The sequence below is a fragment of the Euleptes europaea genome, chromosome 7 (assembly GCF_029931775.1).
Source record: "Euleptes europaea isolate rEulEur1 chromosome 7, rEulEur1.hap1, whole genome shotgun sequence".
NCBI classification, from domain to species: Eukaryota; Metazoa; Chordata; class Lepidosauria; order Squamata; family Sphaerodactylidae; genus Euleptes; species Euleptes europaea.
The window spans coordinates 91,851,183-91,921,945 of record NC_079318.1 but is presented as its reverse complement, the minus strand read 5'-3'; the positions used below and the strand labels follow the sequence as shown (position 1 = coordinate 91,921,945).

Sequence of the window (70,763 nt, the reverse complement as noted above, 5' to 3'; positions counted from 1 at the left end):
ACCCCTGCCTGAGACCCTGGAGAGCCGCTGAGGGTCTGATTCAATAGAAGAAAGCTTCATGTGTTACGAACATAAGAAAGGCCCTGCTGGATCAGACCATGGCCCATCGAGTCCAGCAGTCTGAGCACACAGCAGCCAACCAGGGGCCGCTAGGAAGCCCACAAACAAGACGACTGCATTATTATTATTATTATTATTATTATTATTATTATTATTATTATTATCCTTCTTGGAATCCTGGAAGTGCAGGCATTCTCGCTCTGTTCAAAGGTTACCTCTCATACATTCCCATGTTACCTGGAACGCTCATGTGCGCACCTCAGTTTGTGAGCAAGGGCCGATGTGTGTTCCCTTTCCCAAATGAAACTAGGGATCGGCCCCTGGATAGAATTGGGGTTTAAATCCCACGTTCAGCTGCACATGGCTGGAACGTCACGGGAGAATTGCTCGACCCGCGTCGAAAGGGAAATCAGGTGGACGCTGCACCCGGATTGTACGTGTGTGCCCACATTGTACATGTATGCAGTGTAACTTGCGAACAGGGCAGCTCTGCAGCTGTGTAATGGGGAGGGAGAGGTGCGGTAGAGTGGTTAGAGTCCCTGGGAGCCCCAGGTTCAAATCCCCACTGCGTAACTCACTAGGTGATGTTGGGTCAGACAGCCTAACCTACTTAGCAGGGTCGTTGTGAGGACAAAACAGGGGGAAAGATAACCACGTACCACCACTGTGAAAGAAAGGCAGGGTGAAATACCCGAGATCAGCAGAAAGGCACTCTGCACGTGCACGGAGACGCTGTCATCTCTTTGTAGGTTTCAGGCTCTGGTCTGACATGGAGAGAGGAGGCTAGGGTTGAGCCTTGGGAGCCCTTGGCACCAGCTAAATCCTGGGAGGGATTTGGAAAGCAGTTGAGCAGGAGCCTGCAGAACTTCATCTAGGACGGGGTAGACCGCGGTGGGGTGGGAGGGGAAAATTCACCAGAGGTTTGTTTCCAGATTTTCCCTTACCCTCCCCTTACTGTCGATCTCCCTGTTTGTCCACGCTTACTCTTCCAAGCAGAACTAAATTGGCACGTTGGCGCTGCCAAAGGGGTGACGCTCAGCAGTGGCCCGGAGCCAGGTGGTGGCTCTTGGCATGGCCGAGTTGGAAAGTGGAGGAGAGAGTGTGTGTGTGTGTGAGTCTGTGGCCGGCCAGCCCTTCTTTTCCCAGGGTCAGTTTCCCCACTGGCCGCGGGCCTCTTCCTTCCTGGCAGGGGCCGGCAAGCTGCCAGAGGAAGGCGCCGGGGCACGGAGGACAGGAAACTTTCTTTTTTCCGGACAGACGTGTTGTTAGGGTGTTTTTAAAAACAGGTTTTCAGCCAAGGGTGAAGGTGCTTCGACCAAAAAGTTGCTTGTAACCACGCTTCCCCCGGCCAACTGGGCTTTACAACCACTGTAGGACAGGGGTGTGCGCATGTGGTTTTTCCCCTTGGGCCCGCAGCGGTTGCCCTGGTCAGCCAAAGTTGAAGCAGGATAAGTGTGGGACAGATGTGGCAATTCTGGCCCCGGAGAACCGAGAACAGCTGTGTAACGCCTGTATAGTGTGCATCAGCCAAGCCGCCCGTCCCGGTCTAGTTCCTTTGCGATGAAATGCCCCGACGTTGCCAAAACCTCCGACAAATGAGTCTCAGCCTTCGAAGTGTACGTACAAGTAAAAATGGATGCTAGTCATGATGCATGCCTATTCTCTCCAGGATCAGAGGAGCAGGCCTATTTTACTGGGGACTGTGGGACACAGGCAGGAGGATGCTGCTGCGGTCGTCTTGCTTGCGGGCTTCCTAGAGGCCCCTGGTTGGCCACTGTGTGAACTGACTGCTGGACTCGATGGGCCTTGGCCTGATCCAGCGGGGCTTTTCTTACGTTCTTATGAGTGGACATGTTCATGGAGGAGAGGGCTAGCCATGGCTACTGGTCAAAGTGGATACTAGTCATGATGCAACCCTATTCTCTCCAGCATCAGAGGAGCATGCCTATTATTTTGGGCGCGGTGGAACACAGGCAGGATGGTGCTGCTGCAGTTGTCTTGTTCGTGGGCTTCCTGGAGGCCCCTGGTTGGCCACTGTGTGAACAGACTGCTGGACTCGATGGGCCTTGGTCTGATCCAGCCGGGCCTTTCTTATGTTCTTATGACCTTGCAGAACCTCAAAAACCCCTGCATCAGCACATATCCATAACAGCTTGCATGGTGTAGCGGTGAGAGTGTTGCCCGAGGATCTGGAAGACCCAGGTTCGAATCCCCAGTCTGCTTTGGAACGTTGCCGGGCGACCTTGGGCAAGTCGCACGTGCTTGCAGTGGTCAGGGAAATTTGAACTCCCGACCAAGGGAGTCCTGCGGCCCAATCCACACCAAATAGATTCAAAGTCTTTATTTTAGTTATTTCCCTGCCACAGCCTAACCTACCTCGCAGGGCTTTCGGGGGATAACATAGAGGCGAGGAGAACTGTGTCACCTACTTTGGGTCCCCGTTGGGGAGAAAGGCGGGGCATAAATGAAGTCAATAGATAAATGCTTCTGTTAGATGCTTGGTTTCACAGGAACTGTTTTTGACCCCCGCCCCTCCCAAAAAAAGATAGGCGTCTATGAGGGTCTCGGTTTCAAAACAAACGCCAACAGATCTTGTCGCTTTTAAACTTGGCCAGGGGGCGTTTCAGGATTCCTTCTTGCAGATTGCTGTCTGCTGAAGGCCTTTGATGGGTCAGGAGCCGCCACAGGTGTGTGTGCGTGTGTGCGCCCTAGGGTGATGAGGCAGTCTGGGGGGGGGTGCCCAGCAGTGCCTGTGCTCCCCTGTGCTCCCCACTTTGCAGTAAGGTTTCCTCCTTTCTTTTCTTCATGCCTTTGCCTCCTGCCAGAGAGCCGTCAGCCTCCCCGGGCAGCCGAACCGGTTTGGGGAGAGCCCCAGCGGCCGTGCCGCGTTCCCAGCCCTTCCCACAATCCCAAGGGCCCCGGGTGGAGCCGCTTCCCAGATGGCGTGGTTAATCTTTAATAAGCACCCTGTCCTGATGTTGGGAATGTCAGCAGAAACCACCCTGCCCTGCTCAGGAGCCTGGGAAGCGGCTACCCCAAAGGGGTGTTTTTGGAACGCCCCCTCTGCTGCCGTCCCCCCAAATACCTCTAGTGTCAGAGGAGCATGCCTATTACATTAGGTGCTGTGGAGCACAGATAGGATGGTGCTGCTGCAGTCGTCTTGTTTGGGGGCTTCCTAGAGGCCCCTGGTTGGCCACGGTGTGAACAGACTGCTGGACTTGATGGACCTACGTCTGATCCAGCAGGGCCTTTCTTATGTTCTTATGTACCTGCCAGGACAGGAAAATCTGGGTACATCTGAGCCAGATGGGAATAGAAACCCGAGTCTGTTTGACTGTTAGGTTACACCCTTCTAAGCCCCGTTGACTTCTATGGATACACATGAACACATGAAGCTGCCTTCGATTGAATCAGACCCTTGGTCCATCAAAGTCAGTATTGTCTACTCAGACCGGCAGCGGCTCTCCAGGGTCTCAGGCAGAGGTCTTTCCCATCGCCTACTTGCCTAATCCCTTTAACTGGAGATGCCGGGGATTGAACCTGAAACCTTCTGCATGTCGAGCAGATGCTCTACCACTGAGCCCAATAGGATAGGCTTGCGCTGTTAATCAACCAGAGCTCAAGTTGATTAATCTGTTGGGGGGCTGATTTGAGCTGGCGAGAAAAGTGGTAATCGACGGGGTCCGGAGTTACGCACACTTTTAAAAGTTTTAATTCCCCCGCCGCCCTGTATATTTTGACTGCAGTGGTTAAGCAGATTTCTGAGAGGCATTTTCCAGGCCATTGCCTGCCTCTGTGTAGCAACCCTGGAATTCTTCAGTGGCCCCCGATCCAAATACTAACCAGGGTTGACCCTGCTTAGCTTCCGAGATCTGATGAGATCGAGCTTACCTGGGCCATTCAGGTAAGGGCAGAGTGCTAGCATAGCTAGCCGATAACAAACTGAGCTGAACGGAATACCTATCTATGGTGAAACTTGCAAATTACATTAAAAGGAAACCATCTGAAGAATTTCAAGAAAAATGGAAATTATATTATTTGTATTATTCTCAGGATAAAATAAATAAATACATATACTGTTATTCTGGTTAAATACAGGGGGAAAGAGAGAATAAAAAATTTTAAATGGGGGGAGGATTTTTTTCTCTCCTCAGAAGTATTTAGCAACTAGTAATATTGTAAGTGATGTTTATTTTACATGTTGTATTTGATCCAGTAATTGGATTTAATTTTTAAATGATGTTTTATAAATACGATGTAGAAAACTTGATTTATTATAAGATGGATGGTAGGACTATTGGGAACTATTCGATCTTTCACTGATGTACAATGTTGTGATACTGTGTATCGCATAGAAGATAAGTTTTCTAGCTGTTGTTTATTGTTTGTTAAACTATTAGATGATGTCTTGAACGTTAAGATTTGAAGATTGGACTTCACTAATCTATTTTTCCTTTCTGTATTCTTATCTTTCTACATTTTGTTTTTATACTTATATACTTAATAATATATATATATATTAAAAGAACTGAGTAGATCCTGGTTTGGATCAAGTGTGTGAACTCACCAGCGGCCTGGTATAAATACATAAGCAACTGATCTACCTTACAGGATTGTCGTAAGGATTTGCAACCGGGCGAGGACATTTTTTTGACGGGCGGTTATTACCTCTAACGATGACAATCCCTTCCTTCCGGTGCAGGTTTCTATGGGATGACTACGCCGTTCAGGTACATCTCAACGATTACCTGGATATCATCTGTCCACACTACGAGGACGGCAGCGTCCCCCTGCACTCCATGGAGCGCTACACCCTCTACCTGGTGGAGCAGGAGGAGTACGAAACATGCAAGCCGCGCTCAAAGGACCAGATCCGCTGGGAGTGTGACCGGCCGGACGCCCTGCATGGGCCAGAACGCTTCTCCGAGAAATTCCAGCGGTTCACACCGTTCACACTCGGCAAAGAGTTTCGGGAGGGTCACGCATACTATTACATCTGTAAGTATCCCCGGAACGGAAGCGACTGTTTTCTTTTTGAAGTTCATTGTAATCAAACGGATTAAAGGAAGTATTTCTTCACACAATGCATAGTTGAATTGTGGAACTCCCTGCCCCAGTATGTGTTGATGGCTGTCAACTTGGAAGGTTTTAAGAGGGGAGCGGACATGTTCGTGGAGGAGAGGGCTATCCATGGTTACTAGTCAAAATGGATACTAGCCATGATGCACACCTACTCTCTCTAGGATCAGAGGAGCATGGCTGTGATATTAGGTGCATTGGAACACAGACAGGATAAATGCTGCTGCAGTCATCTTGCTTGTGGGCTTCCTAGAGGCACCTGGTTGGCCACTGTGTGAACAGACTGCTGGACTCGATGGGCCTTGGTCTGATCCAGCCTGGCCTTTCTTATATTCTTACAGAGGAGAGGGCTGTACATGGCTACTAGTCAATATGGATGCTAGTCTTGATGCATACCTATACTCTCCAGGACGTGAGGAGCAAGCCTGTTATATTAGGTGCTGTGGAGCACAGGCAGGATAAATGCTGCTGCAGTCGTCTTGCTTGGGGGCTTCCTAGAGGCCCCTGGTTGGCCACTGTGTGAACAGACTGCTGGACTCGATGGGCCTTGCTCTGATCCAGCACAGCCCTTTTAATGTTCTTATGTTAATATATTGTCCTGATGAGAGGGGTGGTTACCATTTGACCCATTTTACGGACACGGGAAACAGACTCCGAGCGGCTGGTCGGAGATGGGTGGGATTCGAACCTAGCCCAACTGGGCCCTTCTTATAATCCCGTTCATACGAATGGTGTGATTTTGGATTATAACAAACTGAGTTCAATGGCGTTTGGGGACCAGTTGGGTTCTGAGAGGGGGAGCTTTGAAGGAACCATGCACATATGCGGTTGTGCTGCTGACTCCATGTTATTTTAATCTGCACAGCCAATCAAACCTCTTGTGGCCTATCAGAAGCCCTGCTAGGCAAGAGCCCCGTGTGGCCACACCCACTTTCTAAAAACACTTGGTGGGCACCTGGAAAGGTGTTGGGCCCCTGGTGCCCATGGCCGACATGTTGGGGACCCCTACGCTAGTTGGAAGAGTGGCCGTTCCTCCGTTTGTTCTAACCAACCTGGTGTTTTTTCCCCTGCCTGTTTCCCCCTGCTAGCAAAGCCAATCCATCGCCACGGAGATACCTGCCTCAAGCTGAAGGTGATGGTGGCTGGAAAAAGCAGTAAGTATCCTAGCTGCCGACCCCGCCTGCCCTCTTTTTGAGACCTCTGGCTTTAAAGGCCGGGAATGGGGCAGGTTTCCTTAAGGGCCACTCGCAGACTAATCTTTGCGGTGAGGGAAACACCTTCTCATCTTTGGGGAAGGGGGGAGGGGTTCATCTGAATTGGCCCATAGAAAAGTTCTCAATTTCTATGGAACTGGAGGAGGAGAATATCTAAAGATTCCCCCCCCCCCAGTTATTACTCACTTGTTCCTGAGCCTGGAAGAGTTTAAGTTCTGTCTGCTGAATGAGAGCCCTGACATTTGGACTATGCAAAGTCCCAAGGTTTTTCTGAATTACTACTGAGAACAGGCCATGTTTGCGTTTCTTTCCCAAATGGGAATTTTATGTGTGTGTGTAAAGTGCTGTCAAGTCACAGCCGACTTATGGCGACCCCATCGGGTTTTTCAACGCAAGAGGTGGTTTGCCATTGCCTACCTCTGTGTGGGCTGAGAGAGTTTGGAGAGAACGGTGACCGGTCCAAAGGTCGCCCTGCAGGCTTCATGTGGAGGAGCAGGGAATCGAACCTGGTTCTCCAGAATAGAGTCTGCCGCTCTTAACCACTGCACCACGCTGGCCTTCTATATCCATGTGGTTAAACTGAATTTGAGGGAGAGGCTCACCCATACGCTTCTTCTGAGAGCCAGCGTGGTGTAGTGGTTAAGAGCAGTGGTTTGGAGCGGTGGAGTCTGATCTGGAGAACCGGGTTTGATTCCCCACTCCTCTACATGAGTGGCGGAGGCTAATTTGATGAACTGGGTTGGTTTCCCCACTCCTACCCGTGAAGCCAGCTGGGTGACCTTGGGCTAGTCACAGCTCTCTTAGAGCTCTCTCAGCCCCACCTACCTCACAGGGTGCCTGTTGAGGGGAGGCGAAGGGAAGGTGATTTCAAGCCAGTTTGATTCTCCCTTAAGTGGTGGAGAAAGTCGGCTTATAAAGACCAACTCTTCTTCTTCTTCTTGGCTCGGTTGTAACCCAGAACCCTGGGGGGCGGGGAAGAACTAGTCCTTTGGGTAAATACAGTAGTTGGAGCAGTGGACTCTGATCTGGAGAACCGGGTTTGGTTCCCCCCCCTCATGAGCAGTGGACACTAATCTGGTGAACTGGATTTGTTTCCCCATTCCTCCACCTGAAGCCAGCTGGGTGACCTTGAGCTAGTCACAGCTCTCTCAGCCCCACCTACCCCACAGGGTGTCTGTTGTGGGGAGGGGAAGGTGATTGTAAGCCGGTTTGATTCTTCCTTAAGTGGTAAAGAAAGTTGGCATGTAAAAATTTACTCTTCTTCTCATGGCAACTAGAACAGGGTAGTCTTTGCTTACTAGTAGCAACGACACTTGACCTATTCTGAGTACGTTCTCTCGGCAATCCTTGCAACAACCCAGCAAGGTAGACCAGGAACATCGTCCCCGTGCTGAGAGGGGCTGAGAATCCGCACAGCGAGTTTACAGTCAACATTTCAATAGGGGATTAAGACACAAAAACAAAAGTCATGGGGGGAATTTTTCTGTGGGTCCGGCCTTCACTGTGCGTCTCCGTTCACTTCTAGCTCGGACACCGCCTGGCCGCGCTCCCACCCAGAAGGGGAGACTCCAGTCAGGTAGGTCCCTGTGGGGGGGTAATGAGTTTAGCGGGAGAGACCTGGGAGAGGGTCGATGTGACTGGGAGGGAGAAATGGTGGGTTGTATGGGGGGCGCGTCTAGTTGTACCCTTTCTGCCACAAATGCTGCAGAAGGTTTCCCACAGAATTATTAGCTCTTACCTTTATTCTCTTTTCTTGTTTCCCCCCCCCCCAGATGACCCCGATGCCCCGATGTTGCGGAGCGTGGGCCAGAACTCCGCGCCCCGGCCCTGCAGCCCTTTCACGTTCATCGGCCTCTTGGTCCCGCTACTGCTGTGGCACGGACTCTGACCCCCCTCGTCCCAGCCGAGTCGTGAAGCCGGAGGGCGATCCTCGTGTTCGCGGGTCCACCGTGCGCTCGCAACTCCTCCGCGAACAGCTACAGGCCTGTCAGTGTTAGGGGGCTGAGCGCTGGGATTAAACGGAGGGCGGCCGTTCGTGCTGCGAGGGAGGCGGCGGGGCAGGGAGCAGCAATGGATCGTGGCCATGGAATGGAGACGTCGAGCACTTTGGAAAGTTAAGCTATGGACAGGGTGGCCCAGGTGGGCTGGCAACCAGGTGTGGACTACTTGGGGGAATCTGGAACTTGTCTCCTCCATTGAGGAACTGGACTCACTGGACGGGCCCCATCAGACTCAACTTCCCTGTCCCGAAGGACACTTCGCTGAGTATCCCGCCGGCGGCGATGCTCGGATTGCCACAGGTGTGCCATGGGACATGCCACATTGTTCGGATCTGTGGACTCTGGGATGGAGCTAGGCGCACTGCGATGCCGCATCTACCAGCTGCCCACTGTGGGCTCTGTACAGAGCAAATAATTTATAGGGCAATAAACAGGCCGGGCCTGGACTTTGGGGGAGCCCCTCTCTTACACCCTCCTGATGAACCCGCCTTCTTCCTGCTTACGACGCAAATGAACTCTGTCCCATAACCCCAAAAGACCAAAGTGGAGCCCAGTTGGTTTCAAATGTAAGAAAACCCTATTGGATCAGACTGTGGGGCCTCCTCTGGTATTTAGGGGTCTGCTGCCTCTGCATATGGAGGCTCTGTTTCCTTGTCAAACTGAATAAGTTCCTCAAATCATTTAGAAAATGTACAGAAGTCCCAGTTCTGCCTCTCACCCTGTTTGTTCTGATCCAGTTTTGATTCCGGGGTGTGCGACTTCCTGCCTCGTTCTGCCGCATCTCACAGGATCTTACAAGTTTGGGGAAGGGGCCAATTGAGGAAGAAGATAACAGGTGATGGACCGCCAGGTCATTTGACGACGTTATGAAATCATGGGGACAGTGGATGAATTGAGGGTGAAAACAACGTTTTTTTTGAGGGGCTAAAAGTGGAGGGCAGCACCTCGATGTAAATCTTTTTCTACCACTGGATTTTTTTTATACAGAATAAAGAACTTCGAAAGAAACATGCTGTGTTAGCGTCTGTGGCTTGCAGGCATCCATGTGGTATCTGATAGCGGTTCCTGTTTGTCTGATGCTTGTGGGTGGAGCCTAGAAGCCAAAGGGTGGCGCTTAGCGGGCCAGGGGTAGAGACTGGAACAGGGGCAGGGTCTGGCACGTGGTTGGACCATTCATGGCTCAGGGGCGGAGTCTAATGGACATGGGGCGGAGCAGATAGCAAAAGCTTTCAGACTGGGTACAGAATTGTCTTCCCATTAATTTTGCCCCCCTCTCCCCCTAAAATTTTACTTCTCTAGGAGATCCTGAGGAGGAGGTTTCTTAAAATGCTACCATGTCAAGTTCAACCCAATTGGTTTTATGAATTAGGGTGTGGTTTGGGGGCAGTCTATTGGGGAGCGCAACAGTGTTCGATAAAACCCCACTCTTTTATCCATTTGTCTTGATAACTGCTGCTGTGTTTTAGTATTTCTACAGCTCCTGAAAATATATATAAAAAGCCTTTTCACTCGGTTATTTCCAAGATAACTTGGCACTGTTCCCAAAAGTGAGCCTACTAGTCATCTTGGGGATAGAGGGCCAGCGAGGTGTAGTAGTTAAGAATGGCGGACTCTAATCTGGTGAAGCTAGTTCGATTCCCCACTCTTCCACATGAAGCCAACTGAGTGACCTTGGGCTAGTCTCGGTTCTCTCTGAACTCTCAGCCTCACCTACCTCATAAAGTGTCTGTTGTGGAGAGAGGAAGGGAAGGAGATTGCAAGCTGGTTAAAAAGGTATTGAAAATTGGCATATAAAAACCCTCTCCTCCTCCTCCTCCTTCTTCCTCTTTAGAACCCAAGCCCTTGTCCAATCTGTTCCATCTGCTGGACTCAGCTGGCAGGGTTGTGTATTCCATGAAGATGTAGAAAAGACACCAAATGGAGCATATAGATCAGGGAATTGAAACCTGGAGGAATCCTGGCTTTCATTAAAGTATCTAGTCCTCATGGCTGCAAAGTTGTATTTTTCCTCAGTGTGCACGGTGCTGCACACAATAACAGAATGAGTCCCTCCCCTACGGAATTTGCAACCTAAAATTTAGTGGATTAAAGTCCATAGAAGGAGGAGAGAGGGAGGCAAAGATAAACAGTGGACCAATGATTCAGGCGGGTAGCCGTGTTGGTCTGGAGTAGAAGAGCGAAGATTCGAGTCCAGTAGCACCTTCGAGATCAACAAGATTTTCAGGTGTAAGTTTTTGAGAGTCAAAGCTCCCTTCGTCAGATAGCGGACAGGTGTAAGTTTGGTTGGGTTACACACATGTCGACTGGGGGCACTTTCACACATGCCGAATAATGCACTTTCAATCCACTTTCAGTGCATTTTAACGATTGTTTGCAAGTGGATTTTGCCATTTCACACTGAAATCCAGTTTCAAAGTGTATTATTCGGCATGTGTGAAAGCACCCTTAGTTTTCCATACAGGATGAAGACGGGTGTGTGTGAGTTTGGGGTTGGTAAAATTGGGGCATCGCTCTCCTGACAAGAAGGTGAGTTCTCCCTACATGCACTGTAGAGGACTTTGGGGCGAGCTCTCATTTCAGATTGGGGCTGTCTTCCACTTCCACATTGGGAGAAGTGTCTGTAGATAGCACAGCCCCACTCTTCAGCCTTACCGGTGCCAGTGGGGCTTAAAAGATTATGAAGGGGTGGCGCTCCGCTCCCTCTTCCAAGAAGGTTTGGGCATGCATTGTGAGGGAAGCACATTTAGTGGCGGATCCTCTGGAGTACGTCCTGCCCAAAGATTCCTGGAACCCTGGAGATGTTCCTCATGGTGCCCAAGTAGGGTTGCCAACTCCGGGTTGGGAAATTCCTGGAGATTTGAGGGTAGAGCCTGGGTTTGGGGAAGGGAGGGACCTTGGTAGACTATAATGCCATAGATTCCACCTTCCAAAACATCCATTTTCTCCTGGAGAACTGATAACCTGTAGTCTGGAGATCAGTTCTAATTCTTGGAGGCTCTACCTGGAGTTCGGCAACCCCACGCCCAAGACTGTATAGAAAAGCTGACTTTTGAGGAGGAATGTGAAAGGAGAAAGGGGATCGATTGCGCACCGGTGCTCTGCCATGCGCTTTCAGTACCTGAAGGTCCAAGAACCTCAATGGTTTGTTGTGGTGTGGAGCCTTCCAGGCTGTGGTGCATCATGGGAGCGTATCGGATGAGAGCCGGTCATGGGAATGATTGGTGCGGTTGTGTGGACTTGTCTGCCTTTGCCGTTGTGGTGTGTTCGGGGCGTGGGGGAAGAAGAGGTCCCGCCAGACGATTCTTGTTACTCAGCACAACCTCATTGTCGGCTTCTGCGGCCGCTGTGTCAAAAGTTGGTTTGAGGTTAAGCTCTTGTTTTGGTGTGTGCTTTTGTTGGAGGGGAATTTGCTCCTTCCTGTGTCGGGGTTGAGGCCGGGGAAGGTGCAGCAAAGGGCAACTGAAAGATTAGAGAACCTTCTCTCTGAAGAAATGCTAAAAGCATTTCGGCCTTTTTGAGGTAGTTGAGGGGCAGCAAAGGGTGTGAAGCTTATAACATTAAACAGATTAGAAAAAAATGGCTACAATGGGGGGAAATTATCTTCCCCTTGACAGCATTTCCCCTAACTTGGAGGGCTCAGGCTAGCCCAGTCTTGTCAGATCTCGGAAGCTAAGCAGGGTCGGCCCTGGTTAGTACTTGGATGGAAGACCACCAAGGAAGTCCAGGGTTGCTACGCAGAGGAATTCAATGGCAAACCGCCTCCGCTCAGCTCTTTGCCTTGAAAACCCAACAGGGTCACTATAAGTCAGCTGCACAACTTGTTGGCACATTTCACCACCACCAGCTACCCTGGCTAAGGTAGAACCTCCATGTTCAGAGGCAGTCTACCTCAACACCAGTTGGGTTGCTTTCACACGTGTTGCCTTCATGCCCAGTTTGTGGGGGCTGCCAACTTGGAAGGCTTGAAGAGGGGAGTGGACAGGTTCATGGAGGAGAGGGCTATCCACGGCTACTAGTCAAAATGGACACTAGTCATGATGCATACCTATTTAGGACCAGAGAAGCAGGCCTATTATCTTAGGTGCTGTGGAACCCAGGCAGGATAATGCTGCTGTGGTCATCTTGTTTGTGGGCTTCCTGGAGGCCCCTGGTTGGCCACTGTGTGAACAGACTGCAGGATTCGATGGACGGTCCTATCCAGCATGGCCTTTCTTAAGTCCTTATGCTCTTATGGCTTCCTGGCACAATCCAGTGGAAACAGGATGCTGGAATTGGGGTCTGATTGTTTTGTGTTTGGAGGTCAGGCCTGTTATGTATAAAGCTACCTTGGATGGGCTGAGCCCCGTTTGGGCATCCAAGGGTAATAGGATGCACAGTCTTGGGCCCTGCTATTGGCAGATGCTATTAATTCTCTGGATTGGTGAGACCTGGTATGAATTCCTGGAGGCTGCCCTGCCCTTGAGCTGAGACATCACTTTTCCAATTCGGAGACTCTCTTATGTCTGCTGACTCATCTCTAGCTACACATGAAGCAGCCTTCTGCTGACTCCGAACATTGTTCTATCAAGGTTATTATTGTCTACTCAGACTAGCAGCGGCTCTCCAAGGTCTCAGGCAGGGGACTTTCACATCACCTACTGTCTGGTCCTTTCAACGGGAGATGCTGGGGATTGCACCTGGGACATTCCACATGCCAAGCAAATGCTCTACCACTGAGCCATGGCCCCACCCCAAAACACATGTTGATTACATCAGACTATTGGTCCATCAAAGGTCATCCTTGTCTACTGAGATTAGCAGTGGCTCTCCAGGGTCTCAGGTGGAGGTCTTTCACATCACCTACTGCCTGGTCCTTTTAAATGGAGATGCTGGGTATTGAACCTGGGACCTTCTGCATGCCAAGCAGATGCTCTGAGCCACAGCCCCTACTCAGACTGGCTGTGGCTCTCCAGGGTCTCAGGCGTAGGTCTTTCCCATCATCTACTTCCTGGTCCTTTTAAGTGGAGATGCTGAAGATGAAACCTGGGACCTTCTGCATGCCAAGCAGATGCTCTGCCGCTGAGCCACAGCCCTTCCCATGGCTCTCCAGGGTCTCGGGCAGGGGTCTTTCCCATCACCTTCTGCCTGATCCTTTGGACTGGAAATGCTGAGGATTGAACTGGGGACCTTCTGCATGCCAAGCAGAAGCCCTACCACTGAGCCACAGAACTATTCCGTTTCCCTTCTATGCCTGGAAAGGGGCTCAGAGTATCCTTTCTTCCCATACTAAGGAACCATAGCCTGAGCTGAACTCCCCGCTCTATTTTGCCGCATGCTGTACTTAAGGCCGAGACAGACGTAATGTTTTCCTCGTGGCGAGAGCGGTTGGCCCTGAAAATACATTGTTTTCAGGGCAGTCATTCCACTCAAATGTTACCTTCTGCTCCCCAGCCGGCTCTGAAACCGGGCGTGTTTGGGAACTGACCTCAGCCGTTTTCGCTTGTATTTATTTTGGTTTGAAATGTGTGCCCTGTGTTTCAGCCCTCCGGGGCTTAAAGTCTTGGGAAACTTGAGATTGTTTTAAACTCATGCTGGATCGGTTTGCAGCAGTTGTGGAATAGCTGGCATTTAAACACATGCAACTGTCATAAAAAAGGAAGGTAAAACAATCATGGGGAAGGGCTGTGGCTCAACGGTAGAGCATCTACTCGGTGTGCGGAAGGCCCCAAGTTCATGTCCCCAGCATTTAAAAAAAGACCAGGTAGTTGGTGATGTGAAAGACCCCTGCCTGAGACCCTGGAGAGCCGCTGCCAGTCAGAGTAGACAATACTGACCTTGGTAGACCAGTGCTCCAACTCGGTAGAAGGCATCTTAGGAAGATGATGAGAGGGAGGGCATCTTGGCCATCTTCTGGACATGGAGTGGGGGTCACTGGGGGGGGTAGGAAGGAGGTGGTTGTGGGTTTCCTGCATTGTGCAGGGGGTTGGACTAGATGACCCTGGTGGTCCCTTCCAACTCTATGATTCTATGAAGGCTCCTTCATGTGTTCATGTATTCCCTTATGAACCTACCCAACCACTAAGGTCATCTTTGGAAGCTCTGCTTTGTGTGCCACTATCTTCAGAGATTAGGTGGGTGGCAACCCAAGATGGAGCCTTCTTGGTGGTGGCACCAAAACTGGAACTCTGTCCCTAGGGAGATTTGCCTGTCTGTTTTGGTTCAGCAGGCAAAGACTTTGTTTGGTGTTCCCTCGCTGATCCCGACTTCCTGCCCAATGTTTTAATTGTTTTCATGTGTATGTTTTTGTATGTATTTATCTCTGATTTTAATTGTTTTAATGATGTGGTTTTTGTTGGTTCTAATGGTTTTTTCCAGATGTGATTTTTAGTATGTATGTTTTAATTTGGTTTATGTATGTTTTAATTTGGTGGACCTTACAAGGGCAGAAAGACGGGCTAAATTTTGTCTAATAAAACAAAGAAAGGTAAAGGTAGTCCCCTGTGCAAGCACTGGGTCATTCGTGACCCATGGGTTGACGTCACATCCCAACATTTACTAGGCAGACTATGTTTACGGGGTGGTTTGCCATCGCCTTCCCCAGTCATCTACCCTTTCCCCCAGCAAGCTGGGTACTCATTTCACCGACCTCGGAAGGACGGAAGGCTGAGTCAACCTTGAGCCGGCGACCTGAAACCGACTTCCGTCGGGATCGAACTCAGGTTGTGAGCAGAGCTGTTGACTGCAGTACTGCAGCTTGCCACCCTGCGCCACGGGGCTCCTTTTAATAAAACAACAAATACATAAATTCTTGTCCGCGTGGAGGAGGCTAAAATCGCCCACTGACAGCTAGCCGGCTGACCGAGAATGACAACATTTATGCCCCGCCATTCTGCCCAACTAAAACAGGCGCAATGAAAATACATCTGTAAAGGCAATTAAAAAACCAGACCGAAAAATAATGTACATCAGTAATAATAATAATTAAGCACCATCAACTCGCAAAAAACAACCCCCCATGGGGTTTTCAAGGCTGGAGACGAACAGGGGTGGTTTGCTACTGCCTGCCTCTGCGTAGCAACCATGGAGTTCCTCGGTGGCCTCCCATTTGAGTACTAACCGGGGCTGACCCTGCTTAGCTGCTGAGATCTGACGGGACCAGGCAAGTCGGGGCTATTCAGGCAGCAAACAGAGCTACTCCACTAAATGTTATTTAGAGACTAATAATAATGCTGGCAAGCGTTCCCATGCACTTCAGGTGTTGAGTTGACTTCAAGGCCCTCCTACAAAGTTCGGCTTGTCTTTTTTTCTGCCTCGCCCTGCCCTGCCACCCCAGTTTCCCGGTGGCATTAGCTGCCCCTCCCATCAGGTTCCTGCAACAATAATATCTCAAGCAAAGATGCCAGGCCCGCAGAAGGAAGGGGATTGAGAAGAAGTTGGTTGTTAGACGCCGATTTTCTCTACCTTTTAAGGAGAATCAAACCGACTTACAACCGCCTTCCCTTCCTCTCCCCACAGCAGACATCTTGTGAGGTAGGTGGGGCCGAGAGAGTTCAGAGAGAACGGTGACTAGCCCAAGGTCACCTAGCAGTAGGGATGCCAACCTCCAGGTAGTTAGCTAGAGAAGGTAAACACCAATACTATAGGGCTAGGCTGTATAAGCAGGAAAAGAGGAAGACCCAACAAGAGATGGATTGACTCAATAAAGGAAGCCACAGCCTTCAATTTGCAAGATCTGAGCAAGGCTGTCAAAGATAGGACATTTTTGGAGGACTTTCATTCATAGGGTCGCCATGAGTCGGAAGCGACTTGACGGCACTTAACACACACACACACAGACTGTATAAAGTAATAGTATGAGGCTCTCAATGCTTATCAAAATGCTATATTATACTTGTTGAGATACAGCAACAAACAGATTAGCAGCCAACCGGGCGCACTGAGAACCTGAACCACTGAATAATTCTATACCTTAATTGATTGCAAATAAGGAACCACAATATGTGTGAAGCCATTGGCTGAAGAAGCTGCCTTTGGTCGTGAAAGCGCGATTGTTCATCTGGACAACGTTTCCATTTTTTTCAATATCCTTCCTTCCATGTTCCCTTGAAGAAGTTGATGATTGAAACAAAATTTATAAAAAGAAAAGAAAAAGTTATTAACTGAACTGAAATATAATTAATTTTGGTACTATTGTAGCAAAGAGATAGAGCTACTTTGTTTCTCTGTCTTTGTTTTGTATTGTCTTAGTTGTTACACTGTATCGAATTGTATAATTTTGGACACTCTGTACGTATTCACCACATGTTTGTAACAAGTATAATATAGCATTTTGATAAGTATTGAGAGCCTCATACTATTACTTTATACAACCTCCAGGTAGTAGCTGGAGATCTCCTGCTATTACCCCTGATCTCCAGCCGACAGAGATCGGTTCCCCTGGAGAAAACGGCCGCTTCGGCAATTGGACTCTATGGCATTGAAGTCCTTCCCATCCCCAAACCCCCGCCCTCCTCAGGCTCCATCCCAAAAACCTCCCACCGGTGGCAAAGAGGGACCTGGCAACTCTACCCGGCAGGCTTCATGTGGAGGAGTGAGGAAACAAACCCGGTTCACCAGATTAGAGTCTGCCATTCATGTGGAAAAGTGGGGAATCCAACCCGGTTCTCCAGATTAGAGGACACCGCTCTTAACCACTACCCCAAGCAGTCACTTAGGTCTGATACAAGCCTCTCCTTGGGACACTTCCTTTACAGCAGCTACCAGGCCGAGCTGCCGGTACAGGAAGGCTTCCAAAAACTGTGCTGCAGGTTCTGGGAAGCCGGAGATAAGAATAGGATGAGAAGTAGTTAGAGTGCTTGCTAGGGTTGCCAACCTCCAGGTAATAGCTGGACATCTTCTGCTATTACAACAGATCTCCAACCAATAGAGATCAGATCACTTGGAGAAAATGGCTGCTTTGGCAATTGGACTCTACGGCATTGAAGTCCCTCCCCTCCCCAAACCCTGCCCTCATCAGGCTCTGCCCTAAAAACCTCCTGCCGGTGGCGATTAGGGACCTTGTTTGTGGGCTTCCTTTAGGCACCCGGTTGGCCACTGTGTGGACAGACTGCTGGACTTGATGGGCCTTGGTCTGATCCAGCAGGGCCTTTCTTATGGAAGAAGGAGAAGGAGGAGGAGGTTTTTATATGCCGACTTTCTCTACCACTTAAGGGAAAATCAAACCGGCTTACAATCACCTTCCCTCCCCCTCCCCACAACAGACACCCTGTGAGGTAGGTGGGGCTGAGAGAGCTCTGTGACTAGCCCAAGGTCACCCAGCTGGCTTCATGTGTAGGAGTGGGGAAGCAAATCCAGTTCACCAGATTAGCCTCCGCTGCTCATGTGGAGGAGTGGGGAATCGAACCCGGTTCTCCAGATCAGAGTTCACCGCTCTTAACCACTACGCCACGCTGGCTCTTCTTATGTCCTTAAGAATGGTTGCAGAGCTCTCCCTTTTGAAAGCCGAGGGTTGCCCCCTGCGACCTGCATCCCATTTCTATTTCCATGGCTGCCCCTTGCCATTCCACCACATCCCCCCATGACATCTGCACATGGTGAGCATTGAAGCTTCTCTGCCCTTGGGCTTCATTTGATTACTGGATTAATTAACTGGTGTCACGCGGCAGATGAGTAGGGGCAGGGAACTCTAGGCTATGGTGGAGGAGGGGTAAGCTATGGAGAGATGGAAAGCCCCCCAAGCTGTGCTTGACCTCAACAGGGGCATCTATGAAGGGATGAAGCAGGACAGCGGCGGGTGCATGGAAAATAATGGATTGGCCTCAGCATCTGGTCTGCAGAGGCTGACTGCCTCTAACCATGGAGGTTCCACTGAGTTCTCTGTGTGCGCGCATGCGCTAAAATGCCTCGGTGGCCCTTTTGAGAGCAGAACGGTGGGGTGTAAAAGTCATATAAATAAAAGTGTATCGTTTAGCAACGGAGAATTTGGATGGGGAAAACGTGCACCTACAGAGCGGCAAATCCAAGGCAATATCTCCCATGCATAAATGGCCAATGGCACTGAAGTCCCTCCCCTCCCCAAACCTCGCCCTCCTCAGGCTCCACCCCCAAGTCACCAGGAATTTCCCAGCCTGGAGCGGGCAACCCTAATCCTGGGAACAGCCAAGGAAGCTGTTGCGGAATGTGTTTGGTGTAAACAGGCGTTCTTGGATACAACTGTGGTGTGCACCCTTGCAACATGTGTGGATCACGAGCATCGCTCAGCCTTGGTATTTTTCCAGGCTACAGATAGGGATGCCAGACCCAGGTTGGGAAAGTCCTGGAGATTTGGGGGGAGGGGAGCCTGGGGAGGACCTCAGTGGGGCACAATGCCATAGATTCCATAAGAACATAAGAAAGGACATGCGGGATCAGATCCAGGCACATCGAGTCCAGCAGTCTGTTCACACAGTGGCCAACCAGGTGCCTCCAGGAAGCCCACAAGCAAGACGACTACAGCAGCAGCATCCTGCCTGTGTCCCACGGCACCTAATAGGCATGCTCCTCTGGATCCTGGAAGGAATAGGTATGCATCATGACTAGTATCCATTTTGACTAGTAGCCTTGGATAGCCTTCTCCTCCATGAACCTGTCCACTCTCCTCTTCAGGCCTTCCAAGTTGGCAGCCATCACCACATCCTGGGGCAGGGAGTTCCACCATTTGCCATTGCCTTCCTCCGTGTGGCAATCCCCGTCTTCCTCGGCAGTCTCCCGTCCAAGCACTGACCTTGCTTAGCTGACAAGTTCCAGCTAAGCTGAGCTATTGAGTCTGTTCACCTGCAACCGAAGAGTCCCGAGCCTTTGGCGCCGTTCCTGCTAGGCAAGGCTTGGACATGAGGGCTTCTCCCACTAGCACTTCCCAGGTGAGGCCGGCTCCAAGTCTCCACACCCTGCAGCAGCTTGCCAAACCGGCAGGCCAAGTCCAACGTGGCCCATCCGTAGCCTGTCGCCTGCCTCAGCGTGACAGATGGGGAGGGGAGGGGCTGTGGCTCAGAGGTAGAGCCTCTGCTTGGCATGCAGAAGGTCCCAGGTTCAGTCCCCGGCATCTCCAGTTAAAGGGACTAGGCAAGTAGGTGATGGGAAAGACCCTATGAATCAATGGCGACCCTATGGATCAATGTCCTCCAAATGTCCTATCCTTAACAGCCTTGCTCAGGTCTTGCAAACTGAAGGCCGTGGCTAGGGTTGCTAGGTCCTGCTTCACCACCAGCGGGAGATTTTAGGGGTGGAGCCCGAGGAGGGCAGAGTTCGGGGAGGGAAGGGACTTCAGTGCCATAGAGTCCAATTGCCAAAGCGGCCATTTTCTCCAGGGGAACTGATCTCTATCGGCTGGAGATCAGTCGTAATAGCAGGAGATCTCCAGCTAGTACCGGCCAACTACATTCAATCTGAATAATAAGCCGACACCCTAGAATTCCTGCCACACATTGAGCTGATGAAGCCACCGAAACATGTGATGACCAGTTACACGTCCTTGTGTTCCTGGATCTTTTTGGACACCTATTATTAAATGGACTTTCACTCACTTCAATAAGGAACTTTAGTAAAGAAATTTATTTTTCCGCAGGGTCCTATTGCTATCATTGTTGCTATTGCAGCCATTTCTGTAACATTTATGTTCCCCTTGAAAGATGTACCTTATTTGAATATTTGTTAATTTTTGATAGATGATACATGTTGGAACTTGATTATTATCCTACAACTTTTTTTGGTACTAATTTTTCCTGTTACAAGTCTTTATAAGTAGATATTTATATTAAGACTGTGAATTCAACAGTTGCATGCAATGGGATGTCTATGGTTAATTATATAAAAAACTCTTTATTCACTCATGTTATTAACAGTGTCATTACTACATGCAAGCAAATAATATTCTTGTTTACTAAATCAGCCGAGTTGTTTTCTGTTGCTCCAGAAGGTCGGACCAGAACCAACGGGTTGAAATTAAATCAAAAGAGTTTCTGTGTAGACATTAGGAAGAATTTTCTAACAGTTACAGCGGTTCCTTGGTGGAACAGGCTTCCTCGGGAGGTGGTAAGCTCTCCTTCCCTGGAGGTTTTTAAGAAGAGGTTAGATGACCATCTGTCAGCAATGCTGATTCTGTGACCTTAGGCAGATGATGAGAGGGAGGGCATCTTGGCCATCTTCTGGTCACTAGGGGTGTGGAGGGGGGAGGTAGTTGTAAATTTCCTGCATTGTGCAGGGGGTTGGACTTGATGGCCCTGGTGGTCCTTTCCAACTCTATGATTCTATTCTATGATTTTTTATTCTATATGATTGGCTAATCACAGCAATAAAATTGTAATCCCACGTGCCGCTATTTCTCCCAGTACCTGGAGGTTGGCAACCCTAGCCGTGGCTTCCTTTATAGAGGCAATCCATCTCATATTGGATCTTCCTCTATGCCTGTTACCTTCAACTTCCTAGCTTTAACTTCTAGGGGCAGTTTGCAAGTAGTGGCAGCAAACGTCATAATTACAAAGTGCATGGAAACTGCTGTTCTTCTTGGATCTGAGTGAGCCCTGCATTCTGTTTCCAAGGGAGAATCTCTCCTCTCCCCCCTCCCCGGCATTTATAATTGTATAAACTGCTACCATGTAAACCCCCCCTGCCCCCACCACCCCATCTTATTAGTATCTGACTTAACTGAGAAATGAATCTCACAGTCTTACAGATGTGCTAATGAATTCTGACAATCACAAAGAATATTTTGGAAGAAGAGGGTGGGGTGGGTTAAGACCGTTCAAACTTCTGAAATTATGTATTTTAAGGTGGAAGTATCTATTACGAAGGGAATACCTTTGGACATGTTTGTATGGGGAGAAGCCAGCACCAACCACCCTGATGAGACGAGGTTTAAGAACTGTTGCATGACTCAAAGGACCTGTGATGGTCCATATTTGGACTCCCAGTAAAACTGCGTCGTAATTTTTGACTTCTGCGTCATAATTTTTGAGTCCTGAAAAAGGCAGTGAGTTAGTTTAAGCAGAGGCTAGATGGCCATCTGTCAGCAATGCTGATTCTATGACCTTAGGCAGATGATGAGAGGGAGGGCACCTTGGCCATCTTCTGGGCATGGAGTAGGGGTCACTGGGTGTGTGTGTGTGTGGGAGGTAGTTGTGAATTTCCTGCATTGTGCAGGGGGTTGGACTAGATGACCCTGATGGTCCCTTCCAACTCGATGATTCTGTGATTCTATAGTTGTGCTTATTCATGGTTGAGACCTCTCCCCAGGATAACAGCCCCCTCTCAACAGGGGGAAGCAGACCCATCGGGTCGTTAATGTGCATCCGCCTCTCCTGGTATACCCCCCCCCCGAAGATCTTTACGGTCATCTGATAACAACTTACTGGTGGTCCCTGGCCCGAAGAGTATGCGGCTGTCCCCTGCGAGAGCCAGAGCCTGGTGGAATGCTGTGTCTGGTGACATCAGGGCCCTGCGGTCACCAGGGGCACCTGCACAATGCAGGAAATTCACAGTTACCTCCCCCCCCCCAGCCCAGTGACCCCTACTTAAGGTTGCCAACTGCCAGGTAGTAGCAGGAGATCTCCTGCTAATTCAGCTGATCTCCAGCCGATAGAGATCAGATCACCTGGAGAAAAATGGCCACTTTGGCCATTGAACTCTATGGCCTTGAAGTCCCTCCCCTCCCCAAACCCTGCCCTCCTCAGGCTCTGCCCCAAAAATCTCCTGCCGGTGGCGAAGAGGGACCTGTCAACCCTACTCCATGCCTAGAAGATGGCCAAGATGCCCTCCCTCTCATCATCTGCTTAAGGCCATAGAATCAGCATTGCTGGCAGATGGCCATCTAGCCTCTTGTTAAAACCTTCAGGGAAGGAGAGCTCACCACCTCCCGAGGAAGCCTGTTCCACTGAGGAACCACTGATCTCCAGCCTACAATGATCAGATCAGATCCCCTGGAGATAGGGATGTGTATTACCCATGGTTCGGTAAAGAAATGATTCCAATAGGCAAGTGTTGGGGGAAACAAAGTATGCAGTTTTATTAAACAAAAAATACACCCTTTTACCCAAGCTAAGTAAACTTTTAACAAAAATACCCTTTTATCCAGGCTGAATATGGAGATGGGAAGTTGTCTCCTGGGAGGCAAGCAAGCCGCTTCTTCTCTGGCAGCCGTCCTGATGCTCCAGATGCCCTCCTGCTGGCTGGCTGGCTGGCTCCTTATCTGAAGCCCTCCCCTTCTTTTAAGAGTGAACACTAACCTTCTCCCCCATCACCAGGTGCTCATCATTTACAGTGCTGTGTGAAAGTTAACTCCCTAATGACCTGAGATTGCTCTCACATGGGGAAGGGCTGCATTGACCACCATCTACCTCCTCGTAGTACAATGGTCTTCCGCAGTTTCCACTACAGGATGCCATCCTCCAGGTGGGACCTGGGGATCCCCCGGAATTACAGCTCATCTCCAGACTACGGAGATCAGTTCCTCTGGAGAAAATGACGTAGCCCCAAAGGCATATGGATATGCTCTCACAATCTTTACATATACACTCAACCCAAAGGCTTTTATCCGGAGGCCTTTGGATATCCTCCCAGAAGCCTTTAGATGTACACCCAGAGATATATTCCCACAGGCCTTTGGACTAATAGCCTGAGGCCTCTGCATATTCATCAAGACACCTTTGGACATATGCCCAAAGGATATGAGTTCCTTGCAAAAAGAAAAATCACATTTAACCTTTGATCTCTGGTCATTATATCCTGTGATTTAAGTCCAAACTCTCACAGTGAAGCCTACCGCTGTTAGTACATAAGAAAAGCCTTGCCGGGTCAGACATTAAGTCCATATAGTCCAGCATCTTGTCAACAGTGGCCAGGCATGGCACTAGGGTTGCTAACCTCCAGGTTGTGGCTGGAGATCTCCCGCTATTACATCTGATCTCCAGGCGACAGAGATCAGTTCCCCTGCTGCTGGAGGTTCCCCTGCTACCTGGAGGTTGGCAACCCTAGCTCTAATAGCAGGAGATCTCCAGTTAGTACCTGGAGGTTGGCAACCCTACTCTGAACATGGATGTTTCGCTTAACTAACAGACACAGAACGATGCAAAGATAACGTACCAGTGGAAACACGCCTGGGCCGATAATATTAATCTGGGCAAGATTGCGAATGATGGAGAAAGTGAGAAGGAGGCATTTATTTTCCTCTTTCATCATCCTTCCAGCACTGGGGCACACCCAACTCCGAGGAAAGCAGCTAGTTTAAACAGCAAAGCAGGAAGGGGAGGGGGACAGCTGACTTCAGAAGTTTGGTGCTTTTCACTTTGAAAATAATTTCCCCAGGCGATCGGGAAGAGGGTGGTGCTTGTACTTCCTGAAGGAAGAAGAAGAAAATACCATCAGTGGTTAATAGGGTTGCCAGCTCCGTGTTTGGAAATGCCTGGAGATTTTGGGGCAGAGCCTGAGGTGGGCGGGGTTTGGGGGCGGGGAGGGACGTTGGTGCCATAGAGTCCAATGGCCAAAGCGGCCATTTTCTCCAGGGGAACTGATGGCTATCGGCTGGAGATCAGTTGTAATTGCGGGAGATCTCCAGCCACCACCTGGAGGTTGGCAAGCCTAGTGGTTAAACATTTGGTAAAATATTGGTTGTGTCAAGTCGCAGCCGACTTATGGCGACCCCTTTTGGGGTTTTCATGGCAAGAGACTAACAGAGGTGGTTTGCCAGTGCCTTCCTCTGCACAGCAACCCTGGTATTCCTTGGTGGTCTCCCATCCCAATACTAATCAGGGCTGACCCTGCTTAGCTTCTGAGATCTGATGAGATCACGCTAGCCTGGGCTATCCAGGTTAGGGCTAAAATATTGGTTAGACTACCCCCCCCCCCAAAAAAACCCCCAGAAATGAAAGGTTGCTATTTAACACCTACTTTACAGGGGCGGGGGGTAGGGTTGCCATCCTCCAGGTAGTAGCAGGAGATCTGCTATTACAACTGATCTCCAGCTGATAGAGATCAGATCACCTGGAGAAAATGGCCGCTTTGGCAATTGGTCCCTATGGCATTGAATTTCCTCCCCAAACCCCTCTGTCCACAGGCTCCACCCCAAAAACCTCCCACCGGTGGTGAAGAGGGACATGGCACACCCTAGTGTGTGTGTGGGGGGGAACCCAGATGAATTTGTATGCCAGCAGGGAAGAGGTGGGGAGGGGGCAATCAAGGTTGCCAGCTGCAGGTTGGAAAATACCTGGAGATTTGGGGGGGTGGAGCTGAGGAGAGAGGGTTTTGGAAAAGGGGAGGACTTCAAAGGGGTATAATTAGGGTTGCCAGGTCCCTCTTTGCAACCGGCGGGAGGTTTTTGGGGCGGAGCCTGAGGAAGGCGGGGTTTGGGGAGGGGAGGGACTTCAATGCCATAGAGTTCAATTGCCAAAGTGACCATTTTTCTCCAGGTGATCTGATCTCTATTGGCTGGAGATCAGCTGAATTAGCAGGAGATCTCCTGCTACTACCTGGCAGTTGGCAACTCTAGGTATAATGCTATAGAGTCTACCTTCCAAAGTGGCCATTTTCTCCAGATAAACTGATCTCTGTCACCTGGAGATCAGTTGTAATCCCAGGACATCTCCAACTATCATCTGCAGGTTGGCAACCGTAGGGGCAAAGATGGTACAAACCCCGGATAGAAGTAGGTAGGTATCCAGTAAATGGATGAAAATGGCTATCGCGTGGGCACTCGTGGGGTTAAATTCCTGGCTGATCTTCAGAAGAATCCAATCTGTTTTGTTTTGTTTTACGTTTTAAATTATTGTTCATCTAAAAAACACATTTTATTTATTTTATTAAAAACCTTTTGAAGCAGCCTTTCCATCCCACTTAGGGTCCCTGAGGTGGCGAACAATCAAAACATTCAAACGAGATGAGAAATACATAAATATATAACGACAATTAAAAGAAAAACACATAAACACACAAATGGGAGGAAGAATCCGAATCAGTGAGAATCGGCGAGGGAACGTCAGCTAAAACAAAAAGGACTTCGCTTGCTGGCAGAAGCCGACGACAGAATGTTATTAAATGTTGTTTTTCATTTTTCAAAGGTTTTCAAGTTTGCCACCGTGGAGACCCTGATCAGGTGGAAAGGTGGCATAAAAATGTTTAAAATAAATAAAACTAGAACATAAGAAAGGCCCTGCTGGATCATACCAAGGCCAGCAGTCTGTTCACACAGTGGCCAAGCAGGTGTCTCTAGGAAGCCCCCAAACAAGACGACTGCAGCAACATTGTCCTGCCTGTGTTCCCCAGCACCTAATATGATAGGCCTGCTCCTCTGATCCTGGAGAGAATAGGTATGCATCAAGACTAGTATTCATTTTGACTCGTAGCCATGGATAGCCCTCTTCTGCATGAACATGTCCACTCCCCTCTTAAAGCCTTCCAAGTTGGCAGCAGGGAGTTCCACAAATTGCCTGTGTTCCCCAGCACCTAATATGATAGGCATGCTCCTCTGATCCTGGAGAGAATAGGTATGCGTCAAGACTAGTATTCATTTTGACTCGTAGCCATGGTTAGCCCTCTTCTGCATGAACATGTCCACTCCCCTCTTAAAGCCTTCCAGGTTGGCAGCAGGGAGTTCCACAAATTGAACTGAAGAATCTCCTTGAGAAGGAACCGCATAGTTTTGGTGCCACACATGAAGACACACGAAGCTGCCTTCTTCTGAATCAGACCCTTGGTCCATCAAAGTCAGTATTATCTACTCAGACCGGCAGCGGCTCTCCAGGGTCTCAGGCAGAGGTCTTCCACGTCGCCTACTTGCCTAGTCCCTTTAACTGGAGATGCCGGGGATTGAACCTGGGACCTTCTGCATGCCAAGCAGATGCTCTGCCACTGAGTCACAGCCCGTCCCCTACCAATGAACCACAACCAACCAGGCTCAAGTTGTCACGCGTCTCGCCTCAGACGGCGGGTGCACCCAAAGCAGGGTGCAAAATAAGAGCATGCCTGTTTAAAACTCACCTAAAAATTACACCAAATAACTTATTAACTGATTAATTGCACCACCAGTACCTTTATACAGTCTAAGAAACCTAAATCTACACAAATCCTACAGGAGTCCAGTGGGACTTTGAAGGCTTTAAAAAAATGTAGTCAGAACTCCAACAATTCCACCAGACCAATGTATAGACACAACAGAAAAAGCCTAGTTCAAAACAATATCGGTTCACTCAGTGTGGGTGTGAGAATTCCCAGCTGTTGTCAGATACTTGGCAAAGTAGGATGAATATACAATCTACTGCAAGATAAGCAAATACAAGAGGCAGTTACAGAGGTACCGGTGAACCAACTGACATCTGTAAGAGGCGGGATATGCAAGATATCAGCGGCTGCAGTGAGTGAAGAATCCCAGGTCCCTGTTAAGATCTGAGCCAGGGCGAGGGGAATAACTAGTCTTGAACTTGTTGCTGAAGTCTAGTTCGGCAGTTTCACACTGGATTCTCCCTTTGAAGTTCCTTTGTTGAAGAACAGGAGAACTTCGACAAGGGAATCTTGTTTTATTTGGCTGCTACAGACTAACACAACCACCCATCTTGAGTTACCATCCACTTATACATGCATCTGTCTTCATCCAGTTCTCCGTAATAAAGTAATAGTGTTATATTTTGCCCTCTTTGTTGGCTCTCTGGGCAGCTGCTTGCCCACTATGTGAGTCAGGATGCTGGATAAGAGGGACTAGAAGTAGGATGGTCTAATCCTGACAGATATTTCATATGCTTTTAACACAAGACTCTAGGCACTGTCTTACTAGACCAAACCAGGTTTCTGGAAAACTCCAGGCATGATGGAGAGAGCCCTCCACATAATTGGCTATTCAAAGATACACTGCTTCAGAATGTGGAAGCTCCATTTTTAAACTGTTGCAGCCTCCAGCCATTGATAAGCCTATCCTGCTCCATGAATAGCGTTTTGGGTGGGTAGTAGTATTGCCAGCCTCCAGGTGGTGGCTGGAGATTTCCCGCTATTACAACTGATCTCCAGGCAATAGAAATCAGTTCCCCCTGGAGAAAATGGCTGCTTTGGCATTGGACTCTATGGCATTGAAGTCCCTCCCCTCTCCATACTCCACCCCTCAAATCTCCAGGTATTTCCCAACCCGGAGCTGGCAACCCGAGTGGGTAGCCATGTTGGTCTTCAGTAGAAGAGCAAGACACGAGTCCAGTGGCACCTTAAAGACCAAGAAGATTTCCAGGGTAGAAACTTTTGAGAATCAAGATCCAAGTAGGAACAGAGATCTCTCATATCCCAGTCAGAAGGTGGGAGGGGTGTTGCAAAGAAGGGAGTCAGGAGGTACGATGCAGAATGTGATCGGCTTGATTAGAGGCAGGGGAGAAAATGCTTCGGGGACAGAAAATTAGCATCTGTAGGGAGATAAGAATCCAATGTCCCAGATTCTGTATCTCAGGACCTGTTGGTGGCCCCGTTCCCTTGAGCATTGCACAATGGATCTTGGCAAGCGAGGTGCGTGACACAGAATCACAGAGTTGGAAGGGGCCATACAGGCCATCTAGTCCAACCCCTTGCTCAATACAGGATCAGAGGAGCGTGACTACTATATTAGGTGCTTTGGGACACAGGCAGGAGAATGCTGCGGCAGTCGTCTTGTTTGTGGGCTTCCAAGAGGCACCTGGTTGGCCACTGTGTGAACAGACTGCTGGACTTGATGGGCCCTTGGTTTGATCCAGCAGGGCTTTTCCCATGTCCTCTCCAGTCTCGGCGGAACATGCCTATTATATGAGGTGCTGTGGAACACAGGCAGGATGGTGCTGCTGCAGCCATCTTGTTTGGGGGCTTCCTAGAGGCCCCTGGTTGGCTGCTGTGTGAACAGACTGCTGGACTTGATGGACCTTGGTTTGATCCACATGGCCTTTCTTATGTTCTTAAGTTCTTCTGCAGGATAACATGGGGACACAGATCGGGACCAGATATATCTCCCTAAACATTCAGTAACACAACTCAAATATGCAGTTCTTCGGTGCAAATTCAAAGGCATTCTCCAGTTTGAAGCTATTGAGTCACAATTCTTATGCAAATCTGGGTCTCCAAAGCTTGGCCTGAATAAAGACTAGGAGCCTCAGTTCTCTAGGGAAAGTCATCTTCCCTCTCTAGAGGTTTTTGTATGCTATTCCTTTTGTTTTGCCCATTCATTACCAGCCAGAGGCAATTCACTCCACTCTGATGATGAGATCCTTTATTCTTTGGAATATATCTTATCTTTGTTAGCAGACTCATATACTAGGATTGCCTCCAGGTAGTACCTGGCGATCTCCTGCTATTACAATTGATCTCCAGGCTACCAAGATCAGTTTCCCTGGTGTAAATGCCAGTTTTGGAGTGTGGAAACTACGCCATTGAACCCATGAACACATGAAGCTGCCTTATACTGAATCAGACCCTTGGTCCATCTAAGTCAGTATTGTCTACTCAGTGGCTCGCCAGTGTCTCAGTCAGAGGTCTTTCCCATCACCTACTTGCCTAGTCCCTTTAACTGGAGATGCCGGGGATTGAACCTGGGACCTTCTGCATGCCAAGCGGATGCTTTACCACTGAGCCACAGCCCCTGCTGAGGTCTCTCCCCCTCCCACAAACCTGCCCTCCTCAGGCTCCACCCCCCAAATCTCCACATATTTCCAAACCCAGAGCTGGCAATCCTATTACATACCTATCTTCATGAATGCTTGATCTTTGAGCCTCACAATATCTTATCTCTTCATTACCCCTCCTTATTTTAAGGCCAGGGAAATCTTATGTTAAAAACTGCACAACCACAATTTGAATCCAGTAGCACCTGGAAGACCAATGAGATTTTAGGGTGCTACTCGACTCTTGCGTTTTTCTACTGCTAAAGACAGACAATTGAGAAGACAAGAATAACTGGAAAAGACAATCATGCTAGGAAAAGTTGAAGGCAGCAGGAAAAGAGGGAGACCCAACATGAGATGGATTGACTCAATAAAGGAAGCCACGGCCCTCAGTTTGCAAGACCTGAGCAAGGCTGTTAAAGATAAGACGATTTGGAGGACATTGATTCATAGGGTCACCATGAGTCGGGAGCGATTTGACAGCACTTAACACACACACAAACAGTGACAGACTAACATGGCTATCCATCAAGATTTTAGGGGTATGAGCCTGCGAGAGTCAAAGCTCCCTTCCTCAGATACAAGCAGGAATGGAGATCTAGGAGTCTTTCTATCCTAGTCTGAAGGGGGGAGGGGTGTCCAAAGAAGGAAGTAAGGCGCAGAGGTACAATTGCAGGATTTAATCAGCTTGATTAGAACAGGGGAGAAATGCTTAGTGAGATAGGAATTTGCAGGGAGATAAGCTGGACAATGAAGAAAGCTGATCGGAAGAAAGTAGATTCCTTTGAAATGTGGTGTTGGAAGAGAGACGTATTATTATTAATAGTAATAATAGTGGGTTATAGATCAATCAAGCCTGAACTGACCCTAGAAGCCAAAATGACTAAACTGAGGCTATCGTACTTTGGTCACATTATAAGAAGACAAGAGTCACAGGAAAAGACAATCATAGAATCATACGGTTGGAAGGGACCAGCAAGGTCATCTAGTCCAGCCCCCTGTACAATGCAGCAAATTCACAACTACCTCCCCCCCCACACACACACCCAGTGACCCCTACTCCATGGCCAGAAGACGACATGGAATCATGCTAGGAAAAGTGGAAGGCAGCAGGAAAAAAGGAAGACCCAACATGAGATGAATTGATTCGACAAAGGAAGCCACGGCCCTCAGTTGTCAAGACCTGAGGTTTTGGAGGACATCTCCTGCTATTACAACTGATCTCCAGCCGATAGAGATGAGTTCCCCTGGAGAAAATGGCCGCTTTGGCCATCAGACTCTATGGCGTTGAAGTCCCTCCCCTCCCCAAACCCTGCCCCCCCTTAGGCTACACCCCAAAAACCTCCCGCCGGTGGCAAAGAGGGACCTGGCAACCCTAAACGCAATTATACTTTTTAAAAATATATATTTTTATTATTTTTATAATAAAACATAAACACCAAAAAAAGAAAGAAAAAAATACATTAATAAAAAAACAAAAACAGAAAAATACATGTTCAGCGCACAATACAATACATGTTCAACATACTAATACAATATTCAGTTCACTAAATTCCATCGTGCCCTGAATCCAAATCCCACCCCCCCACCACAGTGCCCTTCACCATTGGACTTCCGATGGAGTGTTATGACATTACCAAATAGAATATCTATAATTGTATCATATTTAAAATCTTATTATACTATAGTTCGTTAACTATACTTTTAAAATCCGTTTTTGCCACTTTGTCCCAATATGCGGTAGCCTTTGACCATGTAAATTTAAATTTACATTTACAATTATACTTTTTGAATAGCCTCGAAGCTAAGGCAACACAGTCGACTTTTCCTCTGCTCAAGGGAACTGCTACATTCCCAGGGAAGGCTTCCAAAGAAATGAATCACGAAATTTCCTCGTAATCAACAGAAAATTCTATCACCTCCCAAGCCAAACCAGCATCAATCACCAGGCCCGGTTATTAGTGTCGAAAATATTCCAGTTGACTAAGAACAGTTATTTTTAAGCCAGGAGGGTTGTTTTTTTGGGTTCTTTGCTGATTATGATAAACACCTTCCTTAAGTAAATAATAACTTCCTTAAATTCCTCAAGCCGTCGGTGGTTTAAAGTTTCAGGTCCCAAAGGGTGATGGGTTTCGGGATCACGGGTAGGGTTGCCAACCTCCAGGTGGTGCCTGGAGATCTCCCACTATTACAACTGATCTTGTCGTCTTGTTAGTGGCTTCCTAGAGACACCTGGTTGGCCACGGTGTGAACAGACTGCTGGACTTGATGGGCCTGGGTCTGATCCAGCAGGGCCTTTCTTATGTTCTTATGATCTCCAGCCAACAGAGATCAGTTCACCTGGAGAAAATGGCCACTTTGGCAATTGGACTCAACGGCACTGAAGTCCCTCCCCTCCCCAAACCCTGCCCTCCTCGGGCTCCGCCCCCAAAATCTCCAGGTATTTCTCAATCCAGAGCTGGCAACCCTATCCGGGGGCCAGCCTATGGAGGGAGACAATACTCCTTCTCTCTAGGGTTGCCAACCTCCAGGTGGTGGCTGGAGATCTCCTGCTATTACAGTTGATTTCCAGGTGACTGAGATGAGTGCTACTGGAGAAAATGGCTGCTTTGTCCATTGGACTCTATGGCATTGAAATCCCTCCCCTCTCAAAATCCGGCCCTCCTCAGGCTCCACCCCCAAAATCTCCAGGTAATTCCCAACCCGGAGCTGGCACCCCTACTTCTCTCCCTCCCTCTGTCAGGGGGGCAGGATGAGGGTGGCCCCTCTTCCTTCTCCCCCTCTTCCATTGGGAGGCCAGTCTCGTGTGTATGATGACCCCCTGCACATTGTATGGTGTGGTGTAGTGGTTAAGAGCGGCAGACTCTAATCTGGGGAACCGGGTTCGATTCCCCACTCCTCCACATGAAGCCAGCTGGGTGACCTTGGGCCAGTCACAGTTCTCTCTGAACACTCTCAGCCTTAGCTACCCCACAAGGTGTCTGCTGTGGGGAGAGGAAGGGAAGGCAGTTGTAAGCCGGTTTGATTCTCCTTAAAAAGAAGAGAAAATCAGCATATAAAAGCCAACTCTTCTTCTTCTGATTATTATTCCTGTATACACATCTACATGCTTTATGGATATGCACTGGGGACAAGATACATCAACACTCCTAGTAATGTTAACTTCTAGAGATCTTGGTAGGGTTGCCAGTTCCATGTTGGGAAATATCTGGAGATTCTAGGGGTGGAGCCTCAGGAGGGAGGGGTTTGGAGAGGGGGGACTTCGGTGCCATAGAGTCCAATTGCCAAAGCGGCCATTTTCTTCAGGTTAACTGATCTTTGTCACCTGGAGATCAGTTGTAATAGTGGGAGATTTCTATCTGCCACCTGGAGGTTGGCAACCCTAGATCCTGGGGAACCTCGATGAATAGCCGGGGGGGGGGCAATTCACCCTTTAAAAAAAAACAGGTTTCCCCAGAAGGCAAAAATGAAGATATAAGAGGGATAGCGATACCCCTGAGACAGGCACCGGAAATGAGGGGCTATCCTTGGTAAAAGGGGGGAATATATGTACCTCCCTTTCTAACTCCCTGTTTAAGCAAGGGGATAACATTTTTTGCAAGGAAAAAAAAATACCCTGAACAGCAGGGGATGAAACCGATGCTAAAAAATACCGACCAGGGAGTTTCCTTTTTCACCAAGTATATACTTAAATCAAGAAACTTTGGGCTATGGGGTTATGTGGAGGGTAAATCATAGCCAGTGTTTTGAACAAAGGAGAGGCAGGGACGAAAAGCGCTTGGGAAAGCGAGAGAGATACGAATGGCTGGCAGGGTCTCTGCCAACACTGCTGCTTTGGAACTGATTTAGAGCTGTGGGTGTTCCAAAGACAGGCATTTTTAAGGGCGCATTTAAATCGGCAGCGTCGAGACCTGCGGGCATTTCTCTTAGTCGTTCTTGTGGGCCCGTTCGTTGTGACAGCGAATCAAAATTAATCCGACCGCGGCGAGTTTAGCAATCCTCATTTCTGCAGAACGAGTCTTTCATTTGCCTGAAGTGGCGCTCGATGGGTGGTCTGGGACAGAGAGAAGGGCTCTCGATGTCTCTGGATCAACGCGCAACTCACCTGAGATCAGTTCCAGAGGGGCGAGTCTATGACGGCCCTTCCCCGATGCAAGAAGTTCCTTGTGACAGGAGAAGCCCACCGTTGGTGGAATAGATCTGCAAAATCCAATTGAGTGGGGCTATAAATGCATCACATACAGCCTAGGAAAGACTTAAATGTGTCCAACGCAAACACAGCAGCTGTTCCCACTAGCCGTAATGGGCGATAAGACACTCTATCTAAACATGCTAAGCTAATTTAATACCGGTAGTAGCAAACAAGAGAAACTTCATCTTGATTCAAGCCAACATAAATGCAATCAGCGCTCTGCAAATAGCAGGACTGAGAAAGGCAGCAATTTGGATTTTGGCAGGAGGAGCAAAAGAAGAAGAGTTGGTTTTTATATGCCGACTTTTCTCTGCTACTTAAGGAAGAATCAAACCAGCTTGAAAGTTGAGCTCGAATGAACTCAACCTGGGCGCAGCGTTACTGGGGACCTGGGGCAGAGTGGTCCGGTATGCCGCCTGCTATCGGAGTGTCTCCTTGCTGCCGGGGTGCTCTGCTTGTATATTTCAAAATATTATACAAATAATGGAAGCCTCTGTTGTTCTGTCAAACAAAGGAAATTATATCTGGTGGCACCAACCCTAGTATTTTCTTTGTTCAGAGGGTTTTTTGAGAATCACTGTATCTTAAGAGAGACAGACAGAGAGAGAGAGAAATGGAGCACTGGCTGTAGAGCGTATACGATATGCTTAGGATTTTGTCGAAGGCTTTCACGGTCAGAGTTCATTGGTTCTTGTAGGTTATCCGGGCTGTGTAACCGTGGTCTTGGTATCTTCTTTCCTGACGTTTCGCCCGCAGCTGTGGCAGGCATCTTCAGCTGCGGGTGAAACGTCAGGAAAGAAAATACCAAGACCACAGTTACACAGCCCGGATAACCTACGAGAACCGATATGCTTAGGGTTGCCAGGTCCCTCTTTGCCACCAGTGGGAGGTTTCTGGGGCGGAGCCTGAGGAGGGCAGGGTTTGGGGAGGGGAGGGACTTAAATCCCATAGAGTCCAATTGCCAAAGCGGCCATTTTCTCCGGGTGAACTGATCTCTATCGGCTGGAGATCAGTTGTAATAGCAGGAGATCTCCAGCTAGTACCTGGGGGTTGGTTAAGCAGATGAGACATGTCTAGGCCCGCTTCTGGTTCAAACCAATGGTCTATTCAGTGCTATATCTCTGAGTGGTCCTAGAAGGCCTGCAAGCAGACACAGAGGGCAAGGCCTCTCCCTGTTTATACTTTCTAGCAAATCAGTATTCAAAGGTAGACTGTTTCTGAATACAGAGGCTCCGTTTAGCCATTGTGGCTAATAGCCATTGATGGGCCTGCCTTCTGTGAGGTTGCTGGTTCCTTATTGAAAGCCGATTAAACTAGTGGGTATGGCCAGTCTTCTTTCCAAAGTGGAACGGGTCCAGAGGAGGGCAACAACGATGGTGAGGGGTCTGGAGACCAAGTCCTATGAGGGAAGGTTGAAGGAGCTGGGTATATTTAGTAGCCTGAAAAGGAGAAGACAGAGAGGGGATATGATAACCATCTTCAAGTACCTGAAGGGCTGCCATAGAGAGGAGGGTGCCAAGTTGTTTTCAGTTGCCCCAGAAGGTCGGACCAGAACCAACGGGTTGAAATTAAATCAAAAGAGTTTCCGTCTAGACATTAGGAAGAATTTTCTAACAGTTAAGAGCGGTTCCTCAGTGGAACAGGCTTCCTCGGGAGGTGGTGAGCTCTCCTTCCCTGGAGGTTTTTAAGAAGAGGCTAGGTGGCCACCTGTCAGCAATGCTGATTCTACAACCTTAGTCAGATCATGAGAGGGAGGGCACCTTGGCCATCTTCTGGGCATGGAGTAGGGGTCACTTGGGTGGGTTGGTGGGGGAGGTGTGAATTTCCTGCATTGTACAGGGGGTTGGACTAGATGACCCTGGTGGTCCCTTCCAACTTTATGATTCTATGAAAGGATGCATCAGGAATCCACCCTGTGTTCCCTTCTTTAAATGTTGGATGACACATGGGCAGTTGGCCTCATCCTCCTGCACATTCCCCGATTCATCACTGCATGTGGCGTATGGAACAACACAGTTCCTGCCCCGATACATATGATTGCCTCAAGAATCTTGCTGTGCCGTGTTTTGTTGTCACACTGTGGGCATCAAAGTTCGATCAAAATTTATTTGGGGAAGGGTTCTTTTAAAAGAATGCACAGGAGCACGCATGCACATCAGGAGAGGACTGCACACGGCATCGCAATGCAGTCATGTGCATGAGCATATCAAGATTGCTTCTGGGGGTTTTTGCAGATCAGAGCTCTCATGTGGGTTGGTTACAGTGAGTGGAGGAAAGGTACCAGTTAGCTGAAGAAGAAAAAGAAGAAGAAGAGTTGATTTTTATATTCCGTTTTTCTCTATCTTTAAGGAGTCTCAAAGCAGTTTACAATCGCCCACATCAGATACCCTGTGAGGGAGGTGAGGCTGAGAGAGCTTGAAGAGAACCGTGACTCGCCCAAGGTCACCCAGCAGACTTCCTGTGGAGGAGTCCACCACTCTTAACCACTATACCACGCTGGCTGAAGAAGAAGATGCCACTGACTCGTGGCAACCCCTTCTACAGGGCATCCCAGGCCTAAGATGAGCAGATGTGGTTTTAGGGTTGCCGGGTCTCTCTTTGCCACCGGCGGAGGTTTTGGGGCCGGAGCCTGAGGAGGGTGTGGTTTGGGGAGGGACTTCAATGCCATAAACTCCAATTGCCAAAGCGGCCATTTTCTCCAGGGGAACTATCGGCTGGAGATCAGTTGTAATAGCAGGAGATCTCCAGCTACTACCTGGAGGTTGGGAACCCTACTCCTGAGCCACTGACTATCACTGTCTTAGAGGATCCTGGAGAGGGAGATTTTGGGGGCAGTGGAGGTGGAATTGCCAGTTGGTGTCCCTAGGGATGCCAGCCTCCAGGAGGGGCCTGGGGATCTCCCGGAATTACAGCTCATCTCCAGACTACAGAGATCAGTTTCCCTGGAGAAAATGGCTGCTTTGCGGGGTAGGCTCTATGGCATTATACCCCATTGAGGTTCCTGCGCTTCCCAGGCTCACATGAACACATGAAGCTGCCTTATACTGAATCAGACCCTCGGTCCATCGAAGTCAGTATTGTCTACTCAGACCGGCAGCTGCTCTCCAGGGTCTCAGGCAGAGGTCTTTCACATCACCTACTTGCCTAGTCCCTTTCACTGGAGATGTCAGGGATTGAAACTGGGACCTTCTGCATGCCAAGCAGATGCTCTACAAACTGAGCCACAGCTCCACCCCCAAATCTCCAGGAATTCCCCAACCTGGAGATGGCAACCCTACATGTCCCCCTCCCAAATTCCTCACAGGCCCCTTGCTTCTACCTAACGTCTCAGGACGTCCCTTGCATCTGTGGATGTACATTTATTTTAACAGAACAGTTTCCCAAACCAATTAATGTGTTAATAGATTAAACAAATAATAATAAAAAAAACACCTCGACAGTGAAGGATAACAGAAAGGAGATGTATTTTTCGGTCCAGTCCTTTCCTGTCCGACAGTGGGAGTGATTGGCAGGAAAGGGGTGGTGGTCCACCCCACCCCTTCCTAATTGCTCTCTTTCGGGATTGCTTTTCACTGAAGCATCTCCTAATGGGCACTTTTATAGACAGGAAGCCAAACTGGAACGGCCAGGGATTTTGCCAGCCTGGAAGTGACTCTCCTGGGTAATTAGGTACAGTATCAATCAAAAGACATGCAATGTGACCCTAGTGCAGGGGTGGGGAACGTCAGGCCCGGGGGCCGTTTAAGGCCTGCGAAGTCATTTGGTCTGGCCCTTCGAGGGTCCTGGCAGATCTCTAGCTCAGAAGGATCTAAGACTGGCGATCCGCCCCCTCCCGCTGACAGGAATAGCCTCTATTCAAGGCGGATGTGAGTTTGTTTTGCTGAGAAAAGGAACCTTTTTCCCCCCTTGCAGAAGAGTCATTAGCTATGAAGCTGCTAGGACCGCCCAAGAAACTGTGTTAACCCTTTCTCACCTGGGCCGTGGAGAAACGTATTCCCTCTGTACTACAAGAAGGCTGGGGCCGGAAGTGGCGACAATGGAGGGGTTAAAGGGTTCAGGGCCAGAATGCGCGTGGGGGGTGAGTTCTTAGCCAGTGCATCCTCATTTTACCCCTAATTTTTAAGTTGATAATTTTGTATGGCCCGCGAATGATGTTATAAATTTCCAAATGGCCCTTGGTGGAAAAAAGGTTCCCCACCCTTGCCCTAGTGGCTTGTGTGTTAGAAACAATTCTCAGGTTTCCACTGGGACGAGTGACTTTTTCCTCTCTGCCTCAGTTTCTCCCCTATAGAATCGGAAGGGCCGCATACGCAACCACGGAAAGCATCCACGGGGTCTCTAGAAGTGGTGGTGGAACAGGGTTGCCAACCTCCAGGTACTAGCTGGAGACCTGCTATTACAACTGATCTCCAGCTAGGGTTGCCAGGTCGCTTAGATTGCCCGCCATTCTAGTGCCTAACTTGGAAGCGGGGAGGGATGAGGGGCTGTGGCTCAGTGGAAGAGCCTCTGCTTTGCATGCAGTAGGTCCCAGGTTCGATCCCCGGCATCTCCAGTTAAAAGGACCAAGCAGTACGTGATGTGAAAGACCTCTGCCTGAGACCCTGGAGAGCTGCTGCCGGTCTGAGTAGACAATACTGATTTTGATGGACCAAGGGTCTGATTCAGTATAAGGCAGCTTCATGTGTTCATGTGTTCATGTGATTGTGTGTTGCGTGCACGGCCACGCCGAGGCGATCACTTCCGGTTTACACCCGGAAGCGCTGCATCGCAATGGGCCTCTTACCACTCAAATGCCCAGTCACCCAGCAAGATAGAAGTTCAGATTGGTTGGCATTGTGTGAACAGGTCTTTATCCTGTTGGTTCATCCTGTTGGTTGGTTCATCGGGACGGCGATGGACGGAAATATGGTTTGTCACTGCACTAAATCATGGGCAGGTGGTTGTTGTTTTTTAGACACCACCATGCTTTTCCAAATAACGCCAGTTAACTAAGGCCATAACCTGGATGGCCACAGGCCATCCCAATCTCATCAGATCTCAGAAGCTAAGCAGGGTCGCTCCTGGTTTGAACTTGGATGGGAGACCACCAAGGAAGTCCAGGGTCGCTATGCAGAGGCAGGCAATGGCAAACCACCTCTCTTGCCTTAAAAATCCCATGGGGTTGCTATATGTCAGTTGCAACTTGTCTTCCCTGTTAGAAAGTAATTATTGACTTAAGAACATAAGAACACAAGAAAAGCCATGCTGGATCAGACCAAGGCCCATCAAGTCCAGCAGTCTGTTCACACAGTGGCCAACCAGGTGCCTCTAGGAAGCCCCCAAACAAGATGACTGCAGCAGCACCATCCTGCTTGTGTTCCCCAGCACCTAATATATTCAGCATGCTCCTCTGATCCTGGAGAGAATAGGTATGCATCATAACTAGTGTCCATGTTAACTAGTAGCCATGAATACCCCTCTCCTCCATGAACGCGTCCGCTCCCCTCTTCAAGCCTTCCAAGTTGGCAGCCATCACCGCATCCTGGGGCAGGGAGTTCCACAAATGCGTTGTGTGAAGGAATACTTCCTTTTCTCTGTTTAGACTCTCTCACCCTCCAGCTTCAGCAGATGACCTAGCATTCTAGTATTATGAAAGCTTCTCCCTGTCCACTCTTTCCAAACCATGCATAATTTTATAGACCTCTATCATGTCTCCCCTTGGCCGCCTTCTTTCCAAGCTAAACAGCCCTAAGCGTTTTAACCGCTCCTCCTAGAGCAGTTGCTCTAGTCCCCTAATCGTTTTGGTTGCTCTTTTCTGCACCTCCTTTTGAGCATGCACAGAGTTTCTTTTCAGACAACCCCCTCCCTCATTCCCACACAGATCTGCAACAAAAGAACAGAAATTTGTCCAGTGAGATCTTTTGGAAGGACCGAACTTGCCCATTATTATTAATGGTGATGCTCTTCTTGTTATTACAGTGATTAACCAAAAGGTATTATTAAAAAGTTGTCGTGTTTACAGAAAGAATACAGTGCAATGTTGCAGAAGTAAGAGAAGTTCATAATAACATAGATCAGGATAAATTGAATGCATAGTTCTTCTCTGTGGGTGTCAGGGCCTTATTTAACAAAAGCCATCCAATTTTTGCACCAAATAATTGCAGGTTTGTCTTCCTACCTTTTCCCTCCGACATCTTCAGATCATTTTGACATAACTGCATCTTCAAATAATTTATTTTCCTACTCAGATGCTGACAGAGCCGAACGGCATCTCTCATGTTTAGTGTTGCTTATCCGAACGGCCGTTATTATATACAAAGTACCTTCTCAAGGATTCTTTCCTGCATTTTTCATACAATTTAACGGTAATATCAATTCGTCCAAAGGTAGAGTTAATAGCTCTATTTATTCTATTCCAAATTTCCTTCGTGCTGATCAAGTCCATAGTTTAATATTGCAGCTAGTGATTTTAGGATTATTATTATCATTCTTGTTGAAACAACTCTTCCGCCTGAGAGAGCTAAGAGAAAGGGGTGTCGATTCCTTAAACTTTATTTATTTACTTTATTTATATCCCACCTTTCTCCCTGCCCCCTTCTCCATTTTATCCTGTGGGGTACGTTAGGCTGAGAGAGTGTGACAGGGCCAAGGTCACCCAGCCAGCTCTGCGGCAAAGTCGGGATTCAAACCTGGATCTCCCAGATCCTAGTCTAACCCTCTAACCACTACAGCACTCTTTGGGTTAGTATACCCCCATCATAAACTTGAAACACCGTTGTTGATCTGTTGTAAAAAGTTGCTATTGTGACAACATGTATAATTTGAAATATCAGAATAAATAGTCCTGCTAATACCTATCTAATGGATTTTTATCATATTCTTCTTCTAAGGAACTCGGGGTGTCTGAACGTCTCCCTTCTAAGTTTTATCCCTCACAATGTCGGGCTGCGTGACTGGCCCAAGATTACCCAGCAAGCGTTATGTCAGAGTTGGGGATTGGAACCCTGATCTCCCCAAACCTAATCTGATCTAACCACTACACCACACTGACTTTCAATCATAGTGCTAACATCTTGTTCCAGGATATATTTAAATCAAAACAACAACCAATAAATACCCTCTGAGCATATGCAGAGTATTTTCCAGAAAGCACAACATCAGGCATATGGGATTTAGAAGAAAAGAATCCTCCAGATTAAAATTTCTAGCAAGCAGGTCTATATAGTGTTTGATTGGGTGGTGGGCTGGTTCCCTTGTCGTTTGTATTGCCCCTGACACTAATATTTTTATATACATTTTATGGGGCTCAGATAGAATTTGTGGATGTAATTAGCCCCTCCACACCCTTTTCTGCATTAAGAACATAAGAAAAGGCCATGCTGGATCAGACCGAGGTCAATCAAATCCAGCAGTCTGTTCACTGCCCTAGAGCTGCACCAGAAACTAAGGCAGTACATGGTAATCCATTCCCTTGAACATTCATAAATAGAAAACAGGGACACACTAATCAATGTATCTAATGCTCAGCATGGCCAAATCTGCGGATCCAGAGACTGGAGCCATAAACAGACAAGACCGATCTTTTTGCGAACCTGAAAAATGCCCCTGTTTTGCAGAAAAATCTAAAAAATAAAGAAGATACATGGGGTTAAAAAACCACCATCAATATTTTAAAAAGCACCCGTAGCTTTAAGATATGAATGCCCTTAGTGGCTGTTTCTAGGCAATCACAACAGTATTGCCAGTCTTCAAGTCTTGGTTTCTGTCTGTAAAAGGCAGGGGTCGGGGAGAGGCAGAGCTCTTTCCAGGCCTGTTTGGGCCTTTAAGGGAGGACTCATCAGGGCCAGGCCTGTCAGCACCCGCCTAGAGACTTGCTAATACCTGACTTGCATGACTCACCCAAGCCTGGCTGCTTGCTACTGTTCAACAGCAGCCATCCCATGAAAGCCAGTGTGGTGTAGTAACTAAAAGTTTCAGACTAGTATCTAGGAGATCCAGGTCTGAATCACTACTCTGTCGTGGAAGCTCACGGGATGACCTTGGGCCAGTCACACACACTCAGCCTAGCCTACTTCACAAAGTTGTTGAGACGATAAAGGGGAGGAGAGGAGAATGCTTTGAATCCCCATAGTGGAGAAAGGCAGGGTATAAATAAAGGAAATAAATAATCAATATAGCTACAGTTGGGGGGCAGATAAAGATAGGCTGGGCTGGTGGGTGAGAAGGAAAGAAGGAAGCAGGAAATGTGGGAGGGGTCTACAAGGGCTGCCAGGGTAGAGAATAGGGTTGCCAACCTCCAGGTACTAGCTGGAGATCTCCTGCTTTTACAACTGATCTCCAGCCGATAGAGATCAGTTCACCTGCAAAAAAGGACAGCTTTGGCCATCAGACTGTATGGCATTGTCGTCCCACCCCTCCCCAAACCCCGCCCTCCTCAGGCTCCGCCCCCAAAACCTCCCACCGGTGGTGAAGAGGGACCTGGCAACCTGCTTAAAGACTGCTAGTGAGGAGCAGCTCACCACCTCCCTAGGTAGCCGATTCCACTGTTGAACAACTCTTACTGTAAAAAATTTCCCCCTAATATCCAGCCGGTACCTTTCCGCTTGCAATTTAAACCCATTATTGCGAGTCCTATCCTCTGCTGTCAACAGGAACAACTCCCTACCCTCCTTTAAGAGGTTATTGTGAGGCTAACGTGGGGAAAGGGGGGAAACCATGCACCCCACCGAAGCTGCTTGGAGAGCATAAAATAAAAACCACAGTGCCCAGGGGCTCAGCTGTCAATATTTACAGCCTATTTTGCAGAGGTGAGCCACCAAGCCTTGAAAACGTTTGACGGATTAAGCCCTGTTTGTAACTCATGATTCACATCTCCGAATGTTTTGGGGATACCAACCATTATTTCATTTTTAATTTTTTTAATGTTTGCTGTTATTACACTAATTACATCTCATTCCATTTCCCTTTTGTTTTTGTTTTTTTAAAAAATTTAGGATTGTTTGGATTCATCTGTTTGGTAAATAGGCATTAATTGTTGCTAATTTTCTTTCCTTCGGGTGTTAATTATCGCTGTTGGCGCTTCTTTCACTGGGCCGGGTCCCTTTTTTCTCTTCTTTTTGCTTGGGTGGCCACCTCCAGATTAGCGGGTTCAATGAATCAATTAAAATCCAGCTGAACAGCCAACCCCATTTAATTGGTTGATGCTTTATTGTTTTTTAAGTTAACTGTATTTTAATGGAAGTCCTTATGCAAAGTGCATACAGAACATATTCCCATGATTCCCCTCTTTAATTGGGACTCTCTTTGATTTCTGCTTCTTGGTAGACTGCTGTTCATATTTTGTCTGATTTTTGCCTCTGGCAGACAGATGCCTTGTTCAGATTTTGCTGTTGTTAGTGTCTAACACTGACGCTCTTCACTGTTCACCTCCCTCTCCAGATCTCAAGAAATGGGGTCTCCAAAGTGATGGCTATGAACTGGGAAATACCTGGAGATTTTTGGGGCGGAGCCAGAGGAGGGCGGGGTTTGGGGAGGGGAGGGACTTCAATGACATAGAGTCCAATTGCCAAAGCAGCCATTTTCCCCAGGTGAACTGATCTCTATCAGATGGAGATCAGTTGTAATAGCAGGAGATCTCCAGCCAATAGCTGGAGGTTGGAAAAGCTATTGAAGTCCCTCCCCTCCTCAAAACCTGCCCTCCTCAGGCTCCGCCCTATAAATCTCCAGGTATTTCCCAATCCGGAGCTGGCAACCCAATCTCCAGACTACATAAATCATGTATTACTTCTTTATTGGTATCTGAAGAAGTGAGCTGAGGCTCACGAAAGCTCATACCCTGCCAGAAATCTTGCTAGTCTTTAAGGTGCTGCTAGACTCTTGATCTTTTCTACTGCTGCAGACAGACAAACACGGCTCCCCAGCGTGACCTACGTAGGTATTTATTGACAATATTTATTCCACCTGTCCTGGAGAAAATGGTTGCTTTGCATGGTGCACTGCATGGCATTATACCCCACCAAGGCCCTTCCTCAAAACATTGTCGAAGGCTTTTATGGTCAGAGTTCATTGGTTCTTGTAGGTTATCCGGGCTGTGTGACCGTGGTCTTGGTATTTTCTTTCCTGACGTTTCGCCAGCAGCTGTGGCAGGCATCTTCAGAGGAGTAACACTGCAGGACAGTGTCTCTCAGTGTCAAGTGTGTAGGAAGAGTAATATACAGTCAGAAAGGGGTTGGGTTTGAGCTGAATCATTGTCCTGCAAAAAGTATCAAAGGTAATGTGCTAACCATTGTCCTGTAAGTATCCAGATAATGTGCTAATGAGGGTGTGGTATGTTAATATGGAACCATTGTATCCTGAAGTGATCTGTTAATGTGTGAAATCCAAAACTAATCTGCATGGCTATTGTGAACTGTAGTCTTTGTTAGTCTGGAAGTTTTCAGGACAGGAAGCCAAGCCTTATTCATTCTTAAACTCTCTTCTTTTCTGTTAAAGTTGTGCTGATGTTTATGAATTTCACTGGCTTCTCTGTGCAATCTGACAAAATAGTTGGTAGAATTGTCCAGTCTTTCAGTGTCTTGGACGTGTTACTTTGAATATGCAAATCTGAAGTTTTAAAGTTAGACATCAGTTATGCAATAGCAGTGATTAGATTTTGGAAAGCAAGATTGTAAAAACTGGAATTGTAAAGAGCTTAAAGATTATGTTAAGAAATCATAGTCTATAACAGAAAAGATAGATAGTCACTATATCGATTGATAGGATTTTAGAAATATTAAACATTAATGTATAACAAGTAAAATGATTGGTGATGGTAACAATGTTAAATATTAATCCTGGAAAGAGCCCAAGCGGTATGTAAATGGGAATGTATGTAGTTTATTAATCCTGGATTATTATTATTATTGTTATTATTATTAATGATGATAATGATAATGATAATAATAATACTGGAAAGAGCTCAAGCGGTATGTGAATGGGAATGCTTGTAGTTTATTAATCCTGGATTATTATTATTATTATTGTTATTATTATTATTATTAATGATGATGATAATGATAATAATAATAATACTGGAAAGAGCCCAAGCGGTTTGTGAATGGGAATGTATGTAGTTGATTAATCCTGGATTATTGTTATTATTGTTATTATTATTATTATTAATAATAATAATCATCCTGGAAAGAGCCCAAGCGGTATGTGAATGGGAATGTATGTAGTTTATTAATCCGGGAGTATTATTATTATTATTATTATTATTATTAATAATAATAATAATAATAATAATAATCCTGGAAAGAGCCCAAGCGGTATGTGATGGGAATGTATGTAGTTTATGTTCTGTTAAAAAACAATAACCTATATTTAAAAAAAACTGAGAGAGAGAGAGAGAGAGAGAGAGAAGCCTCCATCAAATGCTTTGCATTCTTTTTCTTCCTTTGAATAGTGACGCTGGGCGCAATCTCCCGGAACTGCCCGACCGGGAGCTGGCAACCCGAGCCCAGGCGGGGCAGCCGGCGGGTGCGGGGGGCCGGGCTCCGGAGCCGCGGCGCCTGCTTGGCCGGGCGAGCGCCTCCCCATCCGGCCTGCCTGGCCGGGCGAAGGCGGAGCCGCTGCCTCCGTCGGCGGCGCGAGGCGGCGGGGTCTGGCTGGAGGCTGCGGCTGGCTGGCTGGCTGGCTGGCCGGTGGGGTCTGGCCGCGGCGCCGTCGGAGGGTCTCCCCGCGGCGGCGGGAGGGGGCGGCCGCCATGGGGCCGGCGGCGGTGCTGCAGCTGCTCTCGGTCGCCTGCTTGGCCTTCACCCTGGGCATGTTCGGGACGGGCCTGTGAGCGCAAGGCGGGGGAGGGTCGGCCAGCTGGGGGGCAGGAGGAGCGGGGGAGGCCGTGCTAGGGCGGGGGGCAGCGGGTCTGCGAGCATGCTGCCCCACTGCGATGGGCGTCACGTGTGAACCATGCGTTGTGGGGGCAGACCCAGGGGTGCATCGACAAAGGCACCGCTATGGGGCAGGACTAGGGGTGCATCGACACAGCTATGGGGCAGGACTAGGGGTGCATCAAAGGCACCGCTATGGGGCAGGACTAGGGGTGCATCGACACAGCTGTGGGGCAGGACTAGGGGTGCATCAATGGAACAGCTATGGACTAAGGGTGCATCGACACAGCTATGGGGCAGGACTAGGGGTGCATCAAAGGCACAGCTATGGGGCAGGACTAGGGGTGCATCGACAAAGGCACAGCTATGGGGCAGGACTAGGGGTGCATCAACAAAGGCACAGCTATGGGGCAGGACTAGGGGTGCATCAACAAAGGCACAGCTATGGGGCAGGACTAGGGGTGCATCGACAATTGCACAGCTATGGGGCAGGACTAGGGGTGCATCGAAGGCACAGCTATGGGGCAGGACTACAGGTGGATCAACGAAGATCGACGAAGGCACAGCTATGGGGCAGGCCTAGGGGTGCATCGACAAAGGCACAGCTGTGGGACAGGCCTAGGGGCACTCTGTGCAAAGGGTGCAGAGCCAAGGGTTGGGGTTACTGTCTGGGACACGGCACCCCATGGCACCAAGCATGCCACTGGGGGGCCGGACCTGGATGTCAGAAATTAAGGCCATTTACACACAGCAGGTTTTGCCGTGGATTGGCCGCTCTCTAGATGCACATTTTTCTGACCCGAATTCTCAAAACTCTGCATAGGGGCTTATTTTTGACTTGAGAATCCGGATGGGGAAAATGTGCATCTAGGGCGGCAAATCCAAGGCCAAACCTCCCAGGCGTAAATGGCCTAAGAAAACAAACCAGGGCGGAGCGAAGAGATATTGATCTGTAGGTCAAGGGGAATGCATTTATGGAGCTGTGGGGCAGATCCAGGATGTGGGCGTGGAGACAGGGCCAGAAAAAGTGGGAGGAGGGTGGGCGCTGGGTTTGGAGGAGGAGGGCAGGTGTGGGGCTTGGAGCCGTGGGGGAAGCATCAGGAGGACTGAGGGGGTGTGAAGCTTTGAGGCAGAGGTGGGATGTGGGGAAGGGTGTCTCAAGCTGTCAGAACGTCGGCCTGGGATCTGGCCTGGGAGACTCGGGTTTGAGCCACTCGCTGGATGACTTTGGGTCAGTTGGCGTCTCTCACCCTGACCTGCCTCGCAGGGTTGTTGTGATGAAGGGAAAAGGGACGAAGGGAAAGAAGAAGAGTTGCTTTTTATATGCTGATTTTCTCTACCACCTAAGGGAGACTCAAACCGGCTTACAATCCCCTTCCCTTCCCCTCCCCACAACAGACACCCTGTGAGGTAGGTGGGGCTGAGAGAGCGTGACTGGGCCAAGGTCCCCCAGTTGGCTTCATGCGGAGGAGTGGGGAAACAAATCCATTTCACCAGATTAGCCTCCGCCGCTCATGTGGAGGAGTGGGGAATCCAACCTGGTTCTCCAGATCAGAGTCCACCGCTCCAAACCACCGCTCTTAACCACTACACCACACTGGTTGTAAGCTGCTTTGGGTTCCTGTCGGGGAAGAAAGTGGGGTATAAATCAATAAATATAAATATGCAGACTGAATGTCGGAGCAAGGAATCGGTTGCAAAGAACCTGCTTTGTAGTTTGCAGGCGCCAGTCAGTCAAGAAGGTCTGTCTGGATGTCCTCAAGGAGACCCTGCCCCATCTCTCCCCCCACTCCAGGTCTGACTTGCGGCAGATGTTTGTGACCCAAAGCGTGGAGAACATCCAGTTCCTGCCATTCCTCACCACAGATGTCAAGTAGGGGCTCTCTCTCACTTTGGGGCAATTCCACAGCTGGGGCGGGAGGGGATTGTGTGGAAACAATGGCGCATCAGTGTGCCTCTTGTGTTGTGGGAGGAAGTTTGCTGAGAGCTCAGCGCTGTGGCATCTACCCTGGCTTTGGGGAAGATCCTACAAAATTTGGCCTGGGGGAGGGAAATCTGACGTCCCCTGGAGGCTTCCGCTAAACAAATTCTGCACCAAAGAAAATTCAGTTCTACGGTCTGCAAAAATGGCTCGCAGCCTGAGCCTTGGTGTGTCTACTCAGGAGCAAATCCCAGCAAGTTCAGGGTCAGCTCCTGCTTAAATAGGCACAGGATTGTAGCCTCAAAGGACCCGGCATTATTTTCTCTGATATTCCTATTTCAGTCTGGCTTCGCAAAGGGGGACCCACGGAATCAGACCCTTGGTCCGTCACAGTCAGTATTGTCTAGTCAGACCGGCAGCGGCTCTCCAGGGTCTCAGGCAGAGGTCTTCCACATCACCTGCTTGCCTAGTCCCTTTAACTGGAGATGCTGGGGATTGAACCTGGGACCTTTTGCGTGCCAAGCGGAGGCTGTTCCCCGATAAGGAGCTATACTCTACTGAATGCTCAGTTTCTCTCTGCCTTCTGAGAGTTCAATAAACATTGCCTTTACATTTGCAAACATACCATCTCATCCATAAGGACTAGAAACATGCCATCCATTTGGCTTCTGAGATTTCAGCAGCACCGCTTGCTGAAGCAACTAGATTTGAGTCCAGTAGCACCTTAGAGCCCAACAAGAATTTCAGCATATAAGCTTTCGATACTCAAAGCTCCCTTTGCCAGATAGCATTTTGGCCATCTTCTGGGCATGGAGTAGGGGTCACTGGGTGTGTGTGGGGGAGGTAGTTGTGAAATTCCTGCATTGTGCTGGGGGTTGGTCTAGATGACCCTGGTGGTCCCTTCCAACTCTATGATTCTATTCTGTGATTCTATTGGGGCTTTTAGGCATTCTCATTATAACTGTATGTCTTTGATGGCCCTTCTGACGTGTCAATTGTAATGTATCTTAAAATTGTTTTTATATTGTTATGTTTGTCGCTGTCTAGTGCCGACAAGCCAAAAAGCAGGATACATTAAAAAAAATGAGGACTAGAAACTTGCTTTAAAAAAAATGAAACCTGAATTTTGTACCTATTGCTATCATCTGCATTTTTTGTGAAATTGCAGTGTATGAGTTGAAGATACAATTGCTAATGGGAATCTTGTTCTTTTGGTATTAAATTGTCTCCAGGATATAAAGTTTAGTGGTTACACTATGTTATCTGCTTTGGCTACTGTGTGGAAACACAGAATCTAACTGTTCCCATTAACATCCACCCACCTCTCTTTCCCAATCAGCAACCTGAGCTGGCTGAGCTACGGCTTCCTGAAAGGAGACTGGACGCTGATCATCGTCAATGCTGTTGGTGCGACGCTTCAGACTCTATACATCCTTGTCTACTTCTATTTCAGTCCGGAGAAGGTAGGTGGGGAGCGTGTAGTTCTTAGATGCTGTACCCATGCATTGCAGCCACATTCTTATTAGAAGAGGCATTCCATCTTGTGTGTGAGAACATGGGGGAATGTCTCCTCTAAGATACTATTAGAAGAGGCATTCCATCTTGTGTGTGAGAACATGGGGGAATGTCTCCTCTAAGATACTATTAGAAGAGGCATTCCCTCCTGTGTGTGAGAACAAGGGGAATGCTTCCTCTAAGATACTATTAGAAGAGGCATTCCCTCTTGTGTGAGAGAGCATGGGGAAATGTCTCCTCTAAGATACCATTAGAAGAGGCATTCCCTCCTGTGTGTGAGTACATGGGGAATGCTTCCTCTAAGATACTATTAGAAGAGGCATTCCCTCTTGTGTGCGAGAGCATGGGGAATGCCTCCTCTAAGATACTATTAGAAGAGGCATTCCCTCCTGTGTGAGAGAGCATGGGGAATGCCTCCTCTAACCTATTATTAGAAGAGGTATTCCCTCCTCTGTGTGCGAGCATAGGGAACGCCATCTCTACAGTACTATTAGAAGAGGCATTCCCTCTGCCATGAAAAGGGGAGAAAGCCCCTTGTAAGAAGATGCATGCTGCCTGCAGCTTTTATGAGTCTTGTGTTTAAAAAGAGTTTTTGTTTTTTAAAAATCTGCCGAATGATTTATTGGGGGTAGCTTTTTAGGTGATCAAAACCTGCTTTCATCAGTGAACCAATTCAATGTCACAGTTGTCATGAACAATATTGCAGTTGTCACCGAGATGCCCAAATGTTGGCAGCAAGTGTGAAAATCTGGCCTAAAGGGTGATGAACCCTTATATAATGAGCATGGTTGAGTTTTAATTTTTGCTCGCCCCAGACCTCGGAGGATGCATTTGCTTTCCCCAAACCCTGCTCTAGCATCATCTGTTGAAACATTTATTTTTCTCTGAATTTATTTTAAAGTAGACCAACAGAAGCAAAGATTTGTTACGCGCCAAAGCGCAAGAGGCCACAAATACAGGGAAAATACATCTTGTACTATACACATAGACCTGTTATTTAGCGGCTGAGAACGGGAGTATCCATGTTTGTTTCCAAAACCAATAAACATTGTGGACACTTTTGCTACTTTCTGCTGTAATAATTGCAGTTGTATTTCCAGACAGAAGATTTTTTTTAACGTCCCCACTTGTTCTCCAATCAGTTCTTCTAGGCCTTCGAAAGATGGCTGTCTTTGTCCCTTTCTAGAAAGCCTGAACTCTTCTCCCTGTAGGGCAGCCAAGCACCCAGTGGGAGCATAGCATCTCCCACCCTCCGGGTCCTGTGGCCGCCACCACCACTTTGAGAGGCAGCAGGAGAAAAATTAAGTACATGAGGCTGCTTTTTTTTTTCCTTACTGGAAATTCATACAGGAAGTGACCAAGGGTAGCTCTAGGAATTTCTGGACAACTTTGTGGTTTTTAAGTACATAAGAAAAGCCATGCTGGTTCAGACCAAGGCTCATCAAGTCCAGCAGTCTGTTCACACAGTGGCCATCCAGGGGCCTCCAGGAAGCCCACAAACAAGACGACTGCAGCAGCAATATCCTGCCTGTGTTCCACAGCACCTAATATAATAGGCATGCTCCTCTGATCCTGGAGAGAATAGGGATGCATCATGACTCGTATCCGTTTTGACTAGTAGCCATGAATAGCCCTCTCCATGAACATGTCCACTCATAACAACGTAAGAAAAGCCACGCTGGATCAGACCAAGGCCCATCAAGTCCAACAGTCTGTTCACACGGTGGCCAACCAGGTGCCTCTAGGAAGCCCACAAGCAAGGCGATTGCAGCAGCATTATCCTGCCTGTGTCCCACAGCACCTCATATAATAGGCCTGCTCCTCTGATCCTGGAGAGAATAGGTATGCATCATGACTAGTAGCCATGGATAGCCCTCTCCTCCCATGAACATATCCACTTCCATCTTAAAGCCTTCCAAGTTGGCAGCCATCACCGCATCCTGAGGCAGGGAGTTCCACAATTTAACTACGTTTGTCTGTTTAAAATCTCTCACCCTTCAGCTTCAGCAGATTGAAGGGAGAAAATCTATGGTTTTATCATAGAGCTTCCCGTGATTCCTAGAGCTACCCTCTTTCGCTTCCTGTATGTTCTTCCGTTTTCCAAAAAACGTTTCTCCCACAATGATGTCCCCCCCCCCCCACATGCACACACAATCCTCCCACCAGTAGCCAGGCGCTGCCTGGCAACCCTCTCTCCCTGCCACGTTCGCTTTCTCCATGCAGGGAGCTTTTGCCCCTTTGCCCCTTCCCCCCTTTTGCATTGTGTAGCGGTCCAGCCCAGAAAAAGCATACCGTGTGCACTTTCAGGGAGCTCCTGTTGGCACGGCCAGGGCCACGTTTCAGAAGCTGTTGACTCAGGGTTGGTACCTTGAATCAACAATGGCCTTGTCCCTAGCTTTGTGGATGATGAATGCTGGAGCGTTTCAGTCACGCTCCCTTGCTTGGTTCCAGTGGGTTATTCGCAGGTCACTGTGTTTTGGGGCAAAGGTCCTTCGCTTGGCAGTTCCTGCAGATACACTCGGAAAAGTGGCAATAAAGAAGAAGAAGAGTTGGTGTTTATATTCCGACTTTCCCTGCCACTCAAGGGAGATTCAAACCAGCTTACAATCACCTTCCTTTCCCCTCCCCACAACAGACACCATGTGAGGTAGGTGGGGCTGAGAGAGCTGTGAATAGCTCAAGGTCATCCAGCTGGCTTCGTGTGTAGGGAGTGGGGAAACAAATCCAGTTTGCCAGATTAGCCTCCCCCGCTCATGTGGAGGAGTGGGGACTCGAACCCGGTTCTCCAAATCAGACTCCACCGCTCCAAACCACCTCTCTTAACCACTACACCACGCTGGCTCTCAACCAGAGTGCAGATGCATTTGTTTATTTTTGGTGCTTTCATCCCAGTTTTTGGTGCAGGGAATGTCAGGATCACTTATCTGGGGATAAAAGAAAGGCACTGGCAAACCACCTCTGTTAGTCTCTTGCCATGAAAACACCAAAAAGGGGTCGCCATAAGTCAGCTGTGACTTGACGGCACTTTACACACACACAATCCATTGGATAATCAGGGGCCTGGAGACCAAGCCCTGCGAGGAAAGGCTGAGGGACTTGGGAACGTTCAGTCTGGAGAATCGGAGGTTGAGGGGGGACAGGATTGCTCTCTTGTAGTATTTGAAGGGCTGTCACTTCGAGGGAGGGCAGGGAGCTGTTCCTGTTGGCAGCAGAGGGTAGGACCTGCAATAATGGGTTTAAATTGTGGGCAGAAAGGTACCAGCTGGATACTAGGAAAAAGCTTTTTACTGTAAGAGTTGGTCAACAGTGGAATCAGCTACCTGGGGGTGGTGAGCTCCCCTTCACTGGCAGTTTTTAAGCAGCGGCTGGACAAGCACTTGTCAGGGATGCTCACGGCTGATCCTGCATGGAGCAGGGGGTTAGTCTAGATGGCCCCTTCCAACTCTATGAGTCTATGATTCTGTAACACAGGACATACATCTCAGTAGACCTGCTAAGAATTGCTCTCGAAGACAGTAAAATAAATTCCAGGGGTTAATGATGGGCAGGGGTGAAGAAAATATTTCCTTCGGCTGCGCAGGGCAAACCAGTTAGGTTTAGGTGAGGTCCTCAAAACTAGATTCTCCTTTGCACCTGTTGGATGCACAGGGAGGCTCACAAGCACCTGTGCCCCACACCTGTATTGGGAGGCAGAACCGAGGCCTGCTGAAGAACTTGTTTGTGTGTGCGTGCACGTGGAAGGAATGAGTCTTGACAGGTGCCGTGATGGCCATATGTCTCCGCCCACTGGGCAAGGCCCAATCTCTTTTTTTAATTTATTTTTTATTGGCATATGAAACTTGGAAAGAGGCATGCTATGAAAATGAGAGTTCACGGCATGTCCCCCAGCCATATGTCTGACTTGCTGATCGATAGATAACAAAGCTGTTTACAAGGTGCATTTTTTTACTCTGCCTTTCCTCCAAGGAGTTTAGCATGGCGTCCCTTCCCGTTTTATCCTCAGAACAGCCCTGTAAGGTAGGTTGGGCTGACCCACCCAAGGTCACCCAGAAAGCTTCAGGGAAGATGGGGGATTTGAACCCATGAGCGTGAGTGTAGTGTAGTGGTTAGGAGCTGTGGACTCTGATCTGGAGTACCAGGTTAATTTCCCCACTCCTCCACATGAGCGGCGGAGGCTAATCTGGTGAACTGGGTTAGTTTCCCCACTCCTACGGACGAAGCCAGCTGGGTGACCTTGGGCTAGTCACACTCTCTCAGCCCCACCTACCTCACAGGGTACCTGTTGTGGGGAAGGGAAGGTGATTGTAAGCCGGTTTGATTCTCCCTTAAGTGGTAGAGGAAGTCTGCATATAAAAACCAACTCTTCTTCCCACTCCACATGAGCGGCGGACTCTAATCTGGAGAACCGTGTTGGTTTCCCTGCTCCTCCACATGAAGCCAGCAGGGTGACCTTGGGCTAATCACAGTTCCCTCTGAACTCTCTCAGCCTCACCTACCTCACCAGGTGTCTGTTGTGGGGAGAAGAAAGGAAGGCGATTATAAGCCGCTTTGATTCTCCTTAAAAGGTAGAGAAAGTCGGCATATAAAAACCATTCATCTTAGTCTTTGTCTTCTTCTTCTTCCTCCAGGTCAGTCTTTGCCTAAGAAATGACAGGCCAGTCAAAGACACCGCCATCAGTCTCCCTACTTGCCCCCCCCCTTTTTGTAATTTTGCAGAATGCCGCAGTAAATCATAGGCTCATGTGTTGGGGTTTTTTGTTTTGTTAAAAAGGCAACTTTTTTAAAAAGCACAAAACTGTTCTGAGGGGGTAGGGAAGGGAAGAAATATCATGGTAACATCACAAGGGTCCCTGGCAATTGGTGGGGTGCCCCGCTGGCTCTTGCTTGCAGGAACATTGTTTTCTGAGCCCATGCCGAAAGGTATGTTGAGGCTGCATATGGCAGGGAGGCTTTCAGAGCGGTGGTTCCGCAGCTCCAAAAATATTACATCCTGCTCCCCCTTCTTAAAAACGCCTTGGATATTTATTGCTTTATTTACTCGGTTTATGTCCGCCTTGTTCCCGCAGCGGGGACCCGAAGCGGTTTACATCATTCTCCTCTCTTCTGTTTAATCCTTACAACGTTCCTGTGAGGTGGGCTAGGCTAAGAGTGTGTCACGGGCCCGAAGTCACTCAGCAAGCCTTCCATGGCTGAGTTCCATGGTGCCGAGTTGTTTTCTGTTGCCCCAGAAGGTGAACCAGAACCAATGAGTTGAAATTAAATCAAAAGAGTTTCCGTCTAGACATTAGGAAGAATTTTCTAGCAGTTAGAGGGGTTCCTCAGTGGAAAAGGCTTCCTCGGGAGGTGGTGAGCTCTCCTTCCCTGGAGGTTTTTAAGCAGAGGCTAGATGGCCATCTGTCAGCAATACTAATTCTATGACCTTAGGCGGATCATGAGAGGGAGAGCATCTTGGCCATCTTCTGGGCATAGAGTAGGGGTCACTGTGTTTGTGTGTGTGTGGGAGGTAGTTGTGAAATTCCTGCCTTGTGCAGGGGGTTAGACTAGATGACCCTGGTGGTCCCTTCCAACTCTATGATTCTATGGCTGAGTGGGGATTCGAACCTGGATGTAAACACTACATCACGCTGGACTTTGATTTATATGTTTCAAGACCACTGTTGCTTCCAAATTCACGTCTCTGTTTCCCTCCCCCCCCCGCCCCCGCCTTAGCGCGCTGTATTATTAAAAACCACGGGCCTGCTGGCGGTGCTTCTGATCGGCTACTGCTATTTCAACCAGCTCGTCCCGGACGTCTCTACCCGCCTCGCCCGCCTGGGTCTCTTCTGCAGCCTCTTCACCATCACCATGTACCTCTCGCCGTTGGCTGACCTGGCAAGTGACATCTTTTCTCGGCGGATTTTTCGAACTCGGGAAGCTTATTGGTGGGCAGACCGGTAGCGGGATTCCCCCCTTCCCCCCGAGGAGCCCTGAATGTGTACACTGGAGATCCTGGTTGAGTGAATTCTGGGACTCACCAGTTCGTATGGGTCAGTGGGGATGTCTGACGGTGCCCGTTGCTAGTTAACGACCATGCCCCTTATATTTAACAACCATTACATTTTCTAGTTTTCGATGGGCCTTTTCAAGAGCCCGATTTAATGCCTTTCCGTCTGCTATGCACAGCGGGAGATTTCAGCATATACCTCTAGAGGCCAGATTATGCCCCTGTCATTTTAATTCAGTGGAGACAATTATACATATTTTATTACACTGTGAATATTAACGGGAGGTTGGAAATAAGCTAATTTTACCTGTGTTTACCAGAAATTTTAGGAATGTTAGCCATTCACATTTTTACTAGAAGATAAAGATGCTTTTATCTCTTTTTCACTGGCAAAGGTCTGTTATGTAGCCAGTAAGATATGGAGATCTTCCTTTGGGGTTTAAAAATTGTAATTATGTATGGATATGGGCTGGTCCGACGACTAAATAAACTGAACTGAACCATGCGCCTTAGAATGTGCTCCCAGAATCCTTTGCAGAATTCAGGGATTCCTCTGCCAATGAGACACGAATTCCTTTTTTCAAGACGTAGCCAACTTACGGCGACCCTGTAGGGTTTTCAAGGCAAGAGGTGTTCAGGAGCGGTTTGCCATTGCCCGCCTCTGAATTGCGACCTGGGTCTTCCTCAGTGGTCTCCCATCCAAGGACTAAGCAGGGCCGATCTGAGGGGATCAGGCTAGCCTGGGCAATCCAAGTCAGGGCAAGCGTTCCTTAGAAGCAGTATTTTGCAACCCACTGGCTTAAGGTAGGGGACACCTCTTGGTTTTTTTTGCAAGACTTCTTGGACCTCTTTCTGGCCAAATTCCCCCAAACCTCATTCTTGCCTTCTCCCCAGCCTCGCAAGGACGTTCATCTCTATTCAGATTTTGTGTGTGGGGTGTGTGTGTGTGAATGGGGAAGACCCAGCATGCAGTAACTCTGGCATTGGCCTGATTCTGCTCGCCCCCTCTCTGTGCATCCTTGCAGGCCAAGATCATCAGGACCCGGTCGACGCAATGCATCTCCTTCCCGCTGACCGTCACGACGTTCCTGGCCTCGACCAGCTGGACGCTCTACGGACTCCTGCTTCAGGATCTCTATATTGCCGTGAGTCTCCTGCCCGCTTTGTTGTGAGTGTGTGTATACGGCGGGTGGTTGGTGAGGATCAGATCCGGCTTTCGATCCGTGTCCTCATACAAACCCTGCACCATTGATTTTAATTAATTAGAGAGAGGCCAATAAACCACCCCCGGCAGAGAGAGCTGGACGAAAGGGGCGCCTGACGTCATATTCATAGATTCTCTCTCACCCCTACCCCATTTGCTCTTCACCGCACGCTACCCCTGACCCTCGTCATTTTCCTCCACCAGATCCCCAACCTGCCGGGCATCGCCACCAGCGTCGTGCGGTTCTGGCTTTTCTGGCATTTCCCTCCGGACCCCAACAGAACTTACAAGTTGCTGCAAGCCTGAGGGGCCGGGGGTGATCCGCGGGTGGACCCACGAGTGCCGTCTGAGGACCAAATTCTGCAGACGGTCTCCCGGCTCTCTGGAGACCCGCGGTCGTCCACACGGCCGCCTCGGTCCACAAGACGCCCGGTCGCCGCCAGTGCCTTATCAATCACGCTACCTCGGTTCCAGCGGCAGCTGTAAAAATGAAAGGCCCAACATTAGACCTTAGAGGACTTGTATCGATCTGCCAGATGTGGTGCAGTACAGAATACAGAACCTTTATTGGCATTTACAGATGTGCAGTAGCTGACGGGGTGGGCGTAGGCACCCAGGTGACCGCGGAAAACGGATTCCCTTCCCGTCCACCTCAGAGATACCTTAGAAAATGCTGTCTCTTGCCTCCCCTTGATGGCCCGCATTTTTACCACCAAAGAAAAGGGTCCGGCTGTGGCCTGAATCGTCCCGCAACTTTGCTTCTGGGCTGTTTTCGGTCTCCCTTCTCTTCTCCCGTCTGTCCCTCGCTGTCCCCTTTTCTTTCCTCAGCCTCCAGGCTGACGGCCTGGATTTCTCCGAAATGAAGGACCGAACGGTGACTTTCCGATTGCCCGGGGACCCTCCTTCCCCCCCCCCGGTTTGTCTCCGACTGGTGTTTGATTTTTTGGTTTGTTTTTTTACAAAGTGCCTTGAAATAAATAGAACCGGTTTTGGTTCCGAGAAGTTTATCGAGTCTTTCTGTGTCGTTTCTGAGCCTCGTGAGCAGTTTCGATGGATGAAGGAGCTGCTTTAGAGACTTGAAAGTATGGGTTACCTTGCGGGACCAGATCGGAGTGTCTTTTCTAACAGTGTTCAGCCAGACCTGTTTCCCGTGGACAGGAGACTAAGGTAGCTTAAGTAGAGCCCTGCTGGATCAGACCAGGGGCCCATCTAGTCCAGCATCCCATCTCACAAAGTAGCCAACCGGTTCCTCTGGCGGTCCAACAACAGGGCACAGAGGCCGAGGCCTTCCCCTGCTGGTGCCTCCTGGCACAGGCATTCTTAAGAACATAAGGAAGGCCCTGCTGGATCAGACCAAGGCCCATCAAGTCCAGCAGTCTGTTCATACAGTGGCCAACCAGGGGCCTCTAGGAAGCCCCATAAACAAGACAGCTGCAGCAGCATTATCCTGCCTGTGTTCCACCGCACCCAAAATAGTAGGCATGCGCCTCTGATACTAGAGAGGATAGTTATGCAGCATGACTAGTATCCATTCTAACTAATAGCCATGAATACTCCTCTCCTCCATGAATATGTCCACTCCCTCTTAAAGCCCTCCAAGCTGGCAGCCATCACCACATCCTGGGGCAGGGAGTTCCACAATTTGACTATGCGTTGTGTGAAAAAATACTTCCTTCTTTGTATGTGATGGCCAGTACCTTGAATTGAAGAAGAGTTGGTTTTTATATGCCAACTTTCTCTACCACTTAAGGGAGAATCAAACCGGCTTGCCATCACCTTCCCTTCCCCTCCCCACAACAGACATCCTGGGAGGTAGGCAAGGCAGAGAGAGCTGTGACTAGCCCAAGGTCACCCATGGGGCTTCATGTGGAGGAGTGGGGAAATAAATCCAGTTCACCAAATTAGCCTCCGCCGCTCATATGAAGGAGTTGGGAATGAAACCCGGTTCTCCAGATCAGAGTCCACCGCTCCTCCACATGAAGCCAGCTGGTTGACCTTGGGCTAGTCACAGTTCTCTCAGACCTCTCTCAGCCCCACCTACCTCACAGGGTGTATGTTGAGGGGAAGGGAAGGTGATTGTAAGCCGGTTTGATTCTCCCTTAAGTGGTACAGAAAGTCAGCATATAAAAACCAACTCTTCTTGCTTAGCCCAGTGCTCTAACCACTATACAACACTGGCTTGCCACATTGAATATTGCTTTGGAAGACGGGTGCCATTTAGATTTCCCCTCTTGGGCCAACACAACAGCAGGGGAGAGAATCGCAGGACCCAGCCCTGGAATGGGGTGAAGTGTCATAACCATAATGCCGACGTTCCTATGAGCATATGAGTTCCTATGAGAGCCAGCGTGGTGTAGTCGTGGTTAAAAGCAGTGGTTTGGAGCGGTGGAGTCTGATCTGGAGAACCGGGTTTGATTCCCCACTCCTCCACATGAGCGGCGGAGGCTAATCTGGCAAACTGGATTTGTTTCCCCGCTCCTACATATGAAGCCAGCTGGGTGACCTTGGGCTAGTCACAGGTCTCTTAGAGCTCTCTCAGCCCCCCCTACCTCACAGGGTGTCTGTTGTGGGGAGGGAAGGTGATTGTAAGCCGGTTTGAGTCTCCCTTAAGTGGTAGAGAAAGTTGGCATATGAAAACCAACTCTTCTACGCAAAAAGCATTCCACCCCCACCCCATACACATGCACGCCAGGGTTAAGGAAGCCGGGCTTTCAAGCAGAGCATTGCCTGGCTCTCTTCTGAAGAAAGTGTGGGCCTCCAGGGAATGCACAGCCCTTCCCAAACCTCGAAGCTGCCATCACCCCGGAAACAGCTTGTTAGTTTGTTCCTGCTAATTATCCCGCTCCCTTCCCTTGCCATGTCAACAGCGCAGGTGTTAATTAAAAAAATATATAGAAAATCCTGGAGTTGCAATGAGAGAAACCTGGCATACTTGGCTGGGAGGAGAGAGGCAGAGCAGGTCCCAGCTGGGGCAGAGACCTGGTCTGACGCACTGAGCCTACTTTTCTGAACCATCAAAAGCCCTCAGGGACCAGTTTTGAGTTCCACAAAATAGTACACATAACATAATACCTTTTGAGATAGGCCAACAGGCAGGTAGAATGCTAGCTGCAAGCTTTTGACTTGCTAGGACTTTTCTCCAAGGCTGTTTAGCTTGGAAAGAAGGTGGTTAAGGAGAGACATGACAGAAGTCTTTAAAATTATGCATGGCATGGAGAGAGTGGACAGGGAGAAGCTTTTCTCCCTCTCAGAAGACCAGAACGTAGGGTCGTCAGCTGAAGCTGGAGGGTGAGAGATTCAAAACAGATAAAAGGAAGTATTTCTTCACACAAGGCATAGTTAAATTGTAAAACTCCCTGCCCCAGGATGTGGGGATGGCTGCCAACTTGGAAGGCTTGAAGAGGGGAGTGGACATGTTCATGGAGGAGAGGGCTATCCATGGCTACTAGTCAAAAAAGATAAAAGTCATTATGCATACCTATTCTCTCCAGGATCAGAGGAGCATGCCTATTATATCAGGTGCTGCAGAACACAGGCGGGATGGTGCTGCTGCAGTCATCTTGTTTGTGGGGTTCCTATAGAGGCAACTGGTTGGCCACCGTGTGAACAGACTGCGGGACTTGATGGACCTTGGTCTGATCCAGCATAGCCTTTCTTATGTTCGGTGTGCAGAAAATGGAACCCCCCCCCCCCCCGGCTCATTGACATTGAAGAATTCTGTGCAGCCTGAAGCTTGCAAATGTGCATTTTAAGTGCAAATAAAAGTGTTCTTTCATTTAGTCAGTATTGCTCAGTTGGCTCAGTGGTAGATCTGTTTGGCCCCAGAAAGTCCCAGGTTCAACCTGCAGCATCTCCAGTTAAAATACTGCCTTATACTGAATCAGACCCTTGGTCCATCAAAGTCAGTATTGCCTGCTCAGACTGGCAGCAGCCCTCCAGGGTCTCAGGTAGAGGTCATTCCCATCACCTACTTGCCTGGTCCCTTTAACTTGAGATGCCCGGATTGAACCTGGGACCTTCTGCATGCTGAGCAGATAGTCTACCACTGAGCCACGGCTCCTCTCCACCTTGGGGGCGGGAAAGGGGAGTGACCAGGCTGGCAGGGAGACTGCTCAGAAGGTACTATTGGGCCCTCATAGGCTTGGCCACGCCCCCATTGGAATAATGGGTTTAAATTGTGGGTGGAAAGGTACCGGCTGGATATTAGTTTTTTTTGTTTTTTTTTACAGTGAGGGCTGTTCGACAGTGGAATCAGCTACCTAGGGAGGTGGTGAGCTCCTCCTCACTGGCAGTCTTTAAGCAGAGGCTGGATAAGCACTTGTCAGGGATTCTCTAGGCTGATCCTGCATTGAGCAGGGGGTTGGACTAGATGGCCTCTATGGCACCTTCCAACTCTATGGTTCTAAAAACTTGTTCAATTTGAAGATGCCACAAGACTCCTGGTTTTGTGGGCGTGTGTGCCAACGGACTAATATAGTTACGCCTCTGGCAATTATTACCCTGGAAAACCAACTTTAACTCCACCCCTCCCCAGGAATGAAAAAAGAGCAGCAATTATGGAAGGAAGCAGGGATGTACTGTGAAACTGCAGTCCGTGGAAACACAAGCTAGGTGGGGGCTGCTTTCTGTTTTACAGATCTGTGAAATGGGTCTATGGGTGTGGAATTCAATAGCTTGGGAATGGTTTCAGCAAGGGCCCTGGTCCATCCTGTCCAGTAACATGTACTGGGACCAGGAGCGGTTCTCTGAGATCTTGCCCAGGTTTGCGATCCATGATTCTGGAGGTTCAACCTGGGACTTTTAAACAAAATGTGGACTCTACTAATAAAAGCACGGGGGGTTGTGTGAATGTGAGGCAGGCCAAAACCTACCACTTGTTCCAGGCACTGCTGAAATTTAATTTGAACGAAGTTAACCAAATAACCTCCCGAGTGACCCTGATTTCCTATCTATACTCCACCCCAGAGGTACATTGTCCTCTTAATCTGTCCCAACAACCAAGCAACACCTCCTAATCCCTTATCCAGACATCCGATATCCAGACTAATCTGAAAACCATACTTTTAAAGCCGGCATACAGGCGTTACTCATAGGCCCTCAACAGTGCCACTGATGGTTCAATGTACCCAAAATTATTAAAAATATTGTTTAAAATTACATTCAGGCTACATGTATTAAGTATATATAAAATATGTAAAACATAAATGAATTTCGCATTTAGACTTGGGTCTCAGCCCCAAGATATCTCATTATGTATATGCAAAAATTAAAAAAAAACATTAAAACATACGGAAAGATCCAAAATACTGGTCCCAAGCAGTCTGGATAAGAGATACTCAACCTGTATATAGAAACAAATCAATGGGCTACAGTTCAAATCAAGCCTGAACTGACCCTAGAAGCTAAAATGACTAAACTGAGGCTGTCGTACTTTGGTCACATTATGAGAAGACAAGAGTCACTGGAAAAGACAATCATATTAGGAAAAGTTGAGGGCAGCAGGAAAAGAGGAAGACCCAACAAGAGATGGATTCACTCTATAAAGGAAGCCAGGGCCCTCAGTTTGCAAGACCTGAGCAAGGCTGTTAAGGATAGGACGTTTTGGAGGACATTGATTCATAGGGTCGCCATGAGTCGGAAGCGACTTGACGGCACTTAACACACATATAGAAACAACAGTAGAGGACTACATTGAAAGACTGGGGTAAGCTCGGGAAACTTAAAATGCTACATAAATGTGAAGTCTTATTTGTTAACGTATGAATACTCTTCAAGCGATAACAGAGTTCAACTGTATTAATCAGTCCAGACAGAATCTCCCCCCACCCTTCCAGGGCACCAGTCCTACGCAGCCAGTATCAAAACTTCATGCCATGACGGGCTAGGTCATCCCGGGCCTCTCGGATCTGCGCCCGCAGCTCCCGCGCAGCCTCCTCGCAGTCGTTGAATGTTGCCAAGCGATACCCGACGACACCCAGCGAGTAGCAGCCAAACATCACCAGCAGATAGGTGGGCAGCGGCCACAGCACCTGGTACAAGGGCGGGGGCAGCGGGTTGAATCCCAAAAGGTTTAAGGTTAGGGTTGCCCATGCGGCACCCAGAAGGGCCAGCGTCCAGAACCACTGCAGCAGCTTCGTCATCACGGCCAATCTGTGGAAGAAGACAAATCCTGGTTAGACCTCACCTAGAGTACTGTTTTCAGTTTTGGGCACCGCAATTTAAGAAGGATGTAGACAAGCTGGAACGTGTCCAGAGGAAGGCAACAAAGATGGTGAGGGGTCTGGAGACCAAGTCCTATGAGGAAGGGTTGAAGGAGCTGAGTATGTTTAGCTTGAAGAGGAGAAGACTGAGAGAGGATATGATAACCATCTCCAAGTACTTGAAGGGGTGTCATATGGAGGAGGGTGCCAAATTGTTTTCTGTTGCCCCAGAAGGTCGGACCAGAACCAAGAGGTTGGAATTAAATCAAAAGAGTTTCTGTCTAGACATTAGGAAGAATTTTCTAACAGTTAGAGTGGTTCCTCAGTGGAACAGGCTTCCTCGGGAGGTGGTGAGCTCTCCTTCCCTGGAGGTTTTTAAGCAGAGGCTAGATGGCCATCTGTCAGCAATGCTGATTCTATGACCTTAGGCTGATCATGAGAGGGAGGGCATATTGGCCATCTTCTGGGCATGGAGTAGGGGGTCACTGGGGTGTGCGTGTGTGGGGGAGGTAGTTGTGAATTTCCTGCATTGTGCAAGGGGTTGGACTAGAAGAAGCTGGTGGTCCCAACTCTATGATTCTATGTAACCAGAGCTCAGGGGCACTGTGGATTGGCACAAAGGGGTATTTGTCATGATAAATAGTGGCATTCCGATATACAGTCCCTTGGTCTATTATTTTGCAAAATCTGGGGCTGCCTTTCCAGGCATAGGGTGCTCAAGGCAGCTTACAGAAGGAAACAGAAGAATCGACAATGATTAATAACAGAACAGACATTTTAAAACTCTGCACAGAGCATTCCGATTTCTTTAAAGCCCATCCCCTGGGTATTCACCAACCACACTTCTGAAGAGGTAAGCTCCCACTGCAAGGCCCCCCGTGGGTCATCTTAGAACACAATATGGATAGAAATGATCCAATTGTCTCACAGTCAAAACCAGCACTAAGAATTGGGCCCAGAAACAACAAGCAAGCCACTGCAGTCGACCTCCTATACATTCACGGTGGCAGAATCCCGTTAACCCTCTGGACACTGTATTTTTGAGACTGTTGAAGTTTCCAGTGTCCAGAGGAAGCCCCATGTACAGTGTGTTACAGCAGTCTAGCACGCATGTTATCAAGGGCTCGGGCACATGTGCCATTGTCCCTTCCAGTTTTTAGGAAGCCATCTGGTTTAAGAAGTTGTTTTCCTCCAAGGCTGGACTGATGTTTTCTAACTGTGATTGTGTTCTGGATTTTGTTTTGTATTGTAATTTTTTATTGAGGTGGCTTTCCTTCCATGACAAGAACCGCTTGGGGGTGTTTATACCAACATCTGTGATGCAAGTATTTTAAATTAACGAATAAATATAGTGAATGAACTGAGTTTATGGCAAAAAGCTTAACACAACTGTGGCTTGATAGTTTACAGTTGACTGGGGGTGGTGGTCAAAGGCATAGCCTGAAGTCACATTTGTGCCATTGCGTCATCCCCATTACTTTGCAGATCCCACGCACATTACCTGTCTGCCCTTCAAAGCAAACCATCCCAGGCATGCTGCATCTTCTCTGCACTCAGACTAACAACTCCAGAGGGTTTCTTGACCTTTATGTTTCGCAGGAATGTGGAAATCAGCATCTGGCAAATCCCTCCATTGCCTTAGGGTTGCCAACCTCCAGGTACTTTCTGGAGAGCTCCTGCTATTACAACTGATCTCCAGGCAATAGAGATCAGTTCCCCTGGATAAAATGGCCGCTTTGGCAATTGGACTCTATGGCAATGAAGTCCCTTCCCTCCCGAAACCCCACCCTCCTCAGGCTCTGCCCCAAAACCTCCTGCCTGTGGCAAAGAGGGAACTGGCAACCCTACGTTGCCTTGTGAGCCTTTTCAAAGAGGCAAGGGCCGTCCAATGGCCTGGATCACCCCATTCCCCTCTGGATCCCGCCTGGAATCCAAAAATCACCATCAGCGTCCTTTCGTGGCTCCACCCTCCCAGACAGAAACTCAACCAGTGAAGCTTTCCTTTGATGAGCTTCCATGCCAGGAACGCCTAGCATGTTTGGCCTCCGTCTGCAGTGGATATTGGTGACAGTCTGAGGACATTATGTGTGTGTGTGTTAAGTGCCGTCAAGTCGCTTCTGACTCATGGCGACCCTATGAATGAAAGAAGTCCTCCAAAATGTCCTATCTTTGACAGCCTTGCTCAGATCTTGCAAATTGAAGGCCGTGGCTTCCTTTATTGAGTCAATCCGTCTGCAGTACACTGTTAAAAAGTACAAGCTTGGGGGAGGTGGGGGTGGGGGGAGTGTCGCAATCTGCCCTCCCACTTCCTAATGCCGCGCCACCCTTTACATCTATTTTTTTTAATATTTTTTTTTATTTTCTTCATTTAATATATCAACAAAAACAGTATGATAGTAATAATAAAAAGAAAAACAAGTTATATCTCCAATTTAACAATAAAACGACTTCCCCCTCTCCCATCTAAAAATGAATTGTATACACTTTTGCTAACGGAACGAATCCCAATATTATTTTAATGAACCTGTTCTTCTCCTATCCAACATCATTAAATCAAGACCTGATGTAAAAATTAATACAAAGTATCTAAAAATTAATACTAAGTATATCTTTACACCTATTTTTCATGCAATTGCAAAAGCGTGCGTTTTTCCTCCTCCTCCATGCCCCTTTTAACAGCTTTTCGCCTGCAAACCCTGTGCGTCAACCTCCCAGACCCCTCCGTCCGGCCACATCTCTCCCCTCCATGCTCAAGATCCCACCTGCAAATTCCTTCCTGGGCGACGCGGATTCTCTGGGGCCGCGGGGCTTTCGAGTCGCGCGCAATGACGTCACCTCCCCCCCCAATCGCCGCCTCTTTCGATTCCAAAGCTGCCTCCCGCGCGGCACCTTGGGAGTTGTAGTTTTTTTCTTCTTCCGTGCCATCCAGCGCTTGGCTTTCTTTGCCTTCATTGCTGTCATTCGGTGTCGGCCTTTGCAAGCTGCCTGGGGCTCGGTGGGACCAGGTTCCTATGCTCCAGCGCACACAAAATTTTAAAACAACAGCCACAACAACCAGTAGTAGAAAAGGGCAAGAGCCCAGTAGCACCTTAAAGACTAACAAAAATATTTTCTGGCAGGGTATGAGCTTTCGTGAGCCACAGCGTGAGCTGCGGCTCACGAAAGCTCCTACCCTGCCAGAAAATATTTTTGTTAGTCTTTAAGGTGCTACTGGACTCTTGCCCTTTTCTACGACTGCAGACAGACTAACACGGCTACCCACTGTGAATTAACAACAACCAGGAGTGCCTCTGAGAACGTGCAGTGTGCGTTCCTAGGGTTGGCCAACCTCCTGGTAACGCTGGAAAACCATATACAGCACGTAGGCTCTTACGGCGATTCTAATTAATTTCACTACACAATATAACAGAATAACGCAATCACGTTTAAAAATAAACAATTACTGGCATAAATAACATGCCCCAATATTTCACTTGTGTGTGTGTGTGTGTGTGTGTAAAGTGCCGTCAAGTCGCAGCCGACTTATGGCGACCGTTTATGGGGTTTTCATGGCAAGAGACTACCAGAGGTGGTTTGCCAGTGCCTTCCTCTGCACAGCAATCCTGGTATTCCTTGGTGGTCTCCCATCCAAATACTAACCAGGGCTGACCCTGCTTAGCTTCTGAGATCTGTCAAGATCAGGCTAACCTGGGCCATCCAGGTCAGGGTATATTTCACTTAACCCACCATATAACATATAACGAACTTCAGATGATGTCCTCAAATCCGTGGGTTCTAGATCAGATCAAGCCTGAACTGACCCTAGAAGCTAAAATGACTAAACGGAGGCTGTCGTATTTTGGTCACGTCATGAGACGACAAGAGTCACTGGAAAAGACAGTCATGCTAGGGAAAGCGGAGGGCAGCAGGAAAAGAGGAAGACCCAACAAGAGATGGACGGACTCAATAAAGGAAGCCGCGGCCCTCAATTTGCAAGATCTGAGCAAGGCTGTCAAAGAGAGGACATTTTGGAGGACTTTCATTCATAGGGTTGCCATGAGTCGGAAGCGACTTGACGGCACTTAACACACACACATAATGTCCTCAGACGGTCACCAATATCCAGTCCTTCTATGTAGAAACAACGTTGCCACAAATTATTCTGTTCTCCACAGAGACAAGTTGCAACGTAGCCAGTTATCTGTAGAATTCTCACGTAGAAACCTCCCACAGGAGGAAAAATGCACAGCCAGCAAGAGGACGTGTGATCGATCCGAACACGTTTCGTTACTTCATCAGCTCACTGGTGTTTTCATATCAGACGTGGCTGTCTTGAAGTTAAATTGTCAACTTAATTATTTCCCTCCAGGCTGTCTGCCAGCGGCACAACTGGCCAAATGAGACGGCTTGACAACCGGGACCAACACAAACCGAGCCAGGCGTCTCATTTGGCCAGTTGTGCCACCGGCAGACAGCCTGGAGGAAAATAATTAAGAGCTGGCAACCCTAAAAATATGACGAGCGTTGCCAGCTCTAGGTTGGGAAATATAAGGTAAAGGTAAAGGTCCCCTGTGCAAGCACCGGGTCATTCCCATGGGGTGACGTCACATCCCGACGTTTTCTCGGCAGACTTTGTTTACAGGGTGGTTTGCCAGTGCCTTCCCCCAGTCCTCTTCCCTTTACCCCCAGCAAGCTGGGTACTCATTTTACCGACCTCGGAAGGATGGAAAGCTGAGTCGACCTTGAGCCGGCTACCTGAAACCGACTTCCGTCGAGATCGAACTCAGGTCGTGAGCAGAGCTTTGGACTGCAGTACTGCAGCTTACCCCTCTGCGCCACGGGGCTGTTAGGCTGGGAAATATCTGGAGATTTTGGGGGCAGAGCCTGAGAAGGGCAGGGTTTGGGGAGGGGAGGGACTTCAATGCCATAGAGTCCAATCGCCAAAGCGGCCATTTCCCCCAGGGGAACTGAACTCTGTTGCCTGGAGGTTAGCTGTGATAACAAGAGGTCCCCAGCCCCCACTGGGACGTTGGCAACCCTACCAGTGGCACTTTTAAAGACTAATAAAATTTCTTCCAGCATTAGCTTTCGTGAGTCAGAGCGCATTTCATTTAGAGGCATTTAAACGCCTGTTTTCACATGCAGCTGACGAAGTTCGCTCTGACTCAGCTGGTGCTGGAAGAAATGTTGTTAATCTTTAGGGTGCCATTGGACTTTTGTTCTATTTTCGCACACAACCACTGTCATGAGGAGCAGCTGCACATCTGGGGTGAGAAGATGGCTCCTGCAACTTTTCAGGGTGTTTGTGTGGCTTTTTCTCTCTTTTTTTAAAACGCACAGCACCTGGCTCAGATCATGGGACGAAACAATGAAGCTGCCTTTTTTCTCTGGGGGAACTGATCTCCATAGTCTGGGGATCACTTGTGATTCCAAGAGAACTCCAGGCCCCACCTGGAGATTGGCAACCCTAGTTCCTGGGTCAACAAAAGGGTTCCCTTGAATTTAAAGTACTATTTTTAGGCTTTCCGGGTGGGGGCCACCAATGACAAGCATGGGTCTGTGCGGGCATGTGATAGGGTTGCCAGCTCCTGGTTGGGAAATACCTGAAGATTTTGGAGGTGGAGCCTGAGGCAGGTGGGGTTTAGGGAGGGGAGGGACTTCAGTGGGGTATAATGCCATAGAGTCCCACCTTCCAAAGCAGCCATTTTCTCCAGGTGAGCTGATCTCTATCACCTAGAGAACAGTTGTAATCCCAGGAGATCTCCAGCCACCATCTGGAGATTATCAACCTTTTTGCTGAATCAAACAGAAGAATATAAGAAAAGCATTGCTGGATCAGACCAAAGATCCCTCTCGTTTAGCATTTTGTTTCCCACAGTGGCCAACCAACGCCACAAAAGGCCCACAAGCAGAGGCCAAAGCCTTCCCTGTAGTTGCATTTTAGCAATCACTATTCAAAGGTAGACGTCCTCTGAACATGGAAGGTCCATATATTTATTGTGGCTGGTAGACATACCCTCCTCCATTAATTTTGTCTCGCCCCTTTCCTTAAAGCACTGTAATCTAGCAGGCAACCACATTTTGTGGCAGTGGAGCTAGCGGGGTGTAGTGGTTAGGAGTGGTGGACTCTAATCTGGAGAACCGGGTTTAATTCCCCACCCCTCCACATGAGCGGCGAACTCTAATCTGGTGAACCGGGTTGGTTTCCCCACTCCTTCACATGAAGCAAGCTGGGTGACCTTGAGCTAGTCACGGTTCTCTCTGAACTCTCTCAGCCTCACTTACCTCACAGGGTGTCTGTTGTGGGGAGAGGAAGGGAAGGAGATTGCAAGCCAGTTTGATTCTCCTTAAAAGGTAGAGAAAATCGGCATATAAAAAACACGACTACTACTACTACTACTACTACTTCTTCTTCTTCTTCTTCTTCTTCTTCTTCTTCTTCATGTTCTATTAGTGGCTACTGTAATGCCTGGAATTATTATTATTATTTGATAATATGCTAGCCATGGTGACTTAATAGGGTTGCCAACCTCCAGGTGGCAGCCTGAGATCTCCTGCTATTACAACTGATTTCCAGCAGATAGAGATCAGTTCCCCTGGAGAAAATGGCCACTTTGGCAATTGGACTCTATGGCATTGAAGTCCCTCCCCTCCCCAAACCCCACCCTCAGTCTTCACACAAAAAACCTCCCGCTGGTGGCGAAGAGGGACCTGGCAACCCTATGATTAAGGGAACCTCCATGTTCAGAGGCAGTCAACGTCTGAATCCCAGTGCCAGGAGGCCACATCAGGGGAAGGCCTCGGCCTCTACGCCGTTTGCTGGCCCTGCAGGGCAACAGGTTGGTCGGTGCGTGAGACAGGACTAGATGGACCACTGGTCTGATCCAGCAGGGCCCTTCTGATGTCACATGTCCTTATGCACTTGCGTGAAGAAGTATTTCCTTCTGCCTGTCCTGAGTGCGCTGCCCCGCAGTTTCATGAGTTCTAATGTTACAGGAGGAAACGGTCCCTCAATCCCCTTTCTCCTCACCGTGCATAATTGTATATATTTTATTGATTCGTTGCCTCTCTGTCCATCTATCCATCTCCTCTTCCTTCTCGGACCAAGGTGACCCAGATCAGGTTCCCTGGAGCCTCCCCCATCCGGTCCCCAACCAGACTCGCTTAGCTGCAGGAGGTGCCTTCCGATCACACCCCAGGGTGTAGAAAGAAGCCGGCGTTTGGTGCTCCTCGTGAGAAAACAGGCGCCGCAGCGCCTTTCCCCAGGGTGTGGTCGTCAAGGCAGCAAGGGCGGTGTGTGCCCGTCTCCGCCTGAGCCTCTGAAGGGCAAACCAGGCTTGCCAACCTCCAGGAGGGTCCTGGAGACCTCCTGGAATTACAACCGATTTCCAGATGACAGAGATCTGTTTCCTTGAAGAAAATAGCTGCTATGGAAGGTGGACTCTGTGACACTAAGTAACTCACGGAGTAGGGCTGCCAGGTCCCGCTTCACCACCGGCGGGAGTTTATTGGGGCGATGCCTGAGGAGCATGGGGTTTGGGGAGGGGAGGGACTTCAATGCCCTAGAGCCCAATTGCCACAGTGGCCATTTTCTCCAGGGGAACTGATCTCTCTCGGCTGGAGATAAGTTGTAATAGCAGGAGATCTCCAGCCACCGCCTGGAGGATGGCAACACTACCACTGAGGTTCCTCCTCTTCCCAACCCTCACCCTTCCCAGGCTCCCCTTTGAAGTCTCCAGGAATTTCCCAAACTGGAGCTGGCAACCCTAGTTTCTAGGCCTGAGCCTGCACTGATGCATAGGGTTGCCAACCTCCAGGTACTAGCTGGAGATCTCCCGCTTTTACAACCGATCTCCAGGCGATAGAGATGAGTTCACCTGGAGAAAATGGCCGCTTTGGCAATTGGACTCTATGGAATTGAAGGCCCTCCCCTCCCCAAACCCTCCCCTCCTCAGGCTCCACCACAAAAACTGGCGAACAGGGACCTGGCAACCCTACTGATGCAGGAAGTAGTTGTCTGGAGTAGGAGGCCGAAAAATTGGCCCGGGTCTTGGCTAAATTGCAAACTGGTTTCTACCCCCCGTTTCCCATGTGCCAGTCTCCACCTTCCTTTCTGAAGCTGGGCCGCAAACTGGCAACAGGTGATGGGAACCGGCCACTCAGAGGTTCCCACTGTTCTGCCAGCCAGCTAGTGAGATATAGCACGGGCTCTTTGCCAGTGAAACAGCAGCAGCGGGCGCCTTGCAGTTCAGAGTCTGTGCCCCGTTGGGCATAGCGTGGGGTACAGACTCCTGCTAGGGTCTCCAAACGGACGCGCTGCTGAGAAGGAGGGGGGCCTGCTGCGGTTTGCGGGATTCCCACTCCCGTCCCCAAACAGTGTTTGATTCCAGTAATGGACGGCGGAGGAAATGTTCCGTCCGTGGTTCTTTGGAAGAGCGAGGTGGCCTTGGCAGGAAGCATCTGCTTCCCTTCGTATCCGTCCGAGCCGAGATTACAGTGGGAGTTGGTGCCGGGAGAGGGACCGTGGGAGGCTGAGAAACGGAAACCGAGCTGCCCCTTCGACGCCTCGGCCAGGACAGTCAGAGCTGCTTGAAGTCTACCTTCCATTCCCTGTGGAAATGTGTCTCCCCTTGAGATAGTTTTGCAAGGCCTTTGTCGGCCCCGCTTCTGTGGGGGCTTGCCCTTGAGTGAATGAATTGGCTCACTGATTCATAGAATCATAGAGTTGGAAGGGGCCACCGCCCTGCTCACATGAACACATGAAGCTGCCTTCAACTGAATCAGACCTTTGGTCCATCAAAGTCAGTATGGTCTGCTCAGACTGGCAGCGGCTCTCCAGGGTCTCAGGCAGAGGTCTTCCACATCACCTACTTGCCTAGTCCCTTTACCTGGAGATGCCGGGGATTGAAGCTGGGACCTTCTGCATGCCAAGCAGATGCTCTCCCACTGAGCCATGGCCCCTCAATG

General features: G+C 48.8%; 3 protein-coding genes across 3 annotated transcripts in view; 2 read left to right on the top strand and 1 right to left on the bottom strand.

Moving 5' to 3' along the window:
- Positions 1–8,241, top strand: part of EFNA1 (ephrin A1) — a 10,982-nt gene extending 2,741 nt beyond the window's left edge. The window contains exons 2-5 of the mRNA XM_056852598.1: positions 4,763–5,058; positions 6,228–6,293; positions 7,879–7,929; positions 8,126–8,241. Of these exons, the coding sequence (XP_056708576.1) occupies positions 4,763–5,058; positions 6,228–6,293; positions 7,879–7,929; positions 8,126–8,241 (529 nt within the window). The remainder of the gene's footprint in view (positions 1–4,762; positions 5,059–6,227; positions 6,294–7,878; positions 7,930–8,125) is intronic.
- Positions 8,242–44,870: 36,629 nt separating this feature from the next.
- SLC50A1 (solute carrier family 50 member 1) lies at positions 44,871–55,923 on the top strand. The gene is made up of 6 exons (XM_056852597.1): positions 44,871–44,947; positions 46,790–46,867; positions 48,255–48,378; positions 54,140–54,301; positions 55,439–55,558; positions 55,822–55,923. The coding sequence occupies exons 1-6, from the start codon at positions 44,871–44,873 to the stop codon at positions 55,921–55,923; spliced, it is 663 nt and encodes a 220-aa protein (XP_056708575.1).
- A 5,552-nt stretch (positions 55,924–61,475) lies between these two features.
- On the bottom strand, positions 61,476–61,757 carry DPM3 (dolichyl-phosphate mannosyltransferase subunit 3, regulatory). The gene has a single exon (XM_056852599.1). The coding sequence runs from the start codon at positions 61,755–61,757 to the stop codon at positions 61,476–61,478; it is 282 nt and encodes a 93-aa protein (XP_056708577.1).
- Positions 61,758–70,763: the final 9,006 nt, after the last annotated feature.

Bases quoted from the DNA above. Each gene is read 5' to 3' on its own strand.
- DPM3 (XM_056852599.1), bottom strand. From the start codon at position 61,757: ATGACGAAGCTGCTGCAGTGGTTCTGGACGCTGGCCCTTCTGGGTGCC.
- SLC50A1 (XM_056852597.1), top strand. From the start codon at position 44,871: ATGGGGCCGGCGGCGGTGCTGCAGCTGCTCTCGGTCGCCTGCTTGGCC. The intron at 46,868-48,254 runs GTAGGGGCTCTC...TTTCCCAATCAG, and splicing joins TTCCTCACCACAGATGTCAA to CAACCTGAGCTGGCTGAGCT. The intron at 48,379-54,139 runs GTAGGTGGGGAG...CCCCCGCCTTAG, and splicing joins TCTATTTCAGTCCGGAGAAG to CGCGCTGTATTATTAAAAAC.